We start from the raw sequence: 60,948 nt of genomic DNA on the forward strand, positions 1-60,948 counted from the left end.
GCGAGCTTTCCTCATTGACTTTCCCTTTTGGTGGTGATGCGCTTTTCCAATTGGTGGTGGTAATCTGTCCCCGTTAGTGATGACAAGCTGTTGGTATAGGTGATTCCCATTGATAATTATAAGCTGTTCCCATTGGTGGTGGTAAGTTGTCTCCAGTCGTGGTGGTATTAAATCTGTCTCCACTGGTGGTGGTGAAGAGCTTTCTCGCAAAGTCTCTCAAAGAGCACGTACACTTAATCCGTCGTTGTTCGCTCCACCACCGAAGGTGGACGGAGGTTATGGTTTCACCCCTGTCCGTTTGTCCGTTTGTGTGCACAGCATCTCAGAAAGTTATCGACGGATTCGGATGAAATTTGGTGGACAGGTTGGATGTGTGACAAGGAAGAAATGATTCGATTTTGGTGAAGATCCGGATCCGGATAGGAGAATTATTTAATTTTTAAAGTGATTCTTCACTGGAGTGCAATCCGATATGCAGTCCATCACGGTATCTCAAAAGGTTGTGGACTGATTTGGACAAAACTTGGTGGATGAGTTGGGAAGGTGACAAGAACAAGGCGATTAGATTTTGTTTGAGGTCCGAATCAAGATCCGGACCATCAGTGGGATACAAAATGTAAACCGTTCAGCCAGGTGGAGGTGTGCGCTCTACCGAATGATGTTCTCGTTTTATCGGTTTTTTTTCATCGTTTTTCTCGGCCAAGGCCGTCAAGGTAACGATGACGCGGCTATGTAACCACGTTAATGGCGGTGGTTGCGTGGATACACACGAGGCTGGATATGGGAGAGACCAAAATGAAGGAGGATGGGGCAGTGGTACCCTACCCGTGGGGTGTGGGGTTGACCGAACATTTCTGTGCCTCCCCAATTGAGAATGGAACCTGGAGGATTATAAAGGCCGGGACAGGCTGCGGATTGGTGCTAACGAGCGTTTAACGGGAGAATCGCACACATGGTTGTTAAAAGATCCAGAGTAAGACCTCACCCCGGTAGATCCCGCCAGGGATCCCATGTAAACCCCTCGCTCTAAAGTCCAATTCCTTTTGAACGTTTCGTGCGCACGACTCCCAGCACCCCCCACCCGCTAACTCCATCCTCCCCCTTTCTCTCCTTTGTTAGTGCAAATACAATTGAACGAAAAAAGCCCTAATGTGGTGGGGAGGTGAGTGGTGCAGGGTGGGGGTGGTGGTCAAGCTGGGAAGACAAAGGGAGTGAGGACGATGCACCAAGCGATTGTAGATGATGGAGTTCACATTTCATGACTACCTCTATTTTTCTTTTACCTTTACTGCTGCACCTTGGTGCAAAGACGTCACTCAAGGTATCAATCGTCACGTGCCATTGCCTCTCCAACCTGCTTTGAGATCTGAATCATATCTTTTATGTGACCTGTTCACAAATCATCTAAAAGTTTACTTTTGCACTACATACCCGGGAAAAAACAGTCCTACTCCCTCGCAGGTACGTAACCCGTTTGATATGCACCAGTGACGTCACAATGCCGTCTGTCTGGCCCTTGATGCACATCCTTTGCGTGAACCGAGTACACCTGTCCGAATTGTCGATGAACCAAACGACAGGGACGACTGCGTACAAAAATACATTGACATCCGCTCATGTCCTCAAGAATGGCGACGAAATCGATTATTCACTGCGTGTCATGTCCTTCCACATTCACAGCGGGTGAGTGAGACCAACGAACGGGTTAATTGAAGGTTTCGGAAAGATTAAAGTTTGGAGAAGAAACTCGAGACGACGCCATGAAGATTTTTCGAGTTATATATTCAAATGCAAATGTCATTGTCGGGCAACTATGGAATGCTTGGGTCACCACTCACCGTGATTTATTGTCCCTATGACGTCACCGATCGTGCGAGTCAAAAGTAGCTCGACGGACCGTCTATTCAGGGATGTACAGATCGTCAGGCGGGGGAGGTCTCCGGCAGGGTGTATGTAATTATGTGTTCGAGCATCGTGGAGTTTATCCTTTGACAAGTCCTCACCTTTGTAGATGTACGGTCACTGCGACTGGGAGCTTTGTAGAAAGGCGTACAAATTGTAAACGGACGGGTTTAGATGCCGGGGAGAGATGGTTGTGATGGGGGCTGGGAAAGGGCAAGGGTTGGTAGCTCTTTGTGAACCCTCAAACCATCTTGTAATCTGCAGGAAAGGAGAATAGGAGAGGCGGGCGACAACAAGCTGGATTAGCAAGTGTTCGTGCAGAGCGGGCGGGCCCCGTTGTTGGTTTGAGTGCCGTGGGGGTTGCTCGAAGAATCCATGCACGCAATGCCGATTAGCCTCGACCGTTGGGAGGGTGGGATGGGGTGGGGAGGTGATGGGTTGACCCAAAAATGGCTGCTTTGAAAACCACAGTCTGCAGTGTCTGTCCTGGCCTACTAACCCCAAGAAAATGAGGAAGGCCACCTGTTTTGACAACTAACAAGACCCTCCCCCGTCGGGCCTCGATTATGACGTCACAAACGGATCACGCAGTCACCGGACGGTGGGACGTGCGATTTGCACACGCGTTTCTATATCGGTAATTATATGACGATGTACACCATGCAGTCGCTAATGTACTACAAAGACCATCGATAGTGTCGACGTGCTTGGAAAGTGATGCGAAGTGATTTTGGAATGCGTGGGGATAGCTCTTGGCCCAGATCCGTGTATATGTAATACGAGCCGAGGTACCTGGCATTGCCTGGTGCTGTTCTTATCCTCTTGGAATTTTGAAGAAATCAAATTTTATTTTTATCTCCAACCCCCATGGTGGACAACACTTGATGATAGTGGACGCAAGTTATATTTTCATGCCCGTCTGTCTGTCTGTGAACAACATATCTCAAAAAGTTGCGTACGGATTCGGACAAAATTTGATGGGCAGGTTCACTGTGTGACATGGACGAATTGAATCGATTTTGGTAAAGATCCGCATCCGGATCTGAGAATTTTTAAAGTGATTCTTCATCATTGAGAGATGGAGCCAAAAATGATACCCTGTTTTCGCACAATATTTCAAAAAGTTTTGGATGGATTGGGACAAAACTTGGTGGATGAGTTGGTTATGTGACAAGAATAAGACGTTTAGATTTTTGGTCATGTGGCTCCGGCCTATAAGATCCAGATCCGGCCTATCAATGTGATACAAAAAGTAAACTGTTCAGCCTGGCGGAGGTATGTGTTCTCCACCGAGTGCCAATGGAATTTTTGAAAAAAAATTTTGTGGGTGCCCAAAACACTTCCCTACACACAAAAAGGAAAGGGGTAGGGGATCATATAATATCACCTTTCACGTAGCAACATTTAAAGGCTTAAGCACGATAGAGCGATTTAAAAAAGAAAACCCCCCAAAAATCAAACTTTTCTTTTCAGAAAATTGTCTTTTTTTGCCCAAAACACTGCACTCACTGAAAACCCTCTGAAAGTTTAACGAAATTCCATTTGGCCATCTCTGAAAAAGGTGACAACCAGACACACACATAAAGCTCTCTTATAAATATAGACTTGCAAAAACCACCCAACGCTTCACTGACAGGAATATGAAGATGGGGGGGGGCAGAGAGGAGATGGATGGGAGAGGAGGGGAGAGAGGAGGGAGGGGGAAGCGGGGAAGTGAGGAAGGGGAGGAGGAAGCAAGGAAGGGGAGAGGAAGCAGGGGAGTTGTGGGGGGGGGGAGATTGACGATTCAACGCACATTGCTATACACTCCGGGAGCGAGGGGAGCAAGGAGGAGGGGTGGAAGGGGTCGTGAGAGCGATAGAAAAAGAGAGGGGAGAGTTAGAGAGGTGTGGGCAGAGAGTGCTGCACTTTATTCGGAAGGGGTAGTGAGGAGGGGAGATGGAGACAGAGAAGGAGAAGGGGTAGGTGTAAGGGTTGGGGGAGAAAAAGAGAGAGAAAGGTGAGAAAGACGGGGGAGTTAGCAAAGAGAATGTTATGTTATGCTTTATGATCACACATATATCAATATTCAGGCACTTCCCAATTTACATCATGGATGCGTTCCTGGAAAACATCGTTTAAATCGAAACAATGTAAATGGAACTTCAAAACCCTATTGACTTAATGTATTAAAGGGGAATGTGTTCCTGACAGAAAGAAAAAAAAATTGAGTGCAAATTTTTCAACGAGTAAATGAATTTAAATACACTACCTGGCCAAAAGTATGTGAACACCTGCTCATCCAACATCTCATTCCAAAATCATGGGCATTAATATGGAGTTGGTCCCCCCCCCCTTTGCTGCTATAACAGCCTCCACTCTTTTGGGAAGGCTTTCTACAAGATGTTGGAACATTTATCCTGGGATTTGCTTCCATTCAGCCACAAGAGCATTTGTGAGTTCAGGCAGTGATGTTGGGTGATTAGGTCTGGCTCGCAGTCGGCGTTCTAATTCATCGCAAAGGTGTTCAATGGAGTTGTGCTCAGGGCTCTGTGCAGGCCAGTCAAGTTCTTCCACACCGATCTCGACAAACCATTTCTGTATGGACCTTCCCTTGTGCAAGGGGACATTGTCATGCTGAAACAGGAAAGGGCCTTCCCCAAACTGTTGCCACAAAGTTGGAAGCACAGAATTGTCGAGAATGTCATTGTATGCTGTAGCATTAAGATTTCCCTTCATTGGAACTCAGGAGCCTTGCCAGAACCATGAAAAACAGCTCCAGACCATTATTCCTCCTCCACCAAACTTTACAGTTTGCACTATGCATTCAGGCAGGTAGCGTTCACCTGGCAACCGCCAAACCCAGATTCGTCCGTCGGACTGCCAGGTGGTGAAGTGTGATTCCTCACTCCAGAGAACGCGTTTCCACTGTTCCAGAGTTCAATGACGTTGAGCGTTACACCACTCCAGCCGACGCTTGGCATTGCGCATGGTGATCTTCGGCTTGTGTGCGGCTGCTCGGCCATGGAAACCCATTTCATGAAGCTCTCGACGAATAGTGCTTGTGCTGACGTTGCTTCCAGAGTCAGTTTGAAACTCGGTAGTGAGTGTTGCAACCAACGACAGACGATTTTTGGAATTTCCATTGCCAAAGCGACTGGTCTTGCTTCTTGTGGTTTTGAAACGAACAACCAAGCAGCTTTGTGAGTGCTCGCCAAGTGGCTTAAGCACTCAAGCAAGCACTCCAACAGAACACGTGGCTTGGCAAGTGATTACCCATTGCCGTCAGTCAAATAAATCTGTGCACCCGGAAATGCCAAAGGAATGTCCGCATTGGACAAATGAATACTTCTTCAGCAGTAGGAATTGCTGCAAAGTTCAATTCTTGAGCTTAAATTTTGTAATTCGGCTTAGTTTAAGAGATTCTTGAGGTTCTGGTATGTGCGGAAATGAAATAAAGCTATGAACGCTGGCGTCTCCAGGAGTTATAAGCATTGGAATGTATACAGCGATTCGGAGCTATGATGAACAGGCATTCGATAATATGAGCGAGGAAAGTGAAAAAAACTTCATCATTAATAAATCATTGCGGTCTGTTCTAAATCAAGGTAAGGCTGAGCAGGCCAAAAAACATGGCGGTTAAAGACCCCAGCGTGGTCACCCAGGATATGCCTTAAGACCCCATAGAGTGAGGTGGAAGAGGATGGTGCCTGATGAAGGATATAATTAAATAACCCTGTTAATTATAAGGTCATTAATTATCTTCAAAAGGGGTTTTTTAATTAACCCAAACACCCAATTTTCACTCTTGTACTTCCTTGCAGTTCCAAGTTAGTATGCATGCAAAGTTTCAGGCTGCTAGGTTTTTTGGTTTTGGAGTTATGGAGGAGACACACTGACATTTATTTGTACACATTTTCAGACACTTTCAAATCCAGTAAAATAAAATAATGAAATAGAATGGAATGAAGTAGATGAAAGTAAAACCAGAGCGAAGTCGATTGTGTGTCATCGCAAATCCCCATGCTTCCCACCTAAAGCAAAGTTGAGAGATGGCAAAAAGTTCCACCAGGAATGACCTCACATTAAATTTTCAGATTAAAAAAACAAATCTTTCTTTGACCCCTGTGACCTTATGAAGTCCCCACCCCATGGGGGTATGAACCAGGTGGGGTCAAATCCCAAAAATCGTGAAATATTTCATGCATCCCTCAATGTTGATTTCATACACGTTTCATTTTAAAATGTTGAAAATGCATCTGTAATTGTATTTTTTGGTAACTGACCTTTTGACCCAACCCCAGAGCCACAGGGATACTGCTCTCACACCTTCCTGCCATGTGGTGATCATAACAACCAAGTTTGGTGAATTTCTGCCCAACTGTTTTGGAGGAGATAGTGTGACGGACAGACAGACAGACAGACAAACAGGTCGATGGAGCAGATTACAATATTCCCCCATTTTTTTTTTAAGCTTGGGGATAATGAAATAATGTTGTCAAATCATATATTATTATGGGGGAGAGAAATTATTGTGAAAACAGAGCGGATACTGCAGTTTCTGAACTCTGAAATATCCTTTTTTTTGTCTCATTTTAAATCAACTAAATGTGTGACTGAAGTCAATCTTGAATTTGTCTTTCATAATTGAGTGAAAATTGTTTGAGAACTGCACTAGTTAGAGGAAACATTATTTATTTTTCACAAAGCGTTGGATGAAGTCATACTTTGTCACACATAATTGCAAATTTGTGCCCATGATTATTAATGGAAGTTCATCATTTATTTTGACTTGCATGTATAGTACATCGATACCATGGAACATAGTTTTGTTTTCTTGCTCACGAGTCATTGCTACATTTCATGTGCACTCTTTTATATATTTATTTTTGTATTCTATTTTTCGATTTTATTATTGATGCTGATGCTGGAAATCCAAAAACAAAAAGAAGCAAATACAGTTGCTTTGTCTTTATTATCATAAATATGCCATCTGCGAGATGTTTGACGTAAATTTAGGCAATATTGAGTAGCCTATGAATCAACACACTGTGAGTAGGCCGAGTGTAGAGGCTCGGCATAACAGACTTAGCACACATTCTTTGAAATGTAGTGGTGATTGATACTCGGCTTCCAACCAATCAATTAATAATCTGGCAAACTGTAAATTAATACACAATTGCATAAAACTGAATGTGTATAACAATAAATGACTAAATTTACTTCGCACAGCCGTGAAGATACCGATGCTTGCCAGTTTAGTCGATTGACTTTAGTTTTCCAGATTACCTTTCTTGCGGTATTTGAAGAAAGCCTGCACATTGACACTTTTTCTGAGTGATTGGTAACTCCCCAGGGACTGCAACCTGTCATTTTACTCATCGAAATTGGCAAGTTTTTTTGTGTACGTTTTAAACTCTGATGATGTGTATGCATCTCTGCTCTATTGTGGACACAAAATAGTGTACATGTATCATGTGTTCTTAAAAGAACGAGGGAGCCATTGTCGCAACGCTCTCTATATACTCGCATATAGCTCTGTCTCGACAGATAACACCACGGGTTTAGTCGACAGTCCATTTAGCCTCAGTTCAAACCTCCAATAAAGACTTTTTTTAACAATTAATATTAAACGGGTAAACAACAAAGAAGCTCACTATTTTTGGTATCGGTGTCCAAAACATTGATCCGTACAATGATTTTAATGTCTCTGCAAGGGCTGGTAAGCTTTCCGGGTTGGATACAAACACATATAAGCAGTCTAGCCTGGGTTTGAATTCTGACCTCGCTATATAAAACTATCACCCAGGTGTTTCACTGGCAGGGTGATTCATCAATGTGTGTGCTGTCCCGAGGATGGACGTTAAATGGGCGGCCTGTCTGCCGGCATTCGTTGGTGGATGTTAAAGATGTTTTGGTATCAGTGTCCCTGATTAAGTCCCAGAAATAGTTTGTGCATGACTTGTCCTTTACGATGAGTAGGCGACCTATTGCTGGCACCATGAACAAATTCCAAATTCCTGCCCTAACTAATGCTGGGAAGGCAATGGCAAACTACCCAATAATAGTATAACCCTTACCAAGAAACTGCTTTGGCAACACTGACACTCTGTAACAGAGTATGGTACATCAGAATCAGAAATTTGGAGCAGTCAATCATGGACTAGTGAGTGGTTAGTCATTGATGGATTAGGTGTTAGAGAATGAAAGACAAAGTGTTAGACAGCCTAATACCATCATAATGACTTAATTTGACCTGGCAGCATGATGTTAAAACTTTACAGAAACAAATAGACATATATATATATATATATATATATATATATATATATATATATATATATATATATATATATATATATATATATATATCCATATCCCTTATACGTCACTGGAAAGATACAGGGTTACTTCAAATGACCTGTTGCTTTCCTGAGATATGATTAATGTGTTGTATACAAAAGCAAACAAATTAAATGGAGCGATAACCTCGAGAGGTTTGGAAGGGTATTGTTGGACGTGGTATTTTCCCGGATACGTCATGCACTCCCGGACGGGAGTGAGACCCGCCCAGACTGCCTCCTCCCGGGTCCTCCACCGCTTACCCCATGGATACAAGGAGATGACAAAACTCGGGCCTTCAACATTACAAGCTGCTTACCTGGTAACCAGGGATGAACTCAGCAGGTATTTATGCATGCATAGACTTAACTGAAGCAAAACCTTAAAATGTTTATGGTCCAACTGGACGTGCCCTGTTCGAATCTCACCAGAGGAAATATTAGTCTAAAAAATTGAAGTGGCAGGTTTTTTTTTTTTCAGTCAACTTATACCAAGGAGCTATTTCCCATATTGCCTTAAAATAAGGTCTTGCTCAACCCACACCACAACCAAGGTCTGAATGCATATGATGTTAGGGCAACCTCTCCTGAGCAGTTTTAGGGTGGGTGTCACTTCAAATTGTGGTATAGCATTTTTTCCTACAGGCCATTTTGTATGGTGGGGGTCAAATAAAAAATTTTTTCCATCAATGGGAGAATGTGATCCATGGTGGGTTGCTTTTGTCGATTGTAACTTTTGAACTGGTTCATTCCAATTATTATACAATGCATGGATATAAAGAGAAGAGATTGGTGCATACATATAAATTAGTCAGTGAAGTATTAGTCGAAATTCATATGTAGAATCCCATAACGCAACAAACATGTAGGAGAATTCACCTGGCAAATCGAAAAAGTGTGTTTGTGGTTTTGTATTTCTCTGTTTGCTGAATCCATAATTAATTTTTGTGCCTTTCTCTGTACAAAATGTATTGTTTGTGATCTTGAGACAGTTTGCCTGTTAAATACACGTCGCTAGACCGCGTTGGCAAATAACGTATCCTAAATCATCTATGGTTTGCACATGTACCATTTTGAAGAGTAATGACTATAATAACATTTCTTTTCGTTTCAGGTAGTTGAACAGTTCCAAAAGTACCTGGATGTTCATCTTGAAGTATCTTGACCTGTTACTAATTTGTCTTCTGGGCTACAGACTGCAGTCTGTGAGGGATTAAACCTCTATGATTTTGTCGATTTGATGGAGACATAGATGACGATACCAGCAGTGCTTGTGCTTCCTGTTTTGCCACCACGAAAACGGAGAAAGAGAACAAACTATGACAAATGTGTACTCTGTCAAGAAGATTCACAGGATGTTCTTCGAAAGGGACAGAGCACTTCCATAGAGAGCCTCGTTTCTGCACTGCAGTGCAGGCAAGATGAGCGTTATGAGCGACTACTTCCAGATTTACAGAGACTACAGACCATGGATGTATTCTGGCATTCAAATTGCTACAAGTCCTGCACTAGCAAACACAATCTCGATATTACTGCGAAGAGAAGAGGACCATCTCCGTCGCCGTCTGAAGTTTTGGGATCGGATACGATGGACGCAGATCAGCTAGGGAGACGGTCCAGATCACAGTCGAGTCTTCTAGACTGGTCAAAGTGCATGTTCTGCAAGAATAGGTCCCACAAAAAAGTGACAGAAATGCTGCATGCTGGTACATTTGAAGTGTGTCAATCTATCAAGGATTCTGCTGAAGCTTTAGGCGATGAAGATATGTTGCATATAATCCGTGGAGTAAACAGTGACCTTGTGGCAGCTGAAGCAAAATATCACAAAGTATGCTTTTCAAAGTACACCAGTAAGTCAAACATCAAACATCACACTTTTAAGGCCAGCGAAAATGAAGATCAATACACCAGCGCTTTCCGGGACCTAATTGATGGCCTTAAAACAGATTTGAAGCACGGCAAGGCATACGATATGCGCAATCTTCTCTAAAAATATCAACGTCTTCTAGTAACACATGGTGTTGACCACGAAAAGGCCATCAAATACACAAAGCAGCATTTGAAGCTCAGATTGATGAGGCATTTTGGCGATGAGGTGCTATTCCACCAGCCCCGAATTAGAGAGCAATCAGAACTGATGAATGCAAGCTCAATATCACTGCAAGATGTTCTGAATGCAGCCTTCAAAAAAAACATTTGAGCCCCATGAAGACGAAGATTCTTCCACTGATGAACAAGTTTTGCATCAGATAGAACGCACTAAACTTCTGTATCGTACTGCGATGCTGATCAGAGGGGATATTGCTGAGTGCAATGGTATTCCTGTCAAGCCTTTGAACACGGATGATCTGAGTCTCATCACAGTGAAATCACGAAAACCAGACAGTGTATACTGGTTCTTACGCTGGGTAATTTCGGCTGATGATGTTGACAATGCTGGGAACTTTCCGGCAGAATGCAAGAATCAATCAGACAAGAGGAAGGTCATCATGGTGGCGCAAGATCTACTTCATTGCTCGTCGCATGCACGAGTTAAGACTCCGAAGCACACCAGTCTCGCCATGGCAGTTCGTCACATAACTGGTTCAAAGGAACTGACAACATTGCTTAACCGAATGGGCCACTGTTCATCCTACGATGATATAGAGGCTATTGACACCGGACTGGCAAAAACAGAAGAAATGGGAGTTATTCCATCGAACATCTGTTCTGGTGTCTTCATCCAGATGGCTGGTGACGATAATGACATTAATGAGGAGACACTGGATGGGAAACACACCACCCATACCACAACTCTGGTTCTGTATCAACGGGGGCAATTTGGGCCATTACCAAATCGCACGCCGATAGCTGACTATTCTCAGAAGAAGAGATCTCTCGACAGCACAGTCATGCTACAATCTATGTAACAGTTCAGCGCATACGGCAAAAAGCCAAGTGTTGTAGATTTTGTGGATAAGGCACATGGGAACTGGTTACAGTACTTAGAACTCCATTCAGGTTCACTCCATTGTAAACAGCCTGGGTCCAGAGCTGTGCTACACTTTCAGCATACCATGCACTGACTGGTTGCGATAGCACTAGTTCTCTTTCTGGTATAGGCAAGAAGTCCTCGTTCGGAATACTCCACAAAAGCCCTGAGCACCAGAAAGGACTGCAAAATCTCGGACAGACAATGTGGTATATATATCCTAGAAATGCTCCGTTACCGAAACGACAAATAGTGATTGTGAGAAGTTTATATGCAATCTGTATAGTAGTGTTACGGGGGGTTGGCCGCGAGCTGACCGCTCTGACGGAGCCGCAAGTCGAGTCGGCCCGACCGATCGCCCGGGACGGGTCCTTGTGCAAGAAGCGTGAAGGGCCAATTTTTCCAGAAGGGGTACAGGGGTACAGGGTTATTTACCAATTCTTCAAAATACCTAGAGACCACGTGGTGATCTACCGAACCTCCACACCGTCGACAGAACTCGTACAAAACAAGCAGCTTACGAAAGAACTCGTACGAAGCGAGCCTGCCCCATGCGCGATTCTCGGTCCGAATGTACCCTTACGGTGGCCCAACGGCCTTCTAATTCCTAACACACAACATGCTCAATCAATGAAAGAATCGACGCGACGAGGTGAAAACATTTAACAATTGGGGTTTTTATACAGTAATCGGGGAACTAGGGAACACACAGAGCAGAACTACACCAACTATACGAAATGCAATGCAATCATTTACAGCACACAAAACACTTAACAGTTCTCCACTTGTTAGACGGGCCTCACGCACACGTACGCACACACGTACGCACACACGTACGCACACACGTACGCACACACGTACGCACACGCACACACGCACACACACCCAATAAATGGTGGCTGATGCCTTTAATAAGGACTTCAGCTCGGAGGGACAGATGAGCTGAAACCCAGAACCTATCTCGAACCTCTCCACCTCATGTGGTCTTCAAGCTGTTCGGTCCGGGCTCCAGCGAGGGCGAGCTGGATCCAATCGCCGTGAGCCGCGATCCTTCCCGAGATCCAGCAGATCCCCTCGCGCTCCGGACCACGTGCTGGTCAGACGAAACACCGAGCCTTCCCGAAGATGCGTCGCTTTCCAAGTGGAGCCAGCCGAACCAAGATGAGGCCACGAAGCAGAACAAAGGCCGAACCAGAACAACTCAGAACCAGCACGACTCTTTGAACCACCGACTGCACAGCCAACTCGAAGAAGCACCAGCAGAACAACAACCTCGAACCAACTCGACCACCCTTGAACCAGGCCAACACTCCTCGACCACCAGGCCGAGGAAGAACCACGACAACCCGAACCAACTCCTCCGATGAACAACTCTCCGAGCAACCAGCTCCTCCGATGAACCAACAACAACCAGCCCGAACTCCCTTGAACAACTCTCAATGAACTCCCGACAACCAACCAGCCACAACCCCCTCTTTCGAAGAACCAACTCGAGCCAAGCAGAGGGTCCCTTTTTAGCGATGTCTCACGTAGCGAACGCTGCTCGAAGAGAGTAGTAGTAGTAGTAGTAGTAGTAGTAGTAGTAGTAGTAGTAGTAGTAGTAGTAGTAGTAGTAGTAGTAGTAGTAGTAGTAGTAGTAGTAGTAGTAGTAGTAGTAGTAGTAGTAGTAGTAGTAGTAGTAGTAGTAGTAGTAGTAGTAGTAGTAGTAGTAGTAGTAGTAGTAGTAGTAGTAGTAGTAGTAGTAGTAGTAGTAGTAGTAGTAGTAGTAGTAGTAGTAGTAGTAGTAGTAGTAGTAGTAGTAGTAGTAGTAGTAGTAGTAGTAGTAGTAGTAGTAGTAGTAGTAGTAGTAGTAGTAGTAGTAGTACTTCTTCTTCTTCTTCTTCTTCTTCTTCTTCTTCTTCTTCTTCTTCTTCTTCTTCTTCTTCTTCTTCTTCTTCTTCTTCTTCTTCTTCTTCTTCTTCTTCTTCTTCTTCTTCTTCTTCTTCTTCTTCTTCTTCTTCTTCTTCTTCTTCTTCTTCTTCTTCTTCTTCTTCTTCTTCTTCTTCTTCTTCTTCTTCTTCTTCTTCTTCTTCTTCTTCTTCTTCTTCTTCTTCTTCTTCTTCTTCTTCTTCTTCTTCTTCTTCTTCTTCTTCTTCTTCTTCTTCTTCTTCTTCTTCTTCTTCTTCTTCTTCTAAAACCTTTCAGACTCAGCTCTTTCATATACACGATCCAGATCTCCTTAAATCCTAATATAAACACCGTACACATCCTCGCATTGAGGGTGCCTTTTGAGAGCGTCTATCATGAACTTTTAAATATATTCGGACATTGGCTTTTAAGTTTCGAAAAGTTCACGGTACTATTTAAAGATTATTCCATTTAATGTGTTGTAATTTAGTAAATACACGATTTTCTCGTCATGAACAGGAGCCTCCATGATGGGTCTCGCTATTGGCTCCATCGAGGCACGTGACGAAATATCGGAAGTTGTTCTTGTTATTGCCTTTAGGACGCGGCTCTTGGACACATATGTCCTTGTTTATCCCTATCGACCCCCTCCCGCACCCTCTCCCTCTCCCCCACTCCCGGCGTGACTCATGCCCTCGTGCGCCGCACAACCGCGGGTGGGAGGGAGTTGTTTACGTCATTGCATCAAGGGATGGGAGGGTTCTTCTTCCTCTTTGCAGAGGAGGGGGAGGGTCGTTCTTCTTTGTGTTTTGATTGAACCCAAACTATTAAAATGAATCACAGCGCATTTAATCGATTTTTACCCATTAAACAATGGAAGGCGAGCTATCTCTGGAACACGCACTTACCGACATAACTGAGCGAAAGGACCTGAATGATGAGTGAGATAATGGTTTCCAGATTCGCGACACGAGTGTCCAGCGTGCTGGTATCACGTGTGACATTGTTCGATACTGGTTCTTCTGTATGTCATCCGACAGTATGTCACTATACTACACAGTAAACAGGATAACTCTCAAACGCCGGTGTGGCGCCGGACTCTGTATGCAAAACAAGATCTGCCAGACCCAGTTGGCAACAGATGGGAAGTGCCAGACGATGACCAGGAGATAATTCAACCTTTATGGATGGAGAAAGACCCAGCACCAAAAGGTCTTGTAGAGCTTAGCACTTGCCATTGCGCCAACAGTGCCCGTCGTCGGTCTGTTTGCACGTGTCGGGTGAATGGACTTTCGTGTACCGAGGCCTGTTCGTGCATGGCTGAAAACTGCGAGAACCCTTCAAACATGTTAGAGGATGACGACGATGATGAAACTGAGGACTAGACTTCTTAATTATGCCATGTTGGACACATTTAGATTTGCACTGATTGAGTGTCATTAATCAGTGAAGTGGTGTGTGTGTGTGTGTGTGTGTGTGTGTGTGTGTGTGTGTGTGTGTGTGTGTGTGTGTGTGTGTGTGTGTGTGTGTGTGTGTGTGTGTGTGTGTGTGTGTGTGTGCTCTCAGGAGAACAATGTAAAGTCCACATATGTTTGTTTATCTGTTCACTGTACATTTATCACTTGAGTCACAATCTCGAGTAAATCGGATATGGTGACCAAACTTGCTGGGATTGTAAAAATTGAGGTACGTAGTATTATCTCGGATATCAGAAGGTCTAGGGCATATCAATAATGTTGCAGTATTGATCGCGTTTGCCCAAAGGGCCACCCATCCCCCCCCAACCCTCATGAAGCCACCTTTTTCTGGAATTGAATTCCAGTGGAATTTATTGTGTATTTATGTAACAGATATTTTGATACTTTAGTGTCAAATTTTCATTAGAGAATTACTGAGAATGCTTCTCTCCACATTATTTGGATTCCATGTACACATTCTGAATATTACCCCACCCATAGCAACTCGAATCTATATGTAGTAGAATCCATTCTCATTCCATCCATGTCATGTATATCATGTCAAATTTGAGCGACTAGTTAGGAAAATACAGTCGTTTAAATCAACCCACCTCTTAACCTTGTTCTCATATTGGTGTGAAAACTTGATTTGACCCCCACTATACAAAATGGCTTGAAGAAAAAAACTTATACCACAATTCGAAGTGACACCCACCGTAGAAATGCCCCAGAAAGGTTGGTGTAACAGAATATGCAAACAAATATTGTATGTGGTGTGGGTTGAGAAAGACCTTTTTCCCCTGGGTCTTGCTCCTGGCCTAATAATCAAGGAACTACTAAATTACCTTTGACACCAAAGGTGGATGGAGGTTTTGTTTTCACCCCTGGTCTGTCTGTCTTTCTGTGAGTAGGATATCTCAAAAAGTTATGGATGGATTCTCACAATATGGTGGACAAGTTGGGTGTGAGACAAAGACCAATGGTTGAGAGTTTGCTGAAGATCCGGATCCAGATACCATAATTTTTGTGATTCTTCACCATTGAGAGATAGGGCCAATAACTATATACAATGTACAGCATAGCACAATACTACAAACAGTTACAAATGGATTTGTATGAAACTTGGAGGACAAATTGGGTGTGTGCCAAGGAAGAATCAATTAAATGCTGGTGAAGATCCGGATTCAGATATGAATGAGTTTTTATTTTTGAAGTGATTCTTCATGGTGTATATATAGCATGGTATTTCAAGAGTTTGTGGATAGATCCGGATCCAGAAATGAGAATTTTTAAGTGATTCTTCACCATTGAGAGATGGGCCAAAATGCAATATAGCACGATATCTCAAAAAGTTGTAGATGGGTTTTGCCATAATTATGTGGATGAGTTTGGGAGGCAACAAGAACAAGCCGATTAAATTTTTGGTAAGGTCTGGATGCATATCCAGCCCATCAGTGGGATACAAAATGTAAACTGTTCAGCCCGGCCGAGGTATGCGCTCTACCGAGTGCTGTTCTAGTTTCAATTTAATTCCATATTTTGAACACTGTAGAATAGTGAATTGGAACAAGAACCTGTGGTCCAGCAGTACTTTGGTTCTGAATTTGGCAAATTGTATGGCATCTCATGCCGAGTGCACATACACACAGAGGAGTAGGTAATCCTTTTCCTCTGTCTGCCTGTCTGGTAGTCAAACAAAATTGAAAAGAATTCCAAACAGGAAAAATTACTGTTTGTAGAGATGTCATAAAGGCACAAATAACAGGCACGAAGAACTAATGTTACATGTTAAATAAGCTGGTGTTAATGACGGTGCATCATAGGCTGTAAACTTCCGATTCAACACTTTGTTGTTTTTTTTACAGCCAAAAACTTTTATTGTATTTCCATTGAATTGTATATCTGAATTGTGTTATTTTTCAAAAACATGGCAGAACACAAATCGCCTTGTTTACACTTCCAAAACTCTTGAGGTCGCCTGGGTAACCTGCCCATAAATCTGGCCCTGCTTACTGTTTTGAGAGATGTCATAAAAGACATGTATAACTAATTCGATATGTTAAATAAGGTAGGGTAAATTGCAGTGCATCAACAGCGGTTAACTTCCGATCCAATGCTTTTTTTTTTTCCAACTGCCTTGAAAACTTTTCTTTCAATTGAATTATATAATTGAACACTGTAGAACACAAATTGCCTTATTGGTACTTCCAAAATCCTTCAAGTTGAGCAGTATTCAGGCAAAATGTAACACCATCTCGACCAATCAAATTTGCTGCTCGTGCTCGGTGTTTGGGAATATTGAGATTCAGACAAAATGGTGGCTCGTGCTTGGAAATTTCAAGCAAGTGTTGAAATGACCATTTCCATGTCCTCTTTCTCAAGGTAAGACGTTCTTTATGCACTCTCGTTTGTTTTTTTGTACAATGATTGAAGCTCCGGGAAGTTGAATGTTTGCTGAAGGGACAGTGGTTTGTTGCAGCTGGCCCATAAGAATGCTTAACATAGCTCATCAAATAACTGTTCTTATGAAGTTGATGCACCATTTAAACACAATTACAGGTAAGATGGTGCATCATCCAATTGCGCAACAAAAATACTACAACTTCAGGTGTAAATGAAGTTCACTCTATCCTGTGAATTTCAGTTTTTTTGATGTTCTCCTTCGGAGGAGCTTCATGATACACCTCCGTCAGTGTGGTTGTCCTCTGGAGCTGGAGACAACAATTCACACATGACATGTGAACACCTGGGAACCTGAATTAGTTTATAGTGATGGAGCTGCCAAAACGAGACAACAACCACATTCTGAGCCAATGTGTATTAACCTGATGTCAATGAAAGCCAAGAAGAACAGACGACTCTGAACCTGCAGTTGAAGCAGGAATTTGTCAAACCTTGGCTGATTCTGCAACCGGTCCAGATGGCATCAGCCCACATGTCCTAAAAACCTGCTCTGCTGCTCTTGTTCACCCTTTCTCTGTTCTATTCACCCTCTCATTTGCTCAAGGTCATCTTCCTTCTGCTTTTGGAAATCATCAAACATTACCGCTCTGCATAAAAAGTTGCAAAAACATCTTTGCCACTACAGACCCATCAGCCATCTCCCAATCATGAGCAAGGTCATGGAATCCATCACCGCTTCTGATATTAAATCCTTCCTCTTAACCAATGGCTTGATTTCTGAACATCAATTTGGATTCAGACCAGGTCACTCCACCCTGGACTTGCTGCTCCTGCTTTTCCAACAATGGATGGAGGTCCTCAATGCCAGACATGAAATCAGAGCCATCTCCCGAGACATATCGCGTGCTCTCGATATGGTCTGACACCCTGCCCTGCTAACCAAACCCTCTTCCTATGGTATCCAAGGCAATCTCCACTTTTGGCTCGCAGACAACGTGGCCCTTGATGGAAATATCTCATGCCTTCTTCCGGTTCAGGCTGGAGTTCCTCAAGGCAGTGTTCCGGGCCCAGTGCTTTTTCTCGTTTTCATCAATGATCTCTCCGACTATCTGAAAATTCCTCTTTATCTCTTTGCTGATGACTCCACCCTCTGCTGTACAATCTGTCATCCCTCAGATTGGCAAGCAGCAGCCTTTTCACTCTCTGCAGATCTGGATAAAATCACAAGCTGGTCCAACATGTGGAACATGCCCTTCAATCCAGACAAATCTCACACTCTCACTCTGTCTCTCCAAAAGGACCATCTGGAACCCCCCCCCCCCAATCGACTTTCACAACAATCCCCTTGAAGAAGTCCTTTCATTCAAACTTTTGGGTCTCACAATCTGCCATGATCTTTCCTGGGAAAGCCACATCTCCAAGTTGGCCTCGAAAGCCAGTCACCTCCGTCATGTGAAGTCCTTCCTTGGCACACATGAGCTCCTGACCACGTACAAAGCTTTCATCTGCAGCCTGATAGAGTACTGCTCTCCCCTCTAGGCTGGTACTCCTGCCTCTCACCTTTCTCGGCTTCACGCTGTGGAAACCAAGGCATTTAGGATCATTGGTATCTCCCACGATGAGGCTGAGTCTTTGGGTCTCTCACTCTCTCAGTGCAGGCAGGTCAGTGGTTTTTCTGTCTTCTACCTTCTCCTCTCCCCCCCACCAGCTCTCTCTGCGATCTGTTCCACCCATATTTCAGCAGGGCGCTCAAGGTCTGCCAGTAACCCCTTTCTGGTTAAACTACCAAAATGAAGAATCACTGCTCACCTTTATTCTTTCATTCCTCTTTTTTCTTGCCTTTGGAACAAACTCCCAACCACTCTTCAATCCCACTCTTCCATCCAGGTCTTCAAAATAGCTGTTCACCACCATCTCTCATCTTCCCTCATCCAAAACCATGATCTTTTCTTCCCCCATTAATCCACCCCAAACCAACCTCCCTCATATTCACTGCTTTCCTTCCTGAAAAGCCCTGTAGTGTCCATCTTGTTTACCCCGTGTTTCCCACCCTATCCCTCTCCCTTCCACAAATCTCCTCATGTGTCTATTCCTCACTGTTTTGTGCTTCCCTCTCCCGACCCTCTTGTAGTGCTCCCCTTGTGATACGTTCTGTGTGTTAGCTTTTATTCGAGCCTTGACATTGCACATATAAATTTGTTCAGGTTGCCAGGGATAAACTCACATGCTCTTCACAGACATTTAGATCCTAAACGTCCACCAATGTCCAATGCTGGCAGACTGGACATCCAGTTTAAACTCCACTTGATGGGACAGCACAGGCAGGGACACCAGAGGAACGCTTTATCGCTTGATCGAGATTCGAACCCAGGCCAGACAGCTCAGAGAGGAGAATGCATATCTTGCCAACTCAACTCTGTTTCTCAATTCTGCAAGCAGCTAAATGAGTGATGTTATCTGCCATCGTGGTTTTACCGAGAATGCCTTTGTCAGCATCAATAGCACTTCATGCACAACTTAATCAGGATAGCACTGCAAAGATTCACCACGAAATATCGATTTAAAAAGTCCACGTCATCCTTGAAGAACTTTCGTACATCAAGGTGATGTATAACAATAGGAGTTATGTTCATGTTGGGTTTTGAAGGTTTTCGATGGTGATCCGTCGTGCATTTTTTACACAATTCAAACAAAACATTCAAATTGTGGAACTGTGGTTATGCTGACTCCTAGTGGTTAAATGTCAAAGTACAGTATAACCGCTTGTCCTTCCAGAGAGTCCAACCTGAATATTTGTGGAATTGGAAACGATGAATCTCACTTGTGAGGGCTGGCAGGATGGCCGAGAGGTATGCACACTCACTTCTAGGCTGTCTAGCCTGGGTTTGAATCCTGACACACCTATATACTGTCATCCCAGTGTTTCACGGGCAGGGCAATTCATCAATGTGTGAGCTGTTCCTTAGATGGACGTTAAACAGGCATCCCAGCTGTTAACATTAGTTGGCGGACATTAGAGATTCCACGGTGTCCTTTGCGAAGAGTTGGTGAGCTATCGCCGGAATCCTGAACAAATTACAAATTCCTACCCTACCCTTGGTCAAGCATTAGGCCTGGTCAGTTGGTTTGTGAAAGACTCCGATTGGCTTTAGACCTTCTACAAATGAGATACATAAGTCAAATAAATCTTAACCATACAGCTTATTTCATACAGGGTGTGGCCAAAAGATGGGACAGATTTCAGGATAGAATGTCGATAATTTAATGCAATTTTTTTACAGGTTGCATCAGAAGAACCGCAGATTAAAAACTAGGAGGGCACTCCGTAGAGGGCATAACTTCGCCACACAATTCCTGATCCACGAGAACATATCGGGCCAATTACATTTTTGAAATATGATGCTATACAGTACTATAGCCTGGTGTTGGCGCAGTGGTTAGGGCAGTGGCTTGGGATCCAAGAGGTCCTGAGTTCAAGCCCCGTTGGGCCACTGAATTAATACACCAGGGGGTTGACTCAGCCTGTCATCCTTCCGAGGTCGGCGAAATGAGTACCAGTATACTGGGCCGGTGTATACCCCGGTTAAAATAGGTATACCATATCCCTGGGTCGTAAGAGGCGACCAGGGTTGCGTCAGGAAGGGCATCCGGCGTAAAACATGTGCCAAATCACTATGCGGATCATACGGATGATCCGCTGTGGCGACCCCGAACGGGAGCAGCCGAAAGAAGAAGAAGAAGAAGAAGATGCTATACAGTACTATATCGTTTTTGGTCCTATCTCTCAATGGTGAAAAATCACTTTTAAAATGAAATAATTCTTGTATCCACTTCCGGATTCGGATCTTCAAGAAATCAAATCAATTCGTCCTTGCCGCACACCCAACCTGTCCACAAAGTTTCATTCGGATCCGCCCATAACTTTGAGATATCCTGCAAACAACCAAACAAACAGAAAACAAACAAGAAAAAGACGTCGTGCAGAGAACGGTACTTGCAAAATCCACCCCCTGTCCAATGGTTGCCATGAATACATAAAATTGTCCATTTCATCAAGATTAAACTTGACAATCTTAATCAAAGCTCAGGTCAATCGGATGAAAATCGATTATTTTTCAGATCAAATGTGATGATTTTAGAAGTTTGACCAAGAGTTGACCTTTGACCTCAAAAATAGTTGCTTTCCCAATTCAGTGACATCATATGCAAATCCTGTTCAGCTTTCAAGTCAATCGGATGAAAACTGACGATTTTAGAAATTCGACCACAAGATGACCTTTGACCTCAAAATCAATTGTCTTCTCAGTTGAGACGACCTCTTCAACTTGGTAAAGTTTAATGACGATCAATTTCAAATTGTGACCGGTAGGCGATTGACAGACAGAATAACAAAATCGACTGACCAATATACTTGAAAAATCTTCGATTTTGCAAGTAACAAACAGACAGAAAAGGGGTGAAAATATAGCCTCCGTCACCTTCGGTGGTGGAAATAAAAATAGGACTGCCTGTCCTGAACCTCACCTGGATCAGGTGCAACAGTCACTCAAATCCTCCGCAGACCCTCCTCAACACTGAGTTTTTTTAATGCCGTGAACAAACTTTGGTAGATCAAGGGTGATGAAGGTTGTGGTCAAGTTTTATTGAAATTATGTGTGTAGTTCAGAGAAGGGAGCAAATACCTATTTTGGGGGGTCAGAACCACCCCCCCCACCACCAAGACTCCCTGAATAAGTCCAGATTTTGATGTAGTCAATTTTTTTTTTTTTTTTTTTTTTTTGTATACCTTGGTCGAGGCTCGTATGAGAGCTAACACACAACTCACAGCAAGGAGGCATGAGACAAGAGGGGCGGGAGTGGAAGGGACAAAACATTGGGGAACAGACACAGGTGAACTGTGGAAGGGAGAGGGATGGGGATGGGACGGGGAACATGGCGAGGGGAAGATGGACATTAAAGGGACTTTCAGGAAGGAAAGCAGGAGAATTGAAGGAAGTGGGCTTGGGTGGATTATCGGGGGTAGAAAAGATCGAGGATTTGGATGGGGGAAGATAAGAGGTGGTGGTGAACAGCTGTTTTGAAAGCCTGAAGGGAAGAATGGGAAAGAATAGAGTGAGGAAGTTTATTCCAAAGGCGGGAAAAAAGAGGAATGAAAGAGTGAAGATGAGCAGTGATTCGTGATTTTGGTAGTTTTACCAGAAGGGGGTTGTTGGCGGACCTTGAGCGCCCTGTGGAAATGTGGTTGGGACAAATCGCAGAGAGAGCAGGGGGGCAAGGCTGGAGAGGAGTCGGTAGAAGACAGAAAGACCACCGACCAACCTGCGGTGATTGAGTGAGAGGCCCAAAGACTCAGCTTCATTGCGGGAGATGCCAATGATCTTAAAAGCCCTGGTTTCGACAGCGTGAAGTCGAGAAAGGTGGGAGGCAGGAGCACCAGCCCAGAGGGGAGAGCAGTACTCCATCAGGCTACGGACAAAAGCTTTGTAAGTGGTCAGGAGCTCAAGAGGGCCGAGGAAGGACTTTGCACGACGGAGGATTCCCAGTCGGCGACTGGCTTTTGAGGCAAGGTTGGAAATGTGACTTTCCCAGGAAAGGTCATGGCAGATAGTGAGACCCAGAAGCTTGAAAGAAAAGACTTCTTCCAGAGGATTGTTGAGAAAGTGGATGGGGGGGTTTTGTAAACGGTCCTTTCGAAGAGACATAGTGAGAGTGTGAGATTTGTCTGGATTGAAAGACATGTTCCACGTGTTGGACCAGTTTGTGATTTTATCCAGATCTGCAGTGAGCGAAGAAGCTGCTGCTTGCCGGTCTGAGGGATGACAGATGGTACGGCAGAGGGTGGAGTCGTCGGAAAAGAGAAATAGAGGATTTTCCAGAGAGTCCGAGAGATCATTGATGAAAACCAGAAAAAGAACAGGGCCCAGAACGCTACCTTGAGGAACTCCAGCCTGCACAGGAAGAGGGGATGAAAGAACTCCATTTAGGGCCACACGTTGACTGCGACAGGAGAGGAAGTCTGCGAGCCATGAGTGGAGATGGCCTTGAATACCATGGGAAGAGAGTTTGGTGAGTAGGGCAGGGTGCCAGACTGTGTCAAAAGCACGTGATATGTCCAGGGATACGGCTCGGATTTCCTGTCTGGCATTGAGCACCTCCATCCATTGATGGGAGAGCAGTAGCAGCATATCTAGGGTAGAGTGACCTGGTCTGAAACCAAATTGATGATTGGAAATCAAGCCATTGGAGAAGAGGAAGGATTTCATGTCTGAAGCGATGATGGATTCCATAACCTTGCTGATGATTGGGAGAAGGCTGATTGGTCTATAGTTACAGGGATCTGTTTTTGCACCTTTTTTATGCAGGGCAGTGATGTTAGCAGATTTCCAAGCAGATGGCAGATGACCTTGGGAAAATGAGAGGGTGAATAGAACAGAGAGAGGGTGAGCAAGAGCAGAAGAGCAGGCTTTGAGGACACGTGGGCTGATGCCGTCTGGACCGGTTGCAGTCAAGTTGATGTAGTCAATACACTTTGGTGCATCACGGGTGAAGAATGTTGTGGATAAGTTTCATCAAAATCGTATGCGTAGTTTTGGAGAAGAGAGAAACTATTTTGGGGGGGTCAATCCACGCCCACTCCCCCCATAGATCCCTTTAATGAGTGCAAATTTTGATGTGGTCGATCATGGGTGATGAATGTTGTGGTCAAGTTTCATCAAAATTGTGTGTGCAGCTTTGGAGGAGACAGCAAATATCTATTTTGGGGGGGTCAAAATGAGTGCAGATTTTGATGTGGTCGATACACTTCGGTACATCAGAGGTGACGAAGGTTGTGGTCAAGTTTCATCGAAATTGTGTGCCTAGTTTTGAAGAGAGCAAATACCTATTTTTGGGGAGGGGCGGGTCAAAAAAATATTCGTAGACCCCCTTAATGAGTACAGATTTTGATGTGGTCAATCGACCTTCGTTAGGCATCAGTTATGAAGCTTGTGGCCAAGTTTCATCAAAATCGTGTGTTTGGGTCAAGTAATAATGATTGAAAGTGTTTACGGACTGATTGACCGACCGACTCACCTACAGACACTGCTCGATCACATCAGCAGGTGAACTAAAAAGAAAGGAGCTGATACTCGAGGTCCCCCACGTTTTGGGTGGCATGAGGAATAGATCTGTGCAACATTAAAGCTAAATCTGAAACAGTTTTTAAAATATCACATGCACAAGCCAAGTTACCTCCTTCTTCATATAATATGCAGCACAAGGATGAAGGTAGCATCATTGGTTGAGGGCACAGCTGGGTTGCTGATACAGTGCCCCTATTTCCTGTACATGGGTGCTCATTTCACCCTCCTTGGAAGGATGACAGGCCAAGTCGACCCCACCTTGTGTTAATTCAACAGCAACAGGGGCTCAAACTCAGGACTCTAAGATCCCAAGCAAGCCACCCCAACCACAAAGCCAACACGAAGCTTATAACCAAGTTACCAAATGGTTGCCATGACAACCAAATTCAGCCAATTACAATTGTGATCTAATCTCATTGAGATAACTAGAACGGGAACTCGGTAGAGCGCATACCTTCGCTGCCGCAACTTTTTTCCGGGCGCATTTGAAAAACGTCATTTTAAAACGTCCATGATGTCACAACCGTCAGTCCGATTGACGTCAAATTTGGTGTGTAACCTCCTTGAAGGCAGTCCAACAAAATGGAATGATAAACACTGAAAAATTAAAAAGTTGAAAATGACGTCATCTTTTGACGTCATTTTGACGCACTTCCGGGGATGTCACGTCCAATCGGGGACGACCATTCTGAAAGCTCGTAGTCCACTGAACGTTTTAACGTTGGTTTCATGTCAATAGCTCTATTAGATCTGAAGCTATGCCTACAAGTATATTTTGACCTTGAGTGTGACCTTGACCTTGACTACAGAGTTAATTGGAAAAACCTGTACATCAATAAACAGATATTTTGGGACTGATCCTAATGCCTGGATTTGGGAGACTTTGCTTCATAAATTATATAGATATTTGAATGTAAAATATCAGGACATTTTAGCCACAATTGAAAAACGTCATGTTCAAACGTCAATGACGTCATAACGGTCAGTCCGATCGAAGTCAAATTTGGTGTGTGACGTGCTTAAGGTAAGTCCTACAAAACGGTATGATCAAAACTGATGAGATCGAAAATTGAAAATTTACGTCATCTTGTGACGTCATTTAGACGCACTTCCGATGACGTTACGTCAAATCCGACACTACATATCCGAAAGGTATCTCGTCATGGAACAATATATGGCGGTGGTTGCATGTCAATAGCTGTATTATGAAGGAAGTTATGCTCAAAAGTGTTTTTGACCTTTTCATGACCTTGACCTTTGACCCGATCGCTCCCAAAATCTAATCAAATCGTCCTTGGATACTCACGAATCATCCCACCAAATTTCATGCAATTCGGTTTAATACTTTCTGAGTTATGCGAATAACAAACAAACACACATATTCACAAATAAATAAATACACAGCGACCAAAACATAACCTTTCGCAGAATGCGAAGGTAACTAGTATGTGCCCGTACATGCGTGGCCATACGTGAAAAAAAAATCTTTCAAACCGCGTGCCAGAAACAAACACACAGGCCGTTCCTTCACTCTCACATGGCCGTACGTACAAAAAAAAATCAATATAGGATCGATAAGTGATTGGATCGAATGCAAAATGGATATCATTTCGTTCTTCATACGTTTCAGCTGCACGACGCCTTGTCACGCGCGTAGCGTCGCGTGTCAAGCGAGCAGTTCGTGCTTCGTTAGATTCCATTGCACGTGCACGACGCACAGCTTCTTTCCTTTGCTGTCGTAAACGACGACTGGATTGGGGCATTGTGTTTAAGAAAATCGAGAAAGTACAGAAATCGAGAAAGAAAGAATACAGTAAGTCGATAAATCGAGAAAAAAAAATCGAGAAAGAATACAGTAAGTCGTCACTATCCGGAAGTCCGGAAGTCAAGTCCTCACTGTCCGGAAGTTCGCATATTGCAGTTACGATTATTCGCAATTTAGTTTTAATGGCCAATTATTCAATTAGCGCCAACGTAGTTGCCTTTTCGCAATGTCATCGTAAGGAAAAACACAAAGAGAAGAGGAGAGAGAAAAAAAAAAAAGTACGTGCAAAAAAACAAAAAACAAAAACAAAAAACTTTCAAACAACCACACAGGCCGTTCCTTCGCTCTCGTGAACGACGACTGGATTGGGGCATTGTGTTTATCTATAAATGCGCAGAAGAAATCGAGAAATTATGAGAATACACCAAGTCATCATTATCCGGAAGTCCGTACGTTGTAACCCATAAAGGGGAACACGGCTGAGGTTCTCTTCCCCATCGGCCACGCCTACACAGCAACGTGTCCTTTCATTGGTTTTGTAAATAAATGGCCATAACTTGGGAAGCGCTTGTCCGATTAATATCAAACCTTGAAAAGGCACATCCACAGGTCCCCAGCAATATACCTGGCAAGTGTCAATTAGATCGGACCAGTGGTTGTCGAGAAACAGCGGTCGCGCGCATGCACGCACACACACACACACACACGCACGGAATTATAGATAGATGTCATGAGGAATAGACATCTGCAATATTAAAGCTGAATGTTCAACTGTCTTTTAAATATCACGTACACAGAAGTACATGGGCAGATGATCGGCTGGTCGGACGGAGCTCATTTTACTGTCATCCGTCTTCAAGTCAGTTCAGGTCAGATTAGATCTGTGACTTGCTACCGGTACCATGTAAACCTGAACGAACCTGTTTCATGGTCGGGTTGTCAGCGACTAAACCGTCTCCCCCACCAAGTTTCTTGGTGAGGAGTGTGTATAATATGGACACCCAGCAGGATGAAGAACAAAACCTGTCAAAGGGCGGAGGAGCTCCTTACCAGCCAACGGCCATCCGTATCTCGTGCCGAACTGTCTGCGGACATCCTCCTGCAGTTGGGTTACTTTATATTCGGAGGTTGGTGGCAGGATTTGCAATCTGGCCACAGTAAAACATTCTAAAAGCATTTTTTAAAATTCTGAAAACACACTCCGTGAGAGTACACCCTGTACAGCTACCCTTCGCAGGGCAGCTCAACGGATGACAGGATTGGAGCAAAGCCTTGGGGACCCCCAATTTTTGATGATAGGAGGGAAACCACAGGGTAACTTCCCGGGTCAGATTGCGGTAATGTTTGTCGGGGTGGTGCTGAGGTGTCGTCTACCACACAGCGGTCTCTTTAGGTTAACATGAGGCACTCCCTTCGGGTGGGTGCCTGGAATGTCCTATCCCTAAAAGAGGATGATCACCTGTCTGTTATCATCTGAGCTAAAGCGTTTCGACATCAGTATTGCAGTACTCTCTGAGGTTCGGAGACCGGATTGCGGCGAGATCATGGCGGGTGGTTACACCTACTATTGGATTGGTGGCTCTGATAGTTACCCATGCTCATGGAGTTGCTGTAGCTGTGTCACATAAGCTGACTCCAATGATAATTGAGGTAACACCGGCCAACGAGCAGATTATGAGACCAAGGATTCGTCACTCCTTGGAAGTCATTTCTCTGGTCTCTGTATATGCTACAACTGAGGTGAGTGACTCACCGTGACGGACGCATTCCATGCCACGCCCGAGTCTGTGATTGCTCAGCGCTCCAGGCGTGATACTCTTCTAGTCTTGGGAGATACTCTTCTCGTGCATTGACTGGAACTGATAGGGATGGTTATGAGATGTGTGTTGGTCCCCATGGGTCTGGACCTGTGAACCAGAATAGCACCAAGTTCCTTGACTTTGCAAGAAGGCATGGACTTAGGGTGGCTGGTTCATGGTTTCAGCAACCACAAGCTCATCGCAAGACTTGGTATACCAACGCTGGTGGTGTGGAAAAGGAGATTGACCATGTGCTCGTTAATGGTCGCTGGAGGATTATCCAGAACTGCAGGGTCTACCCGAGTGCCCAGTTCCTCAATGCTGAACACAGGCTTGTTGGAGCAACTCTGAAGTTGCAGCTTAATCCAGGAGAATGGGACAGTCCCAGCCAAGGCTGGATATTGGCAAGCTCAAGGATGTGAGGGCAGCTGAGGCATTTGTGAACAGGCTGAGTGGAGATTTTAGGGGACTAGGTGCTTTGGGTGATCCTGAAGAATTGTGGAGTACCTTCAAGACCACCATCCTTGATGTTGCCGGGAGATGTCTTGGAACTCACCGAAGGGCGAAGAATAATTTTTTCTCTCAAGGGACATTGGATACCATTGACCAGTCACAGGGCCAGGCTGAATGGCAGAGCCGAGTTGTTTAGGGAGCTGAGGCATAAAACTGTACATGCATTGAGGGTGGACAAGGCCTATGTGTGAGTAATCTGTGAGGGGGAAGAGCATCACCTGTTGTCAAGTGGTGCTTCTTCGGCTTACAGGGGAATTCCCACATCGAGTTCCTCCAAGCCCATCCCTCGGTGTACTGCAGTTGAAGCAGAGGGTGGTGGGCCCTTGACAGAGGAGTCCGAAGTGAAGGCCCGCTGAGCCGGTTACTTTGAGCGGTTGTACCAGACTGATCCACAGCTGTAGAGTTTGATGTCAGGGGTGTTACAATCCCGATTGCTGACCCTCCAATCAACTGTGGTCCACCTTCGTTTGTGGAAACACAGGCTGTAGTGAACCAGTTGAAATGGGGCAAAGCTCCAGGGATCTGTGGCATCCATGCCGAACTTCTCAAGGCTGGTGGAAATGCTGCACTCGTGTCGTTGCATGCAGTTCTGTGCTCTGCCTGGAACACAGGTATTATCCCAACTGACTGGAAGAGGGGCCTTATTGTCCCTCTCTGTAAAGGGAAGGGTGATTGCCTAGACTGCAACAACTACCGATGGGTGACGCTGCTCTCAGTGCTGGGCAAGGTCTTTGCTCGGATAATTCTAGATCGGCTTCGCCACCATCTGTTTGAGCACCAGCGTCCAGAGCAGTCAGGCTTTACATCAGAGGACGATTGACTGTATCCTTACTCTTCGGGTCCTCACCGAACGCAGACAAGAGTTTCGGCAGGGGCTGCTTGCAGCCTATGTTGATCTCTGGAAAGTGTTTGATTCAGTGAATTGGGATGCCCTCTGGAGAATTCTTGGTCTTCGAGGGGTGCCACCAAAACTGATCGGTCTGATGTCTGAACTCTACTCTGGTACTGAGAGTGCTGTGGTGGTGTCATCTCTGACTTATTTCCAGTTGTTACTGGAATTTGTTAGGGGTGTGTACTGGCCCCCACACTTTTCAGCACTTGTATGGACTGGAGTCTGGGGAGGATGTCGGAGAGATAAAGCTGCGGTGCATCGTTTGGGAATGTCAAGATCTCTGACCTGGATTTCGCAGACGATGCAGTCATCTTTGCGGAGACTCGAGATATCCTTTTGGGGGCCCTCGAGGTGCTGAATGAGGAGTCGGAGCCGCATGGATTATGTTTCCTGGGTCAAAAGTAAGATCCAGGCTTTCAATGACATCTTAGATGCTGCTATCATGTCTGTCCCCGTTTGTGTCAAGGATGTTGAGGTCACGGAGAGATTCACTTGCTTTGGCAGTTATATTCATATCTCTGCTGGCTGTGAACAAGAGGTCAACAAACGTCTGGGTCGGGCCTGGGGAGTCATGGATTCACTGGATCATGGGGGTTGTGGCACTGCCGTTACCTGTGCGGAAGGACGAAAGTCCGAGTCTTCAGGTCTTTGGTGCTTCCAGTCTTGCTCGATGGATGTGAGACTTGGACTCTGACCAGGGATCTGAGTCAGAGACTTTATTCCTTTGGTACCAGGTCTCTTCAGAGAATCCTTGGCTATCGCTGGTCGAACTTTGTATCCAACGAGCATTTGCTGAGAGAGACTCAAAGGAGATTTGTTACCTGCATAGTCTGTGAGCTTTAGCTGTGGCTGTATGGACATATGGCTCATTTTCCTGACGGTGATCCTGCTCACCAAATTCTCTCGGCGAGTGAGCCTCATGAGTGGAGGAGGCCAAAGGGCCAACCACGTGCCTCATGGTTGCAGCAGGTTGATCAGCATCTCAAGGAGATGGGGATGGGCCAGGCATCTGCCTGGGGGATGGCCAGACAGAGGACCCTGGAGTACTGGCGGAAACTGGACGCAGCAACGTGCTGCTCCAGCGCATGCTCCCATACCTGACCTGACCTACTCCAACAGGTCGGCAACAGGGACGAAAGATTGTCCTGAGCGATTGCAAATTGGACATTGAACAACGAGCATTTGTGATTGAGCAGTATTTCTCCCATTGATATTCCAGGATTTTGGCACAAAGAAAATTCAGAAGACATTTCCAAGTTCATGATGTACCATCAAAGAAAGGTAATGATCAGATATGTGACAAACTTCCATGAAACAACAAGACGGGATACATTCCACACGACAAGGTTATGCATTGAACTGTTGTGGAAGCATTCTCCTGTAAAGCTGATCTTCAGATTTGGAGATGTGAATTGGCCTCTCAGATCTCCTGAGGGGATATATTTAAAAGAGTGTACAGGAAGAGGCCATGCACACACAATGAACTGAAAGAAAACATGACAAGTTACATTCAGGACATTCCGATAGAGCTTCATGTGAAGGTTATGATGGGTATGGTTACCATAACAGTGCTACCCACGAAGGGTCCATTTAACTGACATCATTTTCAAAACCTTGTGTATTCCAGTGTCTGTACTTCACAAATGTTAATTCGGCCGAGGCCGAGCGAAGAGAGGTCGAGGGCGTTTATTGCCGAAATGTGAAACACCCTGCAAACTCATGCCTACACAAAACAGACATTTTGGAACACAGGCCACATTTTCCATCGAATCATCATCATGTAACTTTATTTTAAACATGTCGATTGGAAGGTGCTCCTATGTTGAAAGTTTAGTATCAATTGCTCAATTGGTTGCAGAAAAATGAATTTAAAAGCTAATAGAGGTGAAAAAGTAAGAGTCTCGGCCAACGTCCACAATATAGTCATTGGTCAAATATGGTTTGAGCAAAATACAACCCATCGCTTCGCTGGTGGAGGTATTGGGGGGGAGGGAGAGAGAGGAAGGCGTGGAGAGAACTGAGGGAAGGGAGAGGACTGAGGGAAAGGAGGGGAGGGGAGAGGACTGAGGGAAAGGAGGGGAGGGGAGGGGAGAGGATTGAGGGAAGGGAGGGGAGGGGAGGGGACTGAGGGAAGGGAGGGAGAGGATTGAAGGAAGGAAGGGAGAGGAGGGAGGCGAGTGGAGAGGAGGGAGGGGAGCAGAAAGGATGGCGGGAAGGGAGGGAATCTAGGAAGTGGGGAAGAGCGAGGAAGGTGGGGGGGGGGAGAGGAAGAGTGATGCCTCACCAAACATTGCTATACACTGTGGGAGGGAGGGGTGAGGAGGGCATTGCTTTTCCAAAAAAAGAAAAGTTTTGAGCTTGTAAGTTACAATTTCAATGAAGTATTAATAAATACATGTAATTTGCATAAATTATCATAATGATACATGAAGGCATGAATTGATTAAGTGGCATCCATCAAAAAATTTAAGGTATAGCCAATATAGGTCTAACAAGCACTTGGTGAAGTTTGGTGCTCGTGTCCACTCTGTTCCCGTCGTTCAGTTAAGCTGTCCGACTTGTATGAAACAGAACGCTAGGGGGTCCTCAGGGTGGGGGTGTCCAGAGTCGAGCGCCATCTTGTCGAGTGACGTGCACCTGGCTAATAAAGACTGCTTCATGTAATTCAACACCGACAAGTTGTCAATGAGTTTTTTCATACCGAAAGAAGCAGAATATTACAGGACTAATCGACCAAATGTTATATACACGCTGGTGGTATATGTATAGAGGGAATGGGTATTAATAGTACAGCATAACAACAGTCAACAATAGTTGAATGCAACAACAAAACACAGCGACAATCACACCTGTTATTCTCTGCCAAATTCAATCACTCAGTCCCGACAGAGGGAACAAATCTAGAGTTCAAGTGGTGATCTTCTCGGGATCTTCGATCTGGTCCACACGGTTCACTGAGCCCTTCGCTTACCTTACTCTCATTTTCACCTGGGAGTGTTACAAGTTCTCTGCAGATAATCACTCAAGGGAAGATTCCGATGATGTCATCGGCTGGCATCCTGTATTCATCTTAATCATTGAGGGTGATGATACCATATATCTCCGTTAGCCGGCAGGCAGCGATACACCGCCGAGGTTCACAGTTACCATGCTAAAGAGGGACTTTTCACCTGGACACACTACAAAATTAAAAAATAAGAATAATAATGAAAATAAAAAAGATTTCCAAATTTTTCAAAGGCAAGAGATCACGGGTGTGTTCAGTTACCAGATTTCTTGTGGAGCACTTGCCAAGTGGTTTTAGCATTCAAGCAAGCAATCCATTCAAAACCGTTGATTAGGAATGGCTGACTTGGCAAGTGCTAACTAGCTACTTGGTAACTGAACACACCCTTGGCCGATGACCTGACCAAAGCCTGCCAGGCCATAACTTTTATCCAATGCTTTTGAGAATTCGAAGTCCCACCTCGATTTACACACACACACTCATTAAGGTTAATTAGTCACAGCTGGGTTGCCTGGGTTCACCAACACCTGAATGCCAATGAGACCAGGAAGAATCAGTACACTTCCTAAAATAGTGTGTGAACCAGGGGTTCATTTTATAACACATTGGTCTATAAACCTTAAATTACCGTAAATGAATGAAGGGGAGCCTCGCACACGAGAAATGACTGGTTGTCACTTTTTCGAGGTGTGCGCTAGCAAACTATGACTTATTCTTCCAATGATGGCACAATTGCATTTTTTGAGACTTGATTTACCCCAAATTCAATAACTCCACTGATTATACTCTGGGCAACAAAAAATACTTTTCACCTGCTACAAAGAGAAATGCAGGTGTTCTTGGCTAAATCTGGGTTGCTGATGTCAAATTTGCACTCAGAATTTAACCAGCATGTCAGGTTTTCAAAATATGTCTATGTATTAATGATACCCAGCATGCCATACAAGATACTTTATTATTGCAGATCAGCACATTGTACATGTAATATCAGTGCTTAGTAATTATTTTCACGTCATATTTAGATAGCAATGATTGATCTCCGTGTATAATGAGTACTATACAAACCAAAAACTTAAACAAGTTGCAGCAAAAGAAGTTAATAAAACATTAGAACATGGTAATCTTTGGACGAGTGTAAACTTGATCGGGAAATCTGCCCCATTGTGAGTGATTCATAAACAACACTTCAAGTTTACACTCTTCCTTTCAATATAGTCAGCGTAGGCACTGTTCAGACATGCTCAGAAGTGTGAGACACTTGCTCTTGTGTGTGGAATTGGTCTCCTGTTGTAGGAACCAGTAACCACCCATCATGTTTGGGTTGAACATGCCTTGATACCTCGTTTCCATGACTGAAATGTCTTGGTGGAACCTTTCACCAGGCTCATCACTTACCTGACCCAGATTAGGTGGGAAGAAATCATGATGAGAACACAAGAAGTGTATTTTAAGAGACATCCTGCAGCCATTCACTGATCGGCCTTTAGCATGTTGTCCACTAATTCCACATACTGTTCAACTCTCTAGTTCCCAAGAAAGTTCTGCACAACCAACACAAATGCTTCCCATGCTGCAAACTCAAGTGGGTTCAGTATATTTTTGAACTCGGGATCACACATCAGTTCTCGGATCTGGGACCCAACAAAAATGCCTGCTTTGAGTTCAGCATCAGTTTTCTTTGTGCCAAACTTCTCTCTGAGCTATTGGAAGCCATTACCATCATGATCCAATGCCTTAACAAAGACTTTCATAAGGGTGTGGGTTCGTTAAAAATTGTAACGCTATGTGGAAAATTCTCATCGTTACTCTACCCTCAGGGAATAATATTTTGTCCAAGTACTGCGAAACGGAAGGTTTTTGAAAGTGACAAAGGCAATTTGTGCTCTCGTGTATAATTCAAGTGAAATAATGCCATTTTTTTATAGGTTGTGGAAAAATATTTGGACGTTTACCACTGTTGATGCAGCGTCTTTCACACCACCTAACTTAATGTTACATGATATTGCCTGTTGTTTGTGTCCTTTGACATCCCTAAAAACAGCAAGTTTCCTGTTTGGAATGATTTTCAATTTTTTTGACTGCCAGATAGGCAGTATTAAAAAAATTCTCTCACTCCTCTCTGTGCAAGCGTAATCGGGTCAAATTCAGAGCCAAAACACCGCTAAACTACAGGTTCGTTTTAGTGAAGAATCACTTAAATGCTCGTATCCAGATCCAAATCTTCCCCCAACTTGAGATATCCTGCTCACAGATAAACAGACAAGGATGAGAACATAACCTCCATCCAACGAGGTAATTATTAATGTCAAGTAATTGCAAAACATGGAAATTTAAAGTAAACTAGATGACCCATGAACCCGTTGTGACAGCGGTTGATAAAAAAATCATTTCAAAAAAACAAAAAAAAGATAGCTCCAGCGAACTATACCGCTGAGGTTGTTTGCATTGATCAAATTCTCCCGAAGAGTACTTCACTGAAACGGGAATCGATTTTTAAAATAATTTTTTCGTTGCCCGATTTGAACAAGACTTGATACTGCACACCGCAGGAGAATAACGAGTTAGATGGCCCTAAAATTTTTGCGCTATCCTCTACCATTTTGGCTGTATTTCAGGAACATACATACATACAAGATGAGAGTTTTAGTAATATATAAGATAATCAAAAGTGAATTAAAAGAAATAAAAATGGAAGGTCTTTGAAAAATGACAGTTTATATTCTTTGAAGCAATTGGTTTATTCACTTATGAAACATTGCAAGGAAAACTTGTCCACAGCTTAAGCAAGTGAATAACTCACAAATTGTGATATTAAGAAATACTAGAGCAGGCTGCTTTGGAGATCCGCTTACAACACTGAAAGCAAAAAAACAAGACCTGGATGTATATCACTGAATATCACTAGTTTGGTTTCATGCAAAACACGTGGTTTCAGGCACGCAATAACAGTGCAATAGCAAGGCGTCAAGGGGTGCCATAACACAAAAATGGAGATGCTACCTGGAACCAACACCTGCAGTTCACACAATAATTAACTGGAGAAACAACATGGAAGACACAGGAGAGACCGACAATTCTACAGCACGCTTTGAACAACTGACTAAACTGATTCTACAACAAACACCCTTACGTGAACTGTCATAATAAAAATTCTAGATACACTTACAGGGAAAATGGGGGGGATGGGTGGGAGTGACAATCATTAAAAAAAAACATTGAGAAGTGTCTTGTGTGTTATATGGTAAGGTTTTTATGGGTTAATATATATGTATATATATCAATAATCCCAAGAGTTCAGGGTGTGGGGGATTTCCTGAATTCTCTCTCCATGTAAATATGTACGGTGGCTGGCTGGATGGCCCAGAGGTATGTACGTACACTCGGCACAGAACAGTCTCGCCCGGGTTTGGATAGACGTTAAAACTTGGCATCCCGTCTGCCGGCATTAGATGGTGGCCGTTAAAGATCCTCCGGTGTCCTTGGCAAAGAGCAGGCGAGCCAATGCCGGCATCCTGAACAAAATCAAAATTCCTGCCCGAACCTTAGTCGAATGTCAGGCTTGGGCAGCCAGTTTGTGAAAGGCTCGACCGACCTCACGATAGCATGGCAATAAGTGTGGCTGTTAAAGAAGAGTTTGCAAAACCAAAGCATGCTCTATGACCAACAAATCTTACCTTACTCAAGTTGATAAACAAATCCTAGTTTACATAAGCTAGCTGAATGAAGATGCTAGAAGCTAGGAAGATGCAAGTAAGCTGTAACAGGAGCAATCTAGCCTTCGCCTCCGATCTCTCTAAACATCGCGGACGTGACACAGGAAATATATAAAAACACATACTCAGGTGACAAAGATATGGTTACAATGTTCACCACAATATAAAGAACAAGCCGGACTGTCAAAACTAGTAAGCGAAAAAGAGAGAAAAGGCAATTCTACGGAAGCGCGATCAGGCCGCTGAACCTGACAGTACAAGCAATCACTCGAGGAATGTGAAAAAGGAAACGACGATGTCGCCAATAAATCTACACACAAAGTATCCTGATAAACCCGACTCGTTCCGGATAACTTGCTCAACACCTATCGGTTCGATTTTCCCCAATGCACGCGCTCTTGGCCAGGGTGTGCAATCAAAATTGGGAGTTTAACGTCGTAAATCGCCTTGGCGATCAAAATTGCCAAGAACATTACTTCGACTATGTATATAACTACAACTAGAGGTAAACTACAGTACAAACTTTCAAACTTTATAGCTTCCTCGGTCCTTCCTGGTGGACGTTCACCATCCCAAACATCTGCACCAGAGGGGTCTCTTGGCTGATGGTATAAATGGGTAATCCCCCCCCCCCCAAAAAAGCAAACGTTCAGTGCACCGAACACAAAAAAAAACAGGTTAGAGTCCTGGATTTTTTAAAACATAAAAAACCTGAAACCTCCAGTAGGGAAAAAAAAAACATAAAAGCATGGGGAGAAAAGGGATGATGGTCACATCACAAGCCCCCCCTCCTCCTCCTCCTCCTCCTCCCCTCCCTGGCTCAAACCTTATATACAAGGTTTCCCTGCATAGCCATACTCTCGCTCACCCTGCATCGATCCCTCCCAACTGCTCATGCGCTCTCTTCCTACAAGAGATCTTGATGCATTGCATAGTTACATTACAAGCAAACTCATTAAGTGGGCTCAAATGATCAATCGACAAGTTCCAATCCTCCCACCCCCCCGCCACCCCCCAACTCCAAACCAATCCATAGGATCGGAAAGAAAGTCTACAACACAGTTCTGATAAGCAGGGATTACAAAAAGGAAAAAAATAAAAATAAAAATCAGGAAATTCCAAATGATGTCATCAGAAGAGACTGCCATGAGCTGAGGAAGGGGAATCAAGAGAATATTTTCGAGGTACAGTTCAAGGGCACGCGGTTCAGATGGACCGCCAGCTCGCCCTGCAGGTAAACCAGAGGAACGAGGGCAGCGTTTTCTCCCCTCGTGTCGCTCTTTCCGGTCCGTTCGGTGCACGTGGCCACCCCGTCCGCACGTCGTGCCTTCACGAGCTTGGACGATCCCGGGAGCGCGCGCGCCTCGAACAACGACGACGACGTCGCCGCCGACGGTTGGCCGTTTGTGGGACAATCTTTGTACGAATTGATCAAGGAAAGGGGCTTCAGCCTCACGACAGGAGACAAGTGGGCTCCTCCGTCTCGGGCGAAGTCCTCGAGCGCCCTCTCGCCCCCTTCTCTGACCGAGGCGGTATTCCTGCCGAGTTGCACGTTCTTCTTCTTAATCATCTTCTTCTTCTTCACCGCACGACTCTGCTCGAAGTTGTTGTCCTCGTCACACTGGAGCCTTTGGAAGTCGGGTTTGTCGTCATCGCCGCGGGACTTCTTGCGCCCACGGCCGCTCTTCTTGGAGCCAGGGTGCTGTTGCGGACGATTCATGAGTGTGTTCCTCCGACGGCCGAGTGGATCGTTCTTGAGGCGAGTGGACGTGGTCGCAGGTTTGCCGCGTTCCGAGTTCAAGGCACAGGAACGTTTCCGTTTCCAATGGCGCAGACGACGATGCAGACGTTCCTTGTCCAGATGCTTCTCGTTCGACGACCGACGCCCGTACACGTCTCTGCTTCGGAGAACCGTGGGACGTAGGCCCTGAGACCGAAGGTTCTTGACGAGGAGCAAAAAGCGATCCTGGCTGCTTTCCTCTGGAGAAAAAAGTCGGAGAAGATCCAGTAAGACCCTGCGAGCCAAGATCTGCGACTTGACTTCGGCCGCGGAGCGACGGTGCACCGAAGGGAAAGGGCTCCGGCTCTTCACGAAAGCCTGGAAGCTTCTTCCGACGGGGCTTTGAGTCTGCGACGCGCGCGCGAACGTCGGGGAGTTCGGCCTGATGCGGCACGAGGGCAGCGGCACCGAGCACTCGCGAGACCTTCCACACAGCCACTTACTAGAGAAGCGGCTGGGGCTTAACATGGCGTGGGTCTCCAGAGATGAGGAAGAAGAAGCCGCCCATGCGACCCGGCGGGATTAAGAAAAAATAAAAAACCCGGCCTCGATATGTGATGCTCTCCACAAAGCAACGTCATGCGGTCGCTCCGTAAATGCGTCTCTTTCACTCGGATACTCTTTTAAATTTGTTTTTCAAATGCGTTAAATTTATTATTTCACACCCCGCGAAGGGTGGAAAAATTGTGTACGTGTCCGAACCACCTAAGCGGTGTATAAATCGAAACTCGATGGTGAAGAAGGTTCGAGATTTTTTTTCGCAAATGCAAAACCTTAATCGAATATGTTACGTCTGTAGCACAGAACATTTCATTCCGATTAATATTTTTATTTGATCAAACGTGAATCTTCGCTTTTGTTCTGTCGTTTCGGTTTCCTCGCCTCACGATTGGCTGATTTCTGGGTCAATTTGTCTGAGGCGACTGGAAGGTTGAATTTTTTATATTTTTTTTCATACTCATCGAATCCTTCGATCCTTGACGATATGGTTAATGGTTATTCCTCAAGTTCATACGTTTACGTTCGAATTGGCCGTGCAACGATGTACAGTACATTAGTTGAGAGATGTAAACAGTTTTTCTCATGATGATACACCTCTCTTCTTCGCACAGCTGAACAATACATTCGATCTCGATTCAATTTAGAATTCAACATCAGTCCCTTAACTTCCAGACATGAGAAATGTAATTTTTATTTAAATCTAACTTGCTACCATCTTGTTGACGTGCCTTTTGTCTGGGCCACGGGAAGACGTTTACATGACGCCATCAACAGGATATGTAATCCAGTACTGTACAGTGTGCTATTTACGTATGCCGTCAGCATCATGTCACTGTTTCTGTATATATGTATATATATATATATATATATGTATATATATATATATATATGTATATATATATATATGTATATATATATGTATATATATATATATATGTATATATATATATATGTATATATATATATATATATATATATATATAAATATATATGTATATATATATATATATATATATATATATATATATATATATATATATATATGTATATGTGTGTGTGTATATATATATATATAATATGTATATGTGTGTATATGTATATGTGTGTATATGTATATGTGTGTATATGTATATGTGTGTGTGTATATATATATATATATATATATATATATATATATATATATATATATATATATATATATATATATATATATATATATATATATATATATATATATATATATATATATATATATATGTGTATGTGTGTATATATATATATATATATATATATATATATATATATATATATATATATGTATATGTGTGTATATATATATATATATATATATATATATATATATATATATATATATATATATATATGTGTATATATATTATTATTATTATTATTTTGAGTTGTAGGAGCATGGTAATGAGCATCGATATATGATATAATGAGCATATAGGAGCATGAGCATCGAGGATGCCGATAATCCCCTTTACAGATCTAGTCGGCGAGGGGGTTTTATCCGTCGACCTCTCCGGGAGTAAATGGCGGTTTCACTTGAGGGAGGCTTCCGATCCTCTTGGTGAGCCTCGACTCGTGCCGGGGATGACTCCTCAATCGCTCTCGGGTGGAACGCGGCAGCTCCGTCGCCACCGTTCCCGGGTGGAGTTCCTGGGGGGGGGAACACCTGGGGAGGGGATGTCAGAGGGAGGAATGCCAGATGGTGGTGTACTTGCGGGAGGAGTACCTGAGGGAGCCAAATGGCGAACCGACACAGTGGTCTCCCTGCCATCCGGGAGTCTGACATGAGCATACTCTGGATTAGCATCGATGAGTTTGACCTCCTCCACCATGGGTTCATACTTGCTTTGTCGTACCGGGCGTTTCATGAACACTGTTCCGGGATGGGTTAGCCAGTTGGGCACCGTTTGGCCGTCAACATAACGTCGCTGGTGAGTAAATATTCATTCGTGAGGAGTTGCATTGGTGGACGTGCAGAGCAAAGAGCGTATGGAATTCAGAGCGTCGAGATGGGTAACCTCCCATTGCCCGGGGCCCAGTCCTCTTGATTTCAACGCCAGAGTTATGGCTTTCCAAATGACTCCGTTATACCGTTCCACCTGCCCATTACCCTGTGGGTTGTAACCCGTCGTTCGACTAGTTGCTATGCCATGCTCTAATAGGAACTGTTTTAGCCCGGCCGACATGAAACACGGCCCTCTGTCTGAATGTATGTACGAAGGTTTCCCAAACATAGCGAAGAGGTCAGAGAGACATTTCACGACAGTGCCCGAGGTCATATCCTAGCACGGAAATGCGAAAGGGAACCTTGAATATTCATCAACAACAGTGAATATGTATCTGTTGTCTGTCTCGGTCGGCAGGGGCCCTTTGAAGTCGATATTTAGTCTCTCGAAGGGAGAAGTGGCCTTGATCAATCTGCCAGATGCCGCGCCATAGAATCTGGGTTTTAGTTCAGCACAAACAGGGCATGAAGCATTCATTTGTTTAATATCTTCGATAGAATAGGGAAGGTTTTGTCTGCGCACGAAATGTGCCATTCTGGTTACCCCTGGGTGGCAAAGAGACACATGTAGGTCTTGCAAAGCCCGACTGATTGTCGTCGAACAGTAGACCCGAGAGAAGGTATCTGCAGCAGGGTTTTCTCTCCCGGGCCGGTAAACAATGTCGTAACTATAGCAAGCTAGGTCTATCCGCCATCTCATAATTTTTTCATTCTTAATTTTCCCGTTATTTTTCCCATCAAACATGAATGCAACGGATCGCTGGTCCATGACGAGCGTGAAGTGGTTTCCCAGTAAATAGTGTCTCCATTTACGTAGGGCTTCGACAATAGCGTACGCTTCCTTCTCTATTGCTGAGTGTCTCTGCTCGCTTCCAGAGAGAGTTCTCAAGAAGAACGCGACGGGTCGCCCAGACTGATTAAGCGTCGCAGCTATCGCGTGATCAGAATCATCTGTTTCCACCACAAAGGGCACCGAGCTATCGAGCGATAATACCACGGAATTACTGATATCATCTTTGAGGCTGTGGAAAGCTTTTACAACAGCGGCATCTGGTGGGAAGTTTTTGCAATGCACTAGGGGATGTATTTTCTCGGAGTATTGGGAAATCCATCTTGCGTAGTAAGCGAACATGCCTATCACCCGGCGCATTGTCTGCAGGTCCTGAGGTGGGGGTAGCTCATGAAGTGGGCGCAATCGTTCAGGATCAGGCTTAATCGTGCCGTCGGCTATTGTGTAGCCGAGAAGGTCAATTGACCTTGCCGAGAATACGCATTTCTCGTAGTTGAGGGTCAGATTATATTTTCTAGCAATGCTCAAGAATCTGTCCAGATTCATATCATGTTCCCCCTGATCCTTACCGCACACTGTGACATTGTCCACGTAAACAAAAGTGTCTCTGAGGTTTTCATCTGAGATGATGTCATCCATAACTCGTTGGAAGCAAGCTACTCCATTCGTGACACCGAACGGAATCCTCCTGAATTGATAGAGGCGTCTACCTGCCTGGAATGCGGTGTAAGGTTTGTCTTCCTCTCGGATGGGAATTTGATGATAGGTGCTTCGCAAATTGATGGTGCTGAATATTTTATAATTGGCCACACGTTCGACCATCTCGTCTATGCGCAGCAAAGGGTAGGCATTGAGTTGGGTGAAACGATTGACCGTTTGGAAGTAATCGACAACCATTCGTTTCTTATGGTTCTGGTTGGCGGTGACCAACACCTGTGCACGCCATTGCGAATCGCTCGGTTCTATAATTCCTTCTTCCAGTAATCGCTTAGTCTCTGAAGCGATGAAGTTCATATCAGCAGTGGTATATCGTCGCGATTTGATCGCTATCGGTTTACAGACCGGCGACAAGTTAGCAAACAGCTGGGGGGACGTTACCTCTGCGGTGGTCAGAGCATTTAAAATTAGACGAGGTTTGCTTCCTCCAAAGGGTATTTCGAGGCTCGTGTGCTGCTTGAGGACATTATGACCCAGAATTACGTCTGCGCATAAATCACGAAGCACCAGTACCCTTACATCCCGATGCGTGTACCCTTTTACGTCCAATTCAACATTGCAGTACCCTCGTACGCGGGACTGTAGTGATGTGGCGGCCATGCATACCGTATTGTCTGTCGGGTGGATCTTCCATTTCCTGCCCTTCGCTAGTGAGCTGTTGATGAAACTCTCAGAGCTACCGGTATCAATCAGAGCTTCAGCCATATGCCCGTTAATTCGTACGTTGATGATAGCCTTGGATAGATTCCCCGGTGAGGCTGCAGTTAGTTTCTTTTGTGAGTAGAGAGCCGCAGAAGTGGGTTTATTTCTCCTTAGAGTAGATTTACATACCCTGGCATAATGCCCTTTCTTGTCGCAATTCATGCATGTGGCATCTCTGGCGGTGCATTTGTGGCGGGGGTGTCTTTTGTACCCACAAAAGAAGCATTTACCAACCGAAGTAGTTGCTGAGGAGTTTGACGAGGTCTGGGTATCCGATTCCTCGGGTTTTTCTCCATCCTCTGTGTCAGGGGTGCCCTGTGGGGTTCCTTGAGTTTCCACCATAGCGGGGTTCATTAGCAGCATCGGTGTCCCAAATGACTCAGATTGCTGCTGAGCCATATCCATCGCTCGAGCCTGGTCGACTACCTTTTCAAGAGTGGGTTGCGCTTTCTCCAGTAAGCGTTGCCGTATGTGGGCTGACCTGAGTCCTTGGATGAATGCCTCTCGGGTCGCTTCATCTCGGTGTTCCTCGGCGGTTACGGCCCGGAAGCTGCCGTCTTTTCCCAACTGCCTCAGAGCTTGCAGGAACTGATCGATGGTCTCCCCGGCTGCTTGCTTGCGTGTGTTGAGAAGATGTCGTATGTACACCTCGTTCTTGCGCTTCACGTAGAGCGCCTGCAGCACGTCGATCGCTGCATCGTAGGTGTCACACTCCGAGAAGACCCTGAATACACTGGGCGAGACATGATTCACAAGGGCGGCCAATTTGTCGGCTCCCTCTTCGATGATGGTCAGATAGTGTGAGAAGGAACGGAACCAATGCGTCCATTTCATTTCCGAGTCAGTCGCGTTTGGGTCTGCGTCGAACCTCTCTGGTTTGTAGATCTTGTCCATCGTTGGTTGAGAGAGCCGAGAAAACCAAATGGAATAAATTGAAATGAAAGCGAGAGAAGAACCTTCAGAGTGTAGGCTTTATTCCATTTGATTGAAGCCGCTTCTACGGGCACATCAGGGAATACAGGTGCAGCTAGGAGTACATACGCAGTAATGTATACATGTGCAATTAATCATCGCAAAATAAATCAGTATAAGCACGGAGTCCGATATACTCTCAATTCTCACCATTCAACGAGCACCAAGTGAACCGCCGCCGTAAATGACAATGCCCCTGGGACAATCACCCCGTCCGTGCGGAGACTTGGCTTTATCTATCCTGTGCTCGAGCCTCGCGACATGTGATCACATGTCACGTCCTTCAATTCACCACAATATATATATATATATATATATATATATATATATATATATATATATATATATATATATATATATAATATTGTTGTGGTTGACCAAATTCGCAAACCACCATTCAGGTCCCTTAGGTGAGATATCTCGGTAAGTATATGTGTAGTTAGGCCCAAACCCGTTGTCTAGAGGGAATAAATGTCATTCATGAGGGCTGCGACTCTTCAGGATAGCCGTTTTTCTTTTACTATCTTTATTTTGGACCAGCCGCCATTATTACCACCACCAACCACGTCTCAACAGCCATCACACAACAACCACCAACCACAACGCGGCCATCACAACAACAACCACCAACCACAACGCCGCTTCACCACAACCGCCACGACCTTTACCGTCACAACTCGCCACCATCGCATCACCGTCATCTCGCGCCACTCGTGGGCACCGATGCTGGACTCGTGCGGGGCGCGCACCGAGCAGCGTGTTCAAAAACATCACGGACTTTCCGCAGAAAAACGGATCAAAAACGACTCACGCCCACTTTTGTTCCGTCCAATCGGTGAGCGAGGGGCGATTTTGCCCCGCCTCCAGGGCGTTGGAGGGCGGTCGCTATATGCAAATTCATGGATCAAAAAGCATTCACGCCCACTTTTCCTCAGGCCAATGGGGAGCCAGCAAGAGAGGTGAAGGGTCAGAGGCAGAGGGTCAAGGGTAAAAGAGCGAAGCCACGGGGCTTATAAAAACGACTGCGTTCATCAGAAGAGGGCAGTTCGCAGTTGGGAGTTCGCGGAGCCAGTGAAGAGTTGGGACGAGTCAAGAGTCGGAGTGAAGAGGACGGAGCTGTGGAGAGGCGGCGGCGGCGAAGGCGGTTGAGGGGGTGCTCGCGTCGGATTCGGGGAACTGCGGAGGGAGAGGCCGGCGGCGCGACCGAGGTCGTGGTGGAGACGCTCGTAGCGGGACCCGAGATTTCGTGAAATCCTCCTTTCCCAGAGCATCAGCAACCCCTCCTGTTTCCCCCCCGCGCTGAGATGGTGCGACAAAAGGGGGCCCCCTTCCCACCCCCTACCAGACACTGTCCGTGAGGCCCGCGGAGTTGAGGCACCACCGCCACTTCGCGTCTCATCATCAGACGAGTAGGCCCGACACGGTCTCGGCCCCAGGCCCGCCTACCCCCCTCATCCTGGAGGGTGGTTCTCTTTTCTTTTGCTTTGGGAATATGTGTTGTCGGCGCCGTCTGTGAAGTAAAATTGTATAAGTGTTGCCGAGTTCCCAGTAGTCGGATAGATCTGCATTGTTGCATTTGCTTTTTGTCTTCTTCTTTTACATGTGCTTTTGGTGGAATTGTATATGTGTGCTTTCCGTTCATCGCGAAATAAATGTGCTTATTGTTGAACTGTTTTCCCGCTTCGCTTCGTCATTTCTTTCATTGAATCCCCATCTTGCTTCACGTAAAGGGTTGGTCGTGGGCTAAGACGCCCTATAATTAATCGAACCGTCGAGGCCGACGAATAACACCACTCGGTTATCCCGATAGTACGGAACGGGTCGCTTAAGTGGCCCGTGTCCGAAGTCGACCTGCGGCGAGGTGCGATCGCCCGGTCTACCCTCCATGTGGGTATTTAGGTAGGTCGAATTTGGCGAGCAACCCTATCCCACGCGGGGGCCGATTGGCACGATCGCGGTGAGACCGAAAGGTCCACCCGTGACTGGTTCCCGGCGTTAGTCCGAGAGGGTCACGACTGGATTGTCCGTCCGGTGGGCGACGTGCCGCGATTCGAGCTACGTGGCCGTCAGCACGCCGGCGGGCGCGAATCCGCAACACTGGTGTCAGGTCGTGCGATACAAACCCATTGCCCTCATCACGGCACTGGTAACGTAGAACGGGAAAACGGGCTCTCCTGTCTCCGGCTAAATTCACGGGAATCGGTCCAGGGGTGAGAGAAGCGACCCCCGATTCCCTCCAAATTACGAGCGATTCAAATTAACCCTTTACGAGAAATAAGATGGCGTCTCAAGGCGAGCGGGAGCCGGGGGTATTAGAAATGGATGTAGAATGTGTAGAATCCATGGCTCAGGATGAAATCCCCGTGCAGGAAATGTTGGTTGTACAGGAAAACGAACTCGCCCAACTGAACCCAGAGCCCGAAATAGGTGCGGCAGCGGCCGCGGTGTATGACACCTCCCCTCCTCCTCCTCTCCACCAAAACCCTTCCCCAACCCCTGCCGAAACGGCTCACCCAAGCGCACCCGACATGGCCCAGCTAATCACCATGCTGGCAAAGATGAATGCGGATGCGCAACAAATGAATGCGGAAATGACAGCGAAGATAAATGCGAACATGAACGAAAAGATGGATGCGAATACACAAAAGATGGATACAAACGCAAAGCAAATGAAAAACGAAATGAAAGAGCTCCGGGGTGAGACGCAGAACATGGGCCGATGCCTGCAGGCGGGCATGAAGGCCGTGACCAGGGAGCTTAAAATGGCGACTCCACGTGTAGGAACGAACGAGCTGGGTGGGGGTGCAACGGCTGACAGGCCAGCGGTGGAGGCGAGTGAAAAAATAATTCGGGGGGCGTGTTGGGCGAGGGTCGTGACGATGACCGAAAGGGAAAAATTAAATGGGGAGACCAAAACGTGCGAGACGAGACACGAGGTGACGACAACGGAAATAATAGTTGAGACAAGGGAGGTAAAGAGTGAAGAGGTGACTGAGTTGGCAGAGACACGGGAGATAGGAACGATAGAGGGAAGACTGCACGATGAAGACGGGGTAAGTGACACACACACACACACGGAGGTAGTGGAGGACAATGGGGGTGAGCTGGTGGACTGGGTGGAGGCCCAGTGCGAGCAGCGGGATAGCCTCCTCCAGGAAAGAGGGGAGGGAGTATGCCCCCTTGAGGCGAGTCACGACCAGGTGAGTTCGGTCGTGCTTTGCGAGGTCGAGGGGAGGAGTGCTGCGAACGGGTGCACGGAGAGCTTGGGGGGTATAGAGGCCCCGGAGACCCTTGTGGGGACACAAATCCCCAGTGTGGTTGTCCCTGTGTGTGTGGTGAAAGGTGTGAGTGCGTCCCCGTGTGTGGAAGCGACCCCGTGTGTGAGTGGTGTGGTGGCGATGGTGCCGGAGTACGTGCTTCCCAGCACGCCGTGTGTGGATGAGGAACCGTGTGTGGAAGAGGCCGTGTGTGTGGATGAAACGGCCAGTATGAGTGAGGCACCGCGGGTGAGTGCCCCCGCGTGTATGAGTGAGGCACGGAGTGTGGATGAGGCACCGCGGGTGAGTGCCCCCGCGTGTGTAAGTAGTATGGTTTGTGTGAGTAGTGAGGCACGCGTGAGTGAACGGCCGAATGCAAGGGAGACCGTGTGTGTGAGAGAACGGTATGTGAGGGAGATGTCGGTTGGCATGCGGGAGCACGCAGCCGCGTCTCCCGGTGTGAATGTAATGGAATGGAGTGTGAGCGTCGTAACACGCAGGTGTGCGTGGGTCGAATGGCGACGACGGCGACATGTGAGGAAAGAAGGCCGAGTAGCGGCTGTAGTTGTTTCGGGGACCGTGCCGGGTTCACCCAGCAGTGAGCACGAGGTCCGTGCTGTGCAACGCACGAGACCCCCACGTGCTCGCTTGCGAGAGTGAAGTCCCGGTCCGGAAACGCACGCGGTGGATTTGCCGATCCCGCGGACGGACAAAGTTTAGGCAGGATTACGGATTTGGACCGGACGGGTTCTCCACGCGATCGTGTGTGTTAAGCTCCAACGGGCAAAGCACATGTGTTCGCGTGGGGAACCCCTCGAGACGTGGGGCTTGTGTTTTTTTTTATGCGCACGGTGACGTCATGGCTGCACGTGGGGTTGGAATCCGGCAGGAGGGGAATCCCTGCCGGATGGTACCGTCCAAGGAGGGACGAGGTACACGTGCAGCTGCATGACGTCACGGGAAGGTGCAAAGTGCGCGAGCTCTGAGTTGCCGCGCTGGTGCTGCGCATGTAAAGAAAAAAAAAAAAAGAAAAAGCAAGCCTCACTTTCGGGTGCACAGGATTCCTGGGCAAGGGGTGGAAGACCCCCTTACCAGGGCACAGGATGGAAACTAGTTAGGGGGAAGGGTTAGCTTAGTTAGACCGACTTCATGGGGCAGGGGTAAGTCCTCATGGAGTCCGTGGAATGGATTAGTTAGAGGGATTGTTAGTCAGATTTAGGTTGGGAAATAAAATGATTTTATAGATTTGGAGACAGTGACAGACTTGTGAATGTGTAGCGGGGACGTAGCTTAGCTACGTAGTGTTAAAAGGAACGTGCTGTAGTTTAAGGGACGACGTGGGAGCACGAGTTAGTTAGGGGATGTAGTTAGGAGGATGGCAGAGTTCAGTGGTGTGTGTGTTGAAGAGTTGTTGGTGAGTGGATTGGAAGCATGTGCTTGGTGAGTGAGTGAGGCCAGCGGGTCTGTGTGTGTGGAGCGAATGGGGAATGCATGGTGCGATGAGTGATTGGGGGGAGGAGTGACTCCCGCCCAAGGGACCCCGGGGTCAGAGTAAAGTGAGTTAGTGGGTTAGTCAAATTAACAAATATGGAGGTCGTTTTGTTGTTGGTGGGAGTGTAGGCTCGAAACCCGTTTGGAGGGGTGCAGGAGCCCTGTTGACGGGCTTGGGAGCGTGGCTGCGAAAGGTGAGTATCGCTGAGTGGGTACCCCGGGCACCAGGCTAGTCGGCCGTGGTAGGCCAAGGGCCCATGGGGGGCCGGGATAGCGTAGTGGGCACGGGTGCGCCTGCTTGGTGCGGGGGCCCGGGGCGCCATTAGCCGCGTGGGCAGTGTTGTGGGCACGGGTGACCCTCGGAAAGGGGCCTGGGAAGCCAGCCTGCCACGTGTGCGTTTCAGGGGAGGTGCCATGGGGGGCACTCCCCGGTGTTAGGGAGCTGGTAGGCTCGGAGGCAGTGTAGTGCCCGGGGGTGCCATAGCGGGAGATTCGGCAGAGGGTCGTGCCTGCCAAAGGGAGCCACGTGTCCCAGCCATGAGACCGTGTGAGGGCACGGAGAGAAAATTGGGGGGCGAGGCCCGAAATTGTGAGGACACCAACACAGACGACGGGAATCTGGGTTGTTAGAACCAATAGTTTAAGCGAGAGGCGCTTGTTGAAAGCCCCGGGGTAGTTTAGCAGTTAAATGGATAGGGTAGAATAGGAAGTGTACCCCTCCGCACCATCCATCCCCTCGCTCTCATTGTGGGCCGCTGGACCCACTTTGTGTTATAGATCGCTGAAGTCTGGGGAGGCCATCCTGAGGCTTCGTTGGGCCTCGACACAGGACGTTCGCCCTCCCTTATTCCCCTCCGGGAAGGGAACGTAGGAGTTGGGAGTAGGCTAGGTGACAGAATAGGTTAGCCGAACAAGGACAGTAAAGGGGGTTAGGGGACGATTTATAGTGGGGAAGTAAAATAAAAAAATAAGTTGGGGCTAAATTGGGGTTTGACAAATTAAGGGAGTGGGTATGTACAGTGACAGGCAAAGGCGATAGGTGGGAGGGAGACAGGTAGGTAGGTCCGAGCCCGCCTTCCAAGTGGCCAGCACCACCGCACTCCCTCCACCAACCTCCACTGAACGGCAAAGGCTGGCCAGCTTCATCTGCTGGCTGCGTTGCTGCAAGGCAAAGGCCGGCCCACTTCATCGGCAGCTGTTGTTTTGCTGCAAGGCCAGTGCCGGCTGGATCGTCTGCAGCTGCTGTGCTGCAAGGCCTGTGCCGGCCGGATCGTCTGCAGCTGCTGTACTTCAAGGCCTGTGCCGGCTAGTTCATCTGCCGGCTATGTTTGCCTGCAACGGCCTTCTTCTGCGGGCTGTGTTTGCCTGCTGCCTTTGCCATGCCCACTGCCCACGTTCACCAGCCCCGTTCAATTTTTGCTTTGCCCCCCTGTTCATTGCCATGTGCGCCAGGATCAAGGCAACAGTTTGCAAGCTGCAAGAACTGCCCTGTTGGCAGCTACAACACGGGCCTGCAGTGGCGGCCCGTGCACCGTGTTTGCGTCCATCCATTCATCCATCCATTCGTTGTGTTCATTGCGTGTGCCACTTGAGCTGGCACGGAGACTGCGTTGTGCAGCCCATGCACCATTGTGGTTCACTGCGTTCAGTTCAAACCATTCATCCATCCATTCGTGTGTTCATTGCGTGTGCCACTTGAGCTGGCACGGAGACTACGTTTGTGCGGCCCATGCACCGTTGTGGTTCACTGCGTTCAGTTCAAAAGGGAAGGCCTTGGACTGCGTGTGAGCAGCCGGCTACGTTCCCTGTCACCTGCATTGTTTGAGCCAGAGACTGCATGCGGGCAGCCTGGCACCCTGCTAACTGTTTTCTTTTTGCAGAGTTCAGTGATCCTGGGCCATGGTTTAGTGTAAAATTTGTAAGTTAAGGTAAGATGTACTGTACATATGAGTGCGCCCCCGGCATGTTTGTCTTAGCGCCGGCAATTTTATTTAAGTCGTCCGTGTGAGTGAGTTTGTTTAGGTAGTTACTCAGCCCTTAGGTTATTTATTTTGGGGACACGAATACCATGAATGTCGCACTCAGGGATCCGTAGGTAAAATGTACTAGGGGAAAACTACACATGATGGCACACGAAAATTTGACGACTCGGGACGAGTCTGTAAAAAGGGGAGGGGGTAGTGTTGTGGTTGACCAAATTCGCAAACCACCATTCAGGTCCCTTAGGTGAGATATCTCGGTAAGTATATGTGTAGTTAGGCCCAAACCCGTTGTCTAGAGGGAATAAATGTCATTCATGAGGGCTGCGATTCTTCAGGATAGCCGTTTTTCTTTTACTATCTTTATTTTGGACCAGCCGCCATTATTACCACCACCAACCACGTCTCAACAGCCATCACACAACAACCACCAACCACAACGCGGCCATCACAACAACAACCACCAACCACAACGCCGCTTCACCACAACCGCCACGACCTTTACCGTCACAACTCGCCACCATCGCATCACCGTCATCTCGCGCCACTCGTGGGCACCGATGCTGGACTCGTGTTGGGCGCGCACCGAGCAGAGTGTTCAAAAACATCACGGACTTTCCGCAGAAAACGGATCAAAAACGACTCTCGCCCACTTTTGTTCCGTCCAATCGGTGAGCGAGGGGCGATTTGGCCCCGCCTCCAGGGCGTTGGAGGGCGGTCGCTATATGCAAATTCATGGATCAAAAAGCATTCACGCCCACTTTTCCTCGGGCCAATGGGGAGCCAGCAAGAGAGGTGAAGGGTCGGAGGCAGAGGGTCAAGGGTAAAAGAGCGAAGCCACGGGGCTTATAAAAACGACTGCGTTCGTCAGAAGAGGGCAGTTCGCAGTTGGGAGTTCGCGGAGCCAGTGAAGAGTTAGGACGAGTCAAGAGTCGGAGTGAAGAGGACGGAGCTGTGGAGAGGCGGCGGCGGCGAAGGCGGTTGAGGGGTGCTCGCGTCGGATTCGGGGAACTGCGGAGGGAGAGGCTGGCGGCGCGACCGAGGTCGTGGTGGAGACGCTCGTCACGGGACCCGAGATTTTGTGAAATCCTCCTTTCCCCGAGCATCAGCAACCCCCTCCTGTTTCCCCCCGCGCTGAGATAGTGCGACAAAAGGGGGCCCCCTTCCCACCCCCTACCAGACACTGTCCGCGAGGCCCGCGGAGTTGAGGCACCACCGCCACTTCGCGTCTCATCATCAGACGGGTAGGCCCGACACAGTCTCGGCCCCAGGCCCGCCTACCCCCCTCATCCTGGAGGGTGGTTCTCTTTTCTTTTGCTTTGGGAATATGTGTTGTCGGCGCCGTCTGTGAAGTAAAATTGTATAAGTGTTGCCGAGTGCCCGGTAGTCGGATAGATCTGCATTGTTGCATTTGCTTTTTGTCTTCTTCTTTTACATGTGCTTTTGGTGGAATTGTATATGTGTGCTTTCCGTTCATCGCGAAATAAATGTGCTTATTGTTGAACTGTTTTCCCGCTTCGCTTCGTCATTTCTTTCATTGAATCCCCATCTTGCTTCACGTAAAGGGTTGGTCGTGGGCTAAGACGCCCGATAATTAATCGAACCGTCTAGGCCGACGAATAACACCGCTCGGTTATCCCGATAGTACGGAACGGGTCGCTTAAGTGGCCCGTGTCCGAAGTCGACCTGCTGCGAGGTGCGATCGCCCGGTCTACCCTCCGTGTGGGTACTTAGGTAGGTCGAATTTGGCGAGCAACCCTATCCCACGCGGGGGCCGATTGGCACGATCGCGGTGAGACCGAAAGGTCCACCCGTGACTGGTTCCCGGCGTTAGTCCGAGAGGGTCACGACTGGATTGTCCGTCCGGTGGGCGACGTGCCGCGATTCGAGCTACGTGGCCGTCAGCACGCCGGCGGGCGCGAATCCGCAACAATATATATTGTTGTGGTTGACGAAATTCGCAAACCACCATTCAGGTCCCTTAGGTGAGATATCTCTGTAAGTATATGTGTAGTTAGGCCCAAACCCGTTGTTTAGAGGGAATAAATGTCATTCATTCGGGCTGCGACCCTTTTAGATAGCCGTTTTTCTTTTACTATCTTTATTTTGGACCAGCCGCCATTACTACCACCACAACCACCAACCGCAACGCCGCTTCACAACAACAGCCACGACCCTTGCCGTCACATCTCGCTCTCGCAACCATCGCATCACCGCCATTCCCGCGCCGCTTGTGGGCACCGATCCTGGACTCGTACAGGGCGCGCACCGAGCAGCGGGTGCAAAAACACCAGCCTTTCCGAGAAATCGGATCAAGAACGATTCACGCCCACTTCTGTTCCGTCCTATCAGCGAGCGTGGGGCGATTTGGCCCCGCCTCCAGGTGCGTCGGAGTATAATCGCTATATGCAGATTCGCGGATCAAGAATCATTCACGCCCACTGATGATTGGGAGAAGGCTGATTGGTCTGTAGTTACAGGGATCTGTTTTTGCACCTTTTTTATGCAGGGCAGTGATGTTTGCTGATTTCCAAGCAGATGGCAGATGACCTTGGGCAAATGAGAGGGTGAATAGAACAGAGAGAGGGTGAGCAAGAGCAGAAGAGCAGGCTTTGAGGACACGTGGGCTGATGCCATCTAGATCGGTTGCAGAATCTGAGTAGAGGTTTGACAGCAAGCTCTCCTCCTTGTCAGGAGAAAAGGACACAAAGTCCAGTGACAGTTGGGTGCGACTGGATAAGGTGGGTAGAGAAAGTGATGGGTTTTGGACACAAGATTGAGCTGCAAACACCGAGTTTCGGCATTCAGCTTTTTCACGTGTGGTATCAGCAGTGCCGCCATTTGAGGTAAGGGAGGGGATGGAGGGGGAACATACACCAGAAACAGATTTGATTAAACGCCACCAGGATTTTGAGGAAGGAGAGAGGTTTGAGAGTTCACACTTGAGATGAGAAAGATGTTGTTTTCTGGCTCTCCTGAGGGTAGATACACACTTGTTCCGAGCTTTATGGAAGGAACTGAGATTTCCCTCAGTTGGGTTTGCTTTCCATGAGGCAAAGGAAAGTTGTTTCAGGACAACTGCCTCACCACAAGCTTCACTGAACCAAGGGCGGGAGGAAGGGTAGGACAACTGAAGACGAGAGGGGATAAATCTGTGCATGAGGGAGAGCAAGTTTCTTTGAAAGAATTCCCAGGATGAGTTGATGTTGGAGAAAGTAGCAATAGGAGACCAGTCTATTCGTTTGATGGCTGCTTGGAGACCCTGCCAGTTGGCTTGAGTGAAATGCCAGATTCGACGGCGGTGAGGTGGTTCTCTGATAACAGCCAGAGAGATGTCCACTTTGACAAGCACGTGGTCAGAAGAACCGATTGGAGCGGAAAAAAGAGCAGCAGATATTGTCACGGAAATTTGTCAAAATCAGATCCAGAAGAGATGGAGTACCATTGGTTGAGATCTGGGTAGGGAAGTTGACCGATTTAGTCAGTCCCAATGAGTCACTGAAAGCTTTTGCTGGGGTGCCATGACAGATGAGAGAGGTACCCACACCTAGCCAACTGGCATGATGACAATTGAAGTCGCCACATATGAGGAAAAGAGAGTTTGAATGAGAAGATAGAAGTTGGTCCATGTTTTCGGATAGTGAGGTGTAGATGGAGTCATCCCTGTTAGGTGGACGATACAGTACACATATAAACATGAGGTGGGAGTGGAGTGGAAGCCTTAGCCAGAGGTATTCCTGGGGGTGTGGGGGAGTGAGGGCAGAGCATGGAGAGTGAGGAATAGAGTCTTTGATGAAGAGAGCAACTCCTCCACCAGGACGAGGCTCAGGTCTGTCATACTGGAGGAGGGAGTAACTAGGGAGAGATACTTGGGAGTCAGACATGTCTTGGGGGAGGAAAGTTTCTGTTCGGCAGATTATGTCTGGTTTGTCAGTGGCAACCTGTATGGAAAGATCTGAAAGGTTTGAGCGAAGGGCCCGGATATTTGAGGTCCACACTTTTAATGAAGAGGGAGGGGAGGAGGCTTTGGGTGCAAAGGGTGGGGGTGAGGGGGAGGGTAGGACAAGGGACGAAGGGGGTAGGTAAGGAGGGTTGTTGAAAGGGTGTGGGGGATTGCAGAATAGCTAGGGAAGGGGGCCGGATGAGGAGGATAAAAGGCTCTGTGGTACTGGGGGAGAGGGGGAAACAAGAGAGGGGGAAGAAGGCAGTTGAGGATTTGAGGAGGTGGAGTGAAGTGATGGAGGTGACAGGGCAGCGGAAGGCGGCAGCTTTGTGGATGAGAGGGGGGGCAACTTTGAGAAGGATGAGTGAGGGAATGAATGGTGGGAGAAAGGTGAGGGGGGAGTTTTTGAGAGAGGTGAGAAGTAGGCTTGGAGGGAGAAGAGTGGGATGGTTGCTTTGAGAGTGAGTGTGAGAGGCATGGGCGTCCGCAGAAAAAAATGCAGGGGGGGGCAATGTTATCCTGAGATCGCCGTGTGAAGTGTGAAGACATCTTTTTGCTAAGATTACTGTAAATAACAGAACAAAATGTTAACAATTCTTCAGGTTGAAGACACACCATTGATCGAATGTCATGATATTTGGCATGGAAGATCGTGTTTTTTTCGTTCATTCCTTCTGTGTTGCGGCTGTTTATTTTATTTCAGTAACAAAACTCATGCTAATTTTCTACGTTGGATTTTATACAAAATAATCAAACTAAATGCTCTTGATTTAATTGTTATAGAGTCTGGGGAAGACCAGTGTATTAAATTTGTATTGTTATGTTAACCTCATTTTTCTTATTTTTCAGGAATGTGAAATGGATATCAGGAGGTTCTTTAAAAAACGTAAGTCTGATGACTGACAACAATCAAGACACCCCGGGTACATCGGAGACGCATGTTGAACCAGCAGAGCAGCGCAGAGGGGGACATCACGAGCAGTTACTCACAGCAACCAATCAGATGCCACCCCAAATACCACTTGCGAAAGTGGCCAATGACTTGCCTCATCATTTGGACATTGGATCTTACGTCAAAACCACAGAACATTTGACCAATAATCGAAGATATGACCTCCTGATGAACACATACGTCCCACCAACTGATTACAGCTATCAGAACGATTCACAGGGCTCCCGCTGTTTCCGCCACACGTGGATAAACCAATATTCTCCATGGCTGGCCTACTCAAGTCACTTGAAAGGTGCTCTGTGCAAATACTGTGTGCTGTTCCCTCAACCAGTGCACCGAGGTCTAATGGGTGTGTTCATCGTGACTCCTTTTGTTAAATACAAAGAGTTCAATGAGTGCACGAGGAAGCACATGCTTTCCTCCTGGCACAAAGGTGCACTGCAAGATGCCAACAATTTCCTGACCACCGTGCAAAGGCCAGAGTTGACCATCGTGAGCCAGATGGACTGAGCAGTCAACAAAGCAGTCATTCAAAACCGAGAGAAACTGTTCCCCATACTATCCAGCATTCTGTTCTGCTGCAGCCATGACATTGCATTGAGGGGAAGGAGAGTACATCGGGAAACCTCGTGACCTACTGCGATTCAGAATAGAAGCAGGGGACACGGTCCTGAAGGATCACATGGAGGGCACAAGCAAAAATGCGAGATACACATCAGTTTGTGTACAGAACGAGCTGATAGTTCTCTCCGAAGAAGTAGTAAGAGACAATATTGTGAAAGCTGCAAATGAATCAAATGGATTCTCTGTCATTGCAAATGAAATTGCTGACATATCAGGCACCGAGCAACTGTCCATTGGAGTACGATTTGTTGTGCTGCAGGAACAACGGAATGACTCAGCCACCATACGTGAGGAATTCCTTGGATTCATTCCACTGGAGAGGGTGGATGCTGCAACAATTGCAGATACTATCATCGACCAAGCAAAAAAATTTGGTCTTAACCTCGACAAGCTCCACGGCCAAGGCTACGATGGATGCTCAACCATGGCAGGAAAAGACAATGGTGTACAGGCCCATATCAGGAACACCTATCCCAAAGCTGTTTTCGTGCACTGCTCTTCACATCGACTGAATTTTGTGGTTCATAATCTGAATTCTGTCGCAGATGTGAGGAATACGACTGGAACTGTGAAATCTATCATTAAATTCTTCCATGACAGTCCCAAGCGCAGGAGACTGGTTCCAAATATACCTTTGTTGTGTGAAACCAGATGGAGCGCAAAGTACAAAAGCATCCGCATCTTTTCAGAGAACTTTTGTGATATCTATGCACAACTGGAGCAACTGGAGGCAAGCCAGCATGAGTCACAGAGTACGCATCAGATGGCGTATCAGCTGAGGTGTGCTGCAGGAACCACAGTGTTCCTCATCTGGCTGAAGATCATTGTGAAGTATTCAGCGATGTTGGAGCCAGTGACCCAATAGCTGCAGGCAGTCGACATGGACATGATGGGAGTCCGAGATCACATCGACCTGTTGATGAAGGCTTTCTGAGCTCACCGGGATGGTGCAGACCGTGTGTTCTCAGAAGATGTCATCCCTGAGGTGAAAACCTTGGCAGAAGAACTTGGCATAGACTTGACTATGCCTCGGCGATGCGCATGCCAGGTCCACCGGCCGAATGTAGGAGGCTCCATTGAGGAGTACTATCGCTGCACCATCTATGTCCCACACATGGATTCCTTGATCCAGTCTCTGAAAAGTCGCTTTGGTGAAAGTAACATGCCATATTTTCCCATTTTCGCACTACATCCGAGAGAAATGCAGCAAACAGAAAGAGATGAATTCAAGCACATCGTTTCATCTGTCAAGGAAATGTATGGCATTGACAACCTTGTAGAAGAAGCTCTGGCGTGGTATGACGTGCAGAAGCATAAGCCACTGGATGACAACTCTCTGGGTATGATCGAGCTGGTGAAGCAGACCACTCTGTTCCCTGCTGTGCGCAAGGCTATCCTCATCGCACTGACTCTGCCTGCAACATCATGTACAGTGGAAAGGTCCTTCCTTTCCACTGTACTGCGCTGTGTGATAGACCACACTGCGCTGTGTGATAGACCTGGTTAAGATCAACGATGAGTGATAAACGTCTGTCCGGCCTCTGCATGCGAAGTGTCCACCACAACAAAGTGAACAGCCAGAAGACCGAGCTAATGAACAGTGCCATTGACAATTTTGGAAGAGATCCCCGACGGCTCCAATTCCTATTCCAAGAGTAGTAACCTACTCTAACTGAATGAACTGTTGAGAAATGTTTATCTTATTTTATTCATTTTGTATTTTCCATGTAATTTTTTTTCAAATTTTTGATTTTCCAGGGGAGGGCAAATGCCCCCCCTTTCCCCTCCCTGCGGACATCCATGGTGAGATGGGTGAGTTGGCACTGAAGTTGGAAAAAAAGAATGGTTGATGTAAAGCGAACACTGGGGTTTTTTTTAAGTTTTAGGTCAGAGATGCGATTTAACACAACTCTTGATGGATGCAATAAAGGCGAATCCAGAGAATGGAGAGAAGAAACGCTGTAACAGTTGGATTTTTTAGGCAAGGTATGAAGGAGAGGTCGAATTGAGAGCAATCTGTTTAAATAGTAGAAGAGTAGTGCATTATGATACAGTAAAGAGTATCACACGTGTGAAAGAGGAAGATGAAGCATTATAAGAGATCGTTTTTATTATTATTATTATTATTATTATTATTATTATTATTAATGTTTGAGAGAGTTTTCAACAGATTAGGTCATGGAAGTGTTGTAGAAAAAAATTGAGGAAGAAGAAGAAGAAGAAGAAGAAGAAGAAGAGGAGAAGAAGAAGAAGAATCAAGAGTCATGAGTGAGGAAGGAGAAAGGTAGTGTGGGTTTTTTTTTGATTTAAGATAAGAAATATAGTGTTTAGTTGGGAGGGAGGGATGGGGGATGTTAGGAAAGTGGGGGAGATAGAAATTGAAGGTAACGGGAGAAAAAACAAAGCACAATCGTACACCGAGGAGAACCAGTAGGCCTCAAGCGTCCGGTAAGACAAGGTCGACAAAATATCACAAAATAGCACAATTTTTGAAACAAAACCGAACTAGGAACACACAGGAACATGTAAGTGAGAGAATAAACAGTTAAAACGGGACAGATAATGATCGGAAACTTAACTTTGAGATCGTCAGCAGAGAGCCCTGAAGGAGACCTGTCGACGCTCCAAACCCAGAACCGGAACCTAAGGGGTCTAAACGGTCTTTTAATGTCTCAAGGTCAAATGGGTCTTTAAAGGGTCGAAATAGTGTGAATGTCTATGGGGTCTAAATCAGTATGAATGGATCTGAAGGGTCGAAAGGGGTGTTCAGGGTTTAGTGTGTGTTGGGGAAATTATTACTCTCTAGACAAGAAACCTTTGCCTCAGTCTGAGTAGGTCAAAGAGTTTGTGTTTTTCCTCTACTGTTCTACTATTTAGTTGTTAAGGCCTACCACCTACTTATAATCTTGTCTTTCTTTGACACTTTGGACATTGCTTGGGTTTTCTGCAAGTACAAGGTGACCGGGCTGATAAGCTGTGCATTCTGTTCTTGCGATCAAAAGCCCTCTCTGCTTATAAAATGGAATGGATATATGGGGAGGGGAGGAACATGTGAGAGACAGCAAATAAATGGTACAGAAGAAAGAACTCCTTGTGGACATTGATTATTACTGGACTTCTGTTGTTTTATTTTATCCCGATACATGCAACACTGAGTCGGCTAGACATTGAATCCTCGAGGAGGACAAGATCCCTCAACAATCTAAAGAATCCTTTCGATCATGACGCTGGGTTCAAGGATAGAAATCCACGTCAGTTGGTGCCAGTGACACGGATTCGAATCGGCGTTGTGCGGCGCTCATGACCGGAGGTGCTTAATCTGCCGGAGGCAGTGCCTGGAGGAACGACAAGTGCTTGAGCGAAGGTAAGCAGGGAGGGTTCTCCGAGGGTGCGATTTATTTTATTCTGTGATTTTAGAGTGAATTTAGCGGTTGTGATTTGTGTGATTTTAGAGATGGGAAATAGGAACTGTAAAAGGAAGGAAATTGTGTATACTGAGGCAAATTGTATTCAAAAACCACGGAGAGGTACATGTGCAAGAATTATGTTTGATAAGTATGGGCCTGAAGCTGTGAGAGACATGGGGAAATGGTGCAATTGGACCAAAAATAGTCGATTACCCTTCCCTGAGAATGGAACGTTCGATCATGAGTGTTTAGACAATTTAAGAAAAGTACTGGAAGTGAAAAATAGTGACAAAAAGGTCCAGAAGCAGGTGAACTGGAGCGTTTATATAAATTGGATGAAGGAATGTCATGACAGAGACGAAAAGGCACGGTTGTTAAACCTGAAGGGTCAGCTATACCAATTAATGAAGCAAATGCCGGTGAGACTTGAAAATAAAACCAAGAGACAGCGAGCAGTGGCTGTCAGATTTGAGGATGAAGAATAAGACTCAGATACATGGCCAGAGTGCACAGTTCCGATTACACAACCGCTCGAGGACGAAGAAGCGGGAGAGACAGAGGGAGATGATGCCACAGGGCAAGGAGAGGCTCAACGGGGAGCCAGGCGAGTAATTAAGAAAGAAACAAGAACACAAAGCAAAAATAAAGTTCCTCTTGCTGACAAGGGTAAAATACAAACTCGATCAAAAAAAAGAATGTCAGAGACCGCGAAGGACGGAGATGATGAGGCACTCATAGGCACATTTCCATTGCAAGATTACCCTGGTGCAAGGGAGGTACAAGCGATATATCATCCGTGGGGCTCTGAATTAAGAGCCATCGTAAATGAGATGCCGAAGATACGAGAGAACCCAAAAAAATTCCAGGCGGAACTACGCGTGGTGGTGGCATGCCATCAGCCAACATATATGGACATGGAAATATTATTAAAATGAGTGGTACCAGAGGGGTTACTCCGACAATTGAAACAGGTCGCTGCATGGCCAGATGAAGCTCCTGGAGACAGGGAGGAGCTCAAAGAACATATCGACACCCTCATTGACACTGTCACAGAGGTGGTAACACTTAAGACCGACTGGGAAAAAATACAGATGTGCAGGCAACGCGCTGGCGAGGACCCATTGGAGTTCTTAGAGCGTTTTCGGGGTGTATACAAATGTCACTCTGGACTGAAAGAAGAGGGGGTACCATTTGCTCATGTATACCTTAATGGTTTGACGGCCAAATTACAAAATGAAATAAAGCGAGTATGTATTGGTTGGGAATTAAAGGAAGTGAAAGACTTGATGGAATATGTAACGCATTGTAATTCATTGTTGAAACATCGTTCTGACGAGAAAAACGAATCAACATTAATGCTATCCCAGGTTCACGGTCAAGGTGAATGCCCCGGGGAAAGGCATGTGAGATATAATGCACAAAACCGAGGGCAAACCTATTACCGTCAGAGACCAAAATACAGAGACCAGCGCAGAGATTTCTGTTATACATGTGGAAAACAAGGACACTGGGCTAACGAATGCCGAAATCGTAGAAACAGTCGAACTTATAGTTCTTATGAACCGGTAGAACAGAGACCAGCGGCACAATACAGAGATGAAACTCGCAGACACTCCACGCCTCCAGTGAATGAAAATCCATATTATAGACAACAGGAAAGATGGGGAACACAGTTTGAGCAAGCTGGTTCATTTCAACCCACTGCACCTCAAACCGAATTCCCTCTTCCTCCTCCTCCAGCCTCGTTCCCTCCTCCTCCACCCTCATTTCTTCCTCCTCCATCTCAAGGTTCATTTCAAACCCAAAACCCATTCATTTTATGACAAAGAAAAGAAGCGACTTCGTCTGAGTTACCCTTCCTGACTTTGAAACCATGTGATGAACCGAAATTGACTTTGAAAATTGAAGGCCAAGAGATTCCTTTCTTAGTCGACACAGGAGCGACCAAATCTGTGCTCAGAAGGAGTGATTTCCCAGATGCCCCGTTATCGCGAGAACGAGTAAAAGTAGTGGGAATGTCAGGAGTTGCTAGTACCATTCCACTGACA

General features: G+C 46.2%; 1 protein-coding gene across 1 annotated transcript; it reads left to right on the forward strand.

Moving 5' to 3' along the window:
- Positions 1 to 38,250: 38,250 nt before the first annotated feature.
- LOC147008809 (52 kDa repressor of the inhibitor of the protein kinase-like) lies at positions 38,251 to 57,804 on the forward strand. The gene is made up of 2 exons (XM_085863452.1): positions 38,251 to 38,810; positions 54,767 to 57,804. Exon 2 carries the CDS (start codon positions 55,552 to 55,554, stop codon positions 56,356 to 56,358), a length of 807 nt encoding a protein of 268 aa, XP_085719578.1. The 5' UTR covers positions 38,251 to 38,810; positions 54,767 to 55,551; the 3' UTR covers positions 56,359 to 57,804.
- The last annotated feature ends 3,144 nt before the right edge of the window (positions 57,805 to 60,948 follow it).

This window comes from Eptatretus burgeri, chromosome 18, assembly GCF_056783735.1.
Source record: "Eptatretus burgeri isolate ZD-2024b chromosome 18, Ebu_testis_v1, whole genome shotgun sequence".
Lineage (NCBI taxonomy): Eukaryota > Metazoa > Chordata > Myxini > Myxiniformes > Myxinidae > Eptatretus > Eptatretus burgeri.

Excerpts from the sequence above, each read along its gene's own strand:
- LOC147008809 (XM_085863452.1), top strand. The coding sequence starts at position 55,552 with ATGGAGGGCACAAGCAAAAATGCGAGATACACATCAGTTTGTGTACAG.